We start from the raw sequence: 72089 nt of genomic DNA on the forward strand, positions 1-72089 counted from the left end.
TAGGTATTTGTAGTTGTCCACATACTCTCGGTCAGACCCGCCGTGAGTAGTGATTCTAGTCGGGTGATAATAATAGTGACTCAACAGCTGTAGATCCCACACACACACAGCTGTCTCCTTTCCCACGCCCCTCAAGGACAAGTATGGAGAGACCACTGAACCAATCACCACAGGCCTCAGAGTGACTGATCAATACAAGTTATAGGAGTTATTGAATCAGAGGGTTGAAACAGTCTCTCTCTCACACACACTAGTTAATCTAGCCTATTTGTTATGTATTGACACCAAAAAGTCCTAGATGTAATGCATATTTCTGTACAGGTGGAGCAGCTCAGGTCTGACACCAGAGTTATTCTAGTTTATTCCTCTCTGCTGATACTGATCGTGATATGGATGGGTGCCAAAGGTGAAGGGAGATGGGTTTCCTGTAACACTGTCCAATCAGTCAACTACACTCTATTTCCCTATTGCCCTGTGTTTCATCAGGCCAAGTGGTGGCACAGTATGTATGGGGACTCATCAACCAGAGAAAATCATGCCCATGGCTGTGGTTTGTGAGTCACACTGCTGCTGGAGTGTCCTCTCTCTAGCCAGCAGTTACATCAGCCATAACACATTCAAGACCCATTCAAACTACATCTGATCTACTATGCTAGCTAGCTCTTTAAGGTGACAGAGTCTATCAGTATATGACATTTAAAACCACAAACTTTTGCCACAATATATAGATCTGCACTTTTAGATATGCAATTCTGCATAACATTTTAAGCAAGCTGGGCACTCAGCTAGATTGATTAGTATATGCCACAATCGGTAGTCTAACTAGTTAACTTAGTTAGCTTGCAATACAGCAGCCAGAATGACTGCAAGCTTTAGGCATAATAAATGCCAATTTGATGATAAACACAGCCCCGGCTGGCGCAGCCTAGTTAGCTACCTTGCTAGTGAAGTCAATGCCGAGATCCACGGCTTCGCCGTTGAAGAGGTCGCAGTCCTCGAAGCACTCTACCCCGGCGTCATGATCTCCACAACCTCCTCGGTCCGGAGCGAAAATGCTCGCGGGCATCAGAGCGTCGGTGAGGACTGGTATCGAATTTGGGCTTAAACTTGGCTCGTGCGCCGCCAAAGATGCCATTATGCCAGCTTTGCAGTAACGATTGCTATATTGTCTTCTTGCTGTCTCTTGCTGTGTTGACGATTATGACAGCTAACAGTAGCTGGCTAACTAGCTTCAGTTGCGTTGGCAAAAATTCAGACCACATAAACAGCTGATATAATATGCAGTTAACAAAGCAATTGTATGATATAGCCAGAATACATAAACTCTCTCGTACGTTTTGGCTATCTGCTTTCTGTTTAGCTAGCAATACAACATGTTTACAATCCTCCAAGTGGCAACATAAAATAGCGGTGAAGTAAATTAAAAAACAGGAGTTTATTATTTTTAATTTTTTTGCTGACACACCTTCTTATCAAGAATCTAACCAATTGCGCGCCGAAAAACCAAATAACGTTTCAGAATAAACCAATCAAAGCAAGTGGGCCTTCCTGTATAATTAGAAAAAACGTCCAGCGTGGTTAAAAAAAAATAGGCGTGGTTGAAATCACCAATGCGTCAACTCATTGCATCAGGATTGGTTCCTGCTCATTCATGAATAAAGTCGCTTGAACCGAATGATGCGAAGAGGTGCAAAAAGATGTGCAAAAAGACAAGTGTTGCTGACATGCCTAACATTATTCCCAAACATGCCATAGGTCAATTGTAACCAAGTAATAACCAGTCATTGAGGGGAAATCTGCAAACAGGGGCCACTTCCTCTTGAGATGCCACAGGGATCCCACTTCTTCCACCAGTGTAATTTTTACATTTACATTTACGTCATTTAGCAGACGCTCTTATCCAGAGCGACTTACAAATTGCCACCAGTGTAATGATGATAAAGGGGAAACAGCAAGTGCTGTGATGTAGCTAGCTTCAACCGCAACTAAGGATTCTGACGGGACATTGGTATAAACAGACCACAAGCTATGATGTAGCCTGCCAGCGAGTCAGCAACTGTGCAATCATGGGGCGAGCACCCTACCAACTGTGACATAAAGGCCTAGACCTCTTGGGAGAGGCCGTAGTAGACTATGATACATATAGAGAGCGAGTTTCATACAGGAAGGTAGAGGGGCTACATACAGTACAGGGAGGTTTCATACCCAAGACAGGGATTTTTTCCATGGAAATCAAAGAACATTTTCTCCACTCACCCCTCAGTCTCTGACTGACTGATATGTAGGCTGGATAATGGCCCATGGGTGTGTTGGCAACTATTTCCTTTTTAATTCTGCACCTGTTAAGTCTACACCTGTTGTATTCGGCGCATGTGGCAAATAAAATGTGATTTGAACTTGGCATATACTCTAAGCCTATATTATAGTTTCTATTGCAAGTGTACTACCCAGTGACAACACACGAGGGCAGTATAGGTTAGGGAGGAATGGTTTATGTGGATAACGTCATTCAGATGCCATGTGCACAGTTTACAGTAACTGGGTGTGCCCAAGCCTGAGTAATAGTGGGCTGGTGACCAACATAGATATTACTAATGATAGTGATAGTACTAATAATACTGATGCAAATAAGAATATGTCCTGATGTGTTATTAGTGTTCCAACACCCATTGACACATACTGTACACTGGCACCCCTGTAATTCAAACATCTAAAATGGACCATGGCCCTCTCCCAGAAGTTCAATTGGTGCATAAAACCTGTAAATCCAGATAAGTAAAAAAGTGTGGTGTGTCCGCACTCAAAAGCGGTAGGTAGCCTAGCGGTTAGAGCGTTGGACCAGTAACCGAAAGCTCGCTAGGCCGAATCCCCCAGCCGACAAGGTGAAACATTTGTCGATGTGCCCTTGAGCAAGGCACTTAACCGTAATTGCTCCAGGGTCGCCGTTGATAATGGCAGACCCTGGCCGTGACCCCACTCTCCGAGGGTTTCTCAGGGAGGGAAGGATATGCAAAAAAACACATTTACAATAACCACATGTGTATAATACACACTTGTACATGACAAATATAAGCAGCCACCAAATTATTATAATAAAATGATGATGTGTAAAGATCTGATGGACTATTTTACGTGACTGGAACATTGTCCTCTATATCTAACCCAGTGTACAGTTTGCTGTAGAAGAAGTATCAGTTATGCAGCTGTTTCCCCTGTCCATCCAGCTCTGGTGTCTGTGTTGTAATTGAGTCTTATGACTGTCTCAAGACCAGCCCAGGGGAACTGAGTCTGTGCTACACATTGAACTCTTACACCACATTTAGCAACACACAATGTAATCTGAATTTGGCCTGATACTGTGCTGGTATGTGTGTGGCTATGTGTGCATGAAACCACAGAACCATAGAATGATCATGGAAAACGTCTAATTTTCTGGATGGTGTGTGTGTGTGCTACTGAATGGAGGATATATTTTTGTAAACAGTAGCAATGCAGTCCAAAGGATATTAAATGTGGGCTATCCTCACTTCCCACAGCTGTGCATCGCCTCATTATCCCCCACTAATTCTGTTCTATTACATAATCATCATGGCTCATGTAGGCTTCCCCCATGTTCCTAGAGAACAGGGACAGCTAGGCCTTGGCAGAAGAACACTTCAAGAACAGCTCCTCTATTACAGATGATAAGATGCTGATCTATCGGCCTCCGTATCCAAATTCACAGAAAAGCCACATCCTGTGCCACAGCCTACTGTCGTTTGTCACTGCTTATCTTGGAGTGCCTTTGAGTCGACAATTGCAAAGTCAGTCCTTATCTCCCACATGGCTGTGAAAGAATTTGCAAAACAAAGGTGCAGTAAAATGTGTCGGTGATGTCAAAGAAAAGGACTACAGTCAACTGTATCTTAGGCTAGGTTGAGGAGTGATATTGCAATGAGGAGGAGTTGAAGACAAGGTTTCCAGTTCAGAGTATTTATTAACTAACTAAAATGGCATAGCACAAGGACACAGGAGCATATTGGGGATAGGATGGAGATATGGAATGGCTTGTAAGGCCGGTAGGTAAGGTTGTGTGATACAAGTTGTGGTTTTTAGTCAGGCCACGCACAACAAAAGGAAAGGTAAAATACACTGCTCAAAAAAATAAAGGGAACACTTAAACAACACAATGTAACTCTAAGTCAATCACACTTCTGTGAAATTAAACTGTCCACTTAGGAAGCAACACTGATTGACAATACATTTCACATGCTGTTGTGCAAATGGAATAGACAACAGGTGGAAATTATAGGCAATTAGCAAGACACCCCCAATAAAGGACTGGTTTTGCAGGTGGTGACCACAGACCACTTCCTATGCTTCCTGGCTGATGTTTTGGTCACTTTTGAATGCTGGCGGTGCTTTCACTCTAGTGGTAGCATGAGACGGAGTCTACAACCCACACAAGTGGCTCAGGTAGTGCAGCTCATCCAGGATGGCACATCAACGCGAGCTGTGGCAAGAAGGTTTGCTGTGTCTGTCAGCGTAGTGTCCAGAGCATGGAGGCGCTACCAGGAGACAAGCCAGTACATCAGGAGATGTGGAGGAGGCCGTAGGAGGGCAACAACCTAGCAGCAGGACTGCTACCTCCGCCTTTGTGCAAGTAGGAGCAGGAGGAGCACTGCCAGAGCCCTGCAAAATGACCTCCAGCAGGCCACAAATGTGCATGTGTCTGCTCAAACGGTCAAAAACAGACTCCATGAGGGTGGTATGAGGGCCCGACGTCCACAGGTGGGGGTTGTGCTTACAGCCCAACACCGTGCAGGACGTTTGGCATTTGCCAGAGAACACCAAGATTGGCAAATTCGCCACTGGCGCCCTGTGCTCTTCACAGATGAAAGCAGGTTCACACTGAGCACATGTGACAGACGTGACAGAGTCTGGAGACGCCGTGGAGAATGTTCTGCTGCCTGCAACATCCTCCAGCATGACCGGTTTGGCAGTGGGTCAGTCATGGTGTGGGGTGGCATTTCTTTGGGGGGCCGCACAGCCCTCCATGTGCTCGCCAGAGGTAGCCTGACTGCCATTAGGTACCGAGATGAGATCCTCAGACCCCTTGTGAGACCATATGCTGGTGCGGTTGGCCCTGGGTTCCTCCTAATGCAAGACAATGCTAGACCTCATGTGGCTGGAGTGTGTCAGCAGTTCCTGCAAGAGGAAGGCATTGATGCTATGGACTGGCCCGCCCGTTCCCCAGACCTGAATCCAATTGAGCACATCTGGGACATCATGTCTCGCTCCATCCACCAACGACACGTTGCACCACAGACTGTCCAGGAGTTGGCGGATGCTTTAGTCCAGGTCTGGGAGGAGATCCCTCAAGAGACCTTCCGCCACCTCATCAGGAGCATGCCCAGGCGTTGTAGGGAGGTCATACAGGAACGTGGAGGCCACACACACTACTGAGCCTCATTTTGACATCAAAGTTGGATCAGCCTGTAGTGTGGTTTTCCACTTTCATTTTGAGGGTGACTCCAAATCCAGACCTCCATGGGTTGATACATTTGATTTCCATTGATCATTTTTGTGTGATTTTGTTGTCAGCACATTCAACTATGTAAAGAAAAAAGTATTTAATAAGATTTTCATTCATTCAGATCTAGGATGTGTTATTTTAGTGTTCCCTTTATTTTTTTGAGCAGTGTAATTGGCCAGCCCCATTGACGGGTTGGTTGTTTATAGCATCAATACCAACGTGTGCGCATCCATAGCCGTGGGAAGTAGTTTGGGGGTGGGGGTGCTGTGAAGTAGGTCCAGTGCACTACGTTTGTGAAAAAACTACATGTATTTAAGTGTTTACCAGCATTTATAACTTGAGTCTGATAATTATCTGTACAAAACAGTTAATCTGATAATACTTGTGGAATATAAAAATACTTGCTTGATATATGTTTACCAGTTTATTGAAATACTTAGCAAAATCAACTTATCAACTTAAACTGAAATGGTGTATTCATTCCTTTTTAGTAGACACTCTTATTCAGAGCAACTGAAAGTAGCGAGCACATACATTTTCATAATGGTCCCCCGTGGGAATCAAACCCATAACCCTAGCATCGCAAGTGCCATGCTCTACCAATTGAGCTACATCATCACATCACTTCATCACAAACCACTTGATGTCTCAATGTATTCAATTACTGTATTGTGCATTTTTTTTCTTCATGGTGATGGAAAGTCTACAGGTACAAACCTAGATGACCAGCCTATGTACAATACAGTTGTCAGAGCGACGTGTATGCGGTAAGCAAAGTCAAAAGCAGGACACCGAGCTACTGGCAACGTACTTTACTGTACACAGTAATCAAAGTACAACACAAACCTCCTAACAGGGAGGAACAATAACCCGCACACAATAGCAACTGCCGACCTAATGAAAAACAATCACGCACAAAACACAATGAGAGACAGAGGGCTATAAAGGGAATACAATACAACATAATTGGAAACAGGTGTAAACAATAAAGACCAAACAAGACAAACACCGAAACATAGATCGGTAGCAGCTAGTACTCCGGGGACGACGAACGCCGAAGCCTGCCCGAGCAAGGAGGAGCAGCCTCGGCTGAATCCATGACAACAGTAAATTAATACTGCACAAATTTGATCACGAAAAATATTTAATTTGATGTTTTGTATCTTTGTCCATAACTTTGCACCTTTTGATGTAAATGTTTGAGAACAGGGTTTTGCTCTTTCTGGGTTCCATTAGAATGACAATTACAGAGAAGAGAAAAGGAGAGGGCAACAACTCTTACAATTCCAACTATTGAAACCTGCAAGATACTGTTCTTAATTATACAACTACCTTTCTTGCCAAAGCAGAGATGCTGCAAAACAATTTTGTGCCCCCACTACACTATATTGGTCCGCTAACACTAGCAAAGGCCCAGTGCACAACTTTTGTAAAAATTATAATATATATATATACACTACCAGTCAAAAGTTTGGACACACCTACTCATTCAAGGGTTTTTCTTATTTTTTACTATTGTTTACATCGTAGAATAATAGTGAAGGCATTAAAACTATGAAATAACACATATGAACTCATGTAGTGCTCCCGAGTGGCATAGCAGTCTAAGGCACTGCATCTCAGTTCTAGATGCGTCACTACAGACCCTGGTTTGATTCCAGGCTGTATCACAATCTGGCCGTGATTGGAAGTCCCATAGGGCGCCGCCGGGGTAGGCCGTCATTGTAAATAAGGATTTGTTCTTAACTGATTTGCCTGGTAAAATAAAATGTAATAGCCAATTTTTTTTAGATCAAAATATTTTTGAGATTCTTCAAAAAGCGACCCTTACCTTGATGACAGCTTTGCACACTCTTGGCATTCTCTCAACCAGCTTCATGAGGTAGTCACCTGGAATGCATTTCAATTAACAGGTGTGCCTTGTTAATTTGTGGAATTTCTTTCCTTCTTAATGCGTTTGAGCCAATCAGTTGTGTTGTGACAAGGTAGGGGAGGGGGGGGGGGGGGGGGGGTACAGAAGATAGCCTTATTTGGTAAAAGACTAAGTCCATATTATGGCAAGAACAGCTCAAATAAGCAAAGAGAAACGACAGTCCATCATTACTTTAAGACATGAAAGTCAGTCAATACGGAACAATTCAAGAACTTTGAAAGTTTCTTTAAGTGCAGTCGCAAAAACGTTACCTCTGCTGCAGAGGATAAGTTCAGTAGAGTTACCAGCCTCAGAAATTGCAGCCCAAATAAATGCTTCACAGAGTTCAAGTCACAGACACATCTCAACATCAACTGTTCAGAGGGGACTGTGTGAATCAGGCCTTCATGGTTGAATTGCTGCAAAGAAACCACTACTAAAGGACACCAATAAGAAGAAGAGACCTGCTTGGGCCAAGAAACACGAGCAATGGACATTAGACCGGTGGAAATGTGTCCATTGGTCTGGAGTCCAAATTGGAAATTATTGGTTCCAACTGCCGTGTCTTTGTGTCTTTGTGGGTGAACGGATGATCTACGCATGTCTAGTTCCCACCGTAAAGCACGGAGGAGGAGGTGTTATGGTGTGGGGGTGCTTTGCTGGTGACACTGTTTGTGATTTATTTAGAATTCAAGGCACACTTAACCAGCATGGCTACCACAGCATTCTGAAGAATACGCCATCCCATCTGGTTTGGGCTTAGTGGGACTATCATCCGGGATGCTGACCTGCTAGCCAGAGTTGCAAAGAAAAAGCCATATCTCAGACTGCCCATCTTAATCTTTTATTTTTATTGGCCAGTCTGAGATATGGCTTTTTCTTTGCAACTCTGCCTAGAAGGTCAGCATCCCGGAGTCACCTCTTCACTGTTGATGTTGAGACTGGTGTTTTTCGGGTACTATTTAATGAAGCTGCCAGTTGAGGACCTGTGAGGTGCCTGTTTCTCAAACTAGACACTCTAATGTCTTTGTCCTCTTGCTCAGTTGTGCACCGGGGCCTCCCACTCCTCTTTCTATTCTGGTTAGAGCCAGTTTGCGCTGTTCTGTGAAGGGAGTAGTACACAGTGTTGTACGAGATCTTCAGTTTCTTGGCAATTTCTCAAATGGAATAGCCTTCATTTCTCAGAACAAGAATAGACTGATGAGTTTCAGAAGAAAGTTCTTTGTTTCTGGCCATTTTGAGCCTGTAATCGAACCCACAATTGCTGATGCTCCAGATACTCAACTAGTCTCAAGAAGGCCAGTTTTATTGCTTCTTTAATCAGCACAACAGTTTTCAGCTGTGCTAACATTGAGGGAAAAAAAGTATTTGATCCCCTGCTGATTTTGTACGTTTGCCCACTGACAAAGAAATGATCAGTCTATAATTTTTTATGGTAGGTTTATTTGAACAGTGAGAGACTGAATAACAACAACAAAAAATCCAGAAAAACGCATGTCAAAAATGTTATGAATTGATTTGCTTTTTAATGAGGGAAATAAGTATTTCACCCCTCTGCAAAACATGACTTAGTACTTGGTGGCAAAACCCTTGTTGGCAATCACAGAGGTCAGACGTTTCTTGTAGTTGGCCACCAGGTTTGCACACATCTCAGGAGGGATTTTGTCCCACTCCTCTTTGCAGATCTTCTCCAAGTCATTAAGGTTTCGAGGCTGATGTTTGGCAACTCGAACCTTCAGCTCCCTCCACAGATTTTCTATTGGATTAACGTCTGGAGACTGGCTAGGCCACTCCAGAACCTTAATGTGCTTCTTCTTGAGCCACTCCTTTGTTGCCTTGGCCGTGTGTTTTAGGTCATTGTCATGCTGGAATACCCATCCACGACCCATTTTCAATGCCCTGGCTGAGGGAAGGAGGTTCTCACCCAAGATTTGACGGTACATGGCCCCGTCCATCGTACCTTTGATGCGGTGAAGTTGGCCTGTCCCCTTAGCAGAAAAACACCCACAAAGCATAATGTTTCCACCTCCATGTTTGATGGTGGGGATGGTGTTCTTGGGGTCATAGGCAGCATTCCTCCTCCTCCAAACACGGCGAGTTGAGTTGATGCCAAAGAGCTCCATTTTGGTCTCATCTGACCACAACACTTTCACTCAGTTCTCTTCTGAATCATTCAGATGTTCATTGGCAAACTTCAGACGGGCATGTATATGTGCTTTCTTGAGCAGGGGGACCTTGCGGGCGCTGCAGGATTTCAGTCCTTCATGGCGTAGTGTGTTACCAATTGTTTTCTTGGTGACTATGGTCCCAGCTGCCTTGATCATTAACAAGATCCTCCTGTGTAGTTCTGGGCTGATTCCTCACCGTTCTCATGATCATTGCAACTCCACGAGGTGAGAACTTGCATAGAGCCTCAGGCCGAAGGAGATTGACAGTTATTTTGTGTTTCTTCCATTTGCGAATAATCGCACCAACTGTTGTCACCTTCTCACCAAGCTGCTTGGCGATGGTCTTGTAGCCCATTCCAGCCTTGTGTAGGTCTACAATATTGTCCCTGATATCTTTGGAGAGCTCTTTGGTCTTGGCCATGGTGGAGAGTTTGGAATCTGATTGATTGATTGCTTCTGTGGACAGGTGTCTTATACAGGTAACAAGCTGAGATTAGGAGCACTCCCTTTAAGAGTGGTTCAAATAAACCTACCATTAAAATTATAGACTGATCATTTCTTTGTCAGTGGGCAAACTTACAAAATCAGCAGGGGATCAAATACTTTTTTCCCTCACTGTAATTGCAAAAGGGTTTTCTAATGATCACTCTTTTTTTGGGGGGGGGGGTCATTTAGCAGACGCTTTTATCCAGAGCGACTTACAGTTAGTGAGGGCATATATTTTTCATACTGGCCCCCCGTGGGAATTGAACCCACAACCCTGGCGTTGCAAGTGCCATGCTCTACCAACTGAGCTACAGGAGGCCTCAATTAGCCTTTTAAAATGATAAACTTGGATTAGCAAACACAACGTGCCATTGGAACACAGGACTGATGGTTGCTGAAAATGGGCTTCTGTACGCCTATGTAGATATTCCATTTAAAATCAGCCGTTCCCAGCTACAATAGCCATTTACAACATTAACAATGTCTACACTGTATTTCTGATCAATTTGATGTTATTTTAATGGACAAAAAAAATGCTTTTCTTTAGAAAACAAGGACATTTCTAAGTGACCCCAAACTTTTGAACAGTAGTGTATATTTACTGTATATATATACAGTTGAAGTCGAAAGTTTACATACACCTTAGCCAAATACATTTAAACTCAGTTTTTCACAATTCCTGACATTTAATCCTAGTAAAAATTCCCTGTCTTAGGTCAGTTAGGATCACCACTTTATTTTAAGAATGTGAAATGTCAGAATAATAGTAGAGAGAATTATTTATTTAAGCTTTTATTGCTTTCATCACATTCCCAGTGGGTCAGAGGTTTACATACACTCAACTAGTATTTGGTAGCATTGCCTTTAAATTGTTTAACTTGGGTCAAACGTTTCGGTAGCCTTCCACAAGTTTCCCACAATAAGTTGGGTGAATTTTGGCCCATTCCTCCTGACAGAGCTGGTGTAACTGAGTCAGGTTTGTAGGCCTCCTTGCTCACAAACGCTTTTTCAGTTCTGTCCACACATTTTCTATAGGATTGAGGTCAGGGCTTTGTGATGGCCACTCCAATACCTTGACTTTGTTGTCCTTAAGCCATTTTGCCACAACTTTGGACGTATGCTTGGGGTCATTGTCCATTTGGAAGACCAATTTGCGACCAAGCTTTAACGTCCTGACTGATGTCTTGAGATGTTGCTTCAATATATCCACATAATTTTCCTTCCTCATGATGCCATCTATTTTGTGAAGTGCACCAGTCCCTCCTACAGCAAAGCACCCCCACAGCATGATGCTGCCACCCCCGTGCTTCACGGTTGGGATGGTGTTCTTCGGCTTGCAAGCACCCCCTTTTTCCTCCAAACATAATGATGGTCATTATGGCCAAACAGTTATATTTTTGTTTCATCAGACCAGAAGACATTTCTCCAAAAAGTATGATCTTTGTCCCCATGTGCAGTTGCAAACCGTAGTCTGGCTTTTTTATGGCGGTTTTGGAGCAGTAGCTTCTTCCTTGCAGAGCGGCCTTTCAGGTTATGTCGATATAGGACTCGTTTTACTGTGGATATAGATACTTTTCAACCTGTTTCCTCCAGCATCTTCCCAAGGTCCTTTGCTGTTGTTCTAGGATTGATTTGCACTTTTCGCACCAAAGTACGTTCATCTCTAGGAAACAGAACGCGTCTCATTTCTGAGCGGTATGACGGCTGCGTGGTCCCATGGTGTTTATACTTGCGTAATATTGTTTGTACAGATGAACGTGGTACCTTCAGGCATTTGGAAATTGCTCCCAAGGATGAACCAGACTTGTGGAGGTCTACAATTTATTTTCTGAGGTCTTGGCTGATTTCTTTTGATTTTCCCATGATGTCAAGCAAAGAGGCACTGAGTTTGAAGGTAGGCTTTGAAATACATCCACAGGTACACCTCCAATTTACTCAAATGATGTCAATTAGCCTATCAGAAGCTTCTAAAGCCATGACATCATTTTCTGGAATTTTCCAAGCTGTTTAAACGCACAGTCAACTTAGTGTATGTAAACTTCTGACCCACTGGAATTGTGATACAGTGAATTATAAGTGAAATAATCTATCTGTAAACAATTGTTGGAAAAAGTACTTGTGTCATGGACAAAGTAGATGTCCTAACCGACTTGCCAAAACTATAGTTTGTTAACAAGAAATGTGTGGAGTGGTTGAAAAACAAGTTTTAATGACTCCAACCTAAGTGTATGTAACGTTCCGACTTCAACTGTATATACAGTGGGGAGAACAAGTATTTGATACACTGCCGATTTTGCAGGTTTTCCTACTTACAAAGCATGTAGAGGTCTGTAATTTGTATCATAGGTACACTTCAACTGTGAGAGATGGAATCTAGAAAATCACATTGTATGATTTTTAAGTAATTAATTTGCATTTTATTGCATGACATAAGTATTTGATACATCAGAAAAGCAGAACTTAATATTTGGTACAGAAACCTTTGTTTGCAATTACAGAGATCATACGTTTCCTCTAGGTCTTGACCAGGTTTGCACACACTGCAGCAGGGATTTTGGCCCACTCCTCCATACAGACCTTCTTCAGATCCTTCAGGTTTCGGGGCTGTCGCTGGGCAATACGGACTTTCAGCTCCCTCCAAAGATGTTCTATTGGGTTCAGGTCTGGAGACTGGCTAGGCCACTCCAGGACCTTGAGATGCTTCTTACGGAGCCACTCCTTAGTTGCCCTGGCTGTGTGTTTCGGGTCGTTGTCATGCTGGAAGACCCAGCCACGACCCATCTTCAATGCTCTTACTGAGGGAAGGAGGTTGTTGGCCAAGATCTTGCGATACATGGCCCCTTCCATCCTCCCCTCAATACGGTGCAGTCGTCCTGTCCCCTTTGCAGAAAAGCATCCCCAAAGAATGATTTTTCCACCTCCATGCTTCACGGCGAGTGGAGTTTAGACCAAAAAGCTCTATTTTTGTCTCATCAGACCACATGACCTTCTCCCATTCCTCCTCTGGATCATCCAAATGGTCAATGGCAAACTTCAGACGGGCCTGGACATGTGCTGGCTTGAGCAGCGGGACCTTGCATGCGCTGCAGGATTTTAATCCATGACGGCATAGTGTGTTACTAATGGTTTTCTTTGAGACTGTGGTCCCAGCTCTCTTCAGGTCATTGACCAGGTCCTGCCGTGTAGTTCTGGGCTGATCCCTCACCTTCCTCATGATCATTGATGCCCCACGAGGTGAGATATTGCATGGAGCCCCAGACCGAGGGTGATTGACCGTCATCTTGAACTTCTTCAATTTTCTAATAATTGCGCCAACAGTTGTTGCCTTCTCACCAAGCTGCTTGCCTATTGTCCTGTAGCCCATCCCAGCCTTGTGCATGTCTACAATTTTAACCCTGATGTCCTTACACAGCGCTCTGATCTTGGCCATTGTGGAGAGGTTGGAATCTGTTTGATTGAGTGTGTGGACAGGTGTCTTTTATACAGGTAACGAGTTCAAACAGGTGCAGTTAATACAGGTAATGAGTGGAGAACAGGAGGGCTTCTTAAAGAAAAACTATCAGGTCTGTGAGAGCCGGAATTCTTACTGGTTGGTAGGTGATCAAATACTTATGTCATGCAATAAAATGCAAATTAATTACTTAAAAATCATACAATGTGATTTTCTGGATTTTTTTTTTTGATTCCGTCTCTCACAGTTGAAGTGTACCTATGATAAAAATTACAGACCTCTACATGCTTTGTAAGTAGGAAAACCTGCAAAATTGGCAGTGTATCAAATACTTGTTCTCCCCACTGTATATACTTCTTTTGATTTTTCAGGGGGTGCAGCTCCCCTAATTTCCACGGCTATGTGCGCAACTATGGGACAAAACAGACGAGGTTGGATTCGATTGTTGACAACATGTAAACTATACAGTGGGGAAAAAAAGTATTTAGTCAGCCACCAATTGTGCAAGTTCTCCCACTTAAAAAGATGAGAGAGGCCTGTAATTTTCATCATAGGTGCACGTCAACTATGACAGACAAATTGAGAATTTTTTTCTCCAGAAAATCACATTGTAGGATTTTTAATGAATTTATTTGCAAATTATGGTGGAAAATAAGTATTTGGTCAATAACAAACAAGCAAGATTTCTGGCTCTCACAGACCTGTAACTTCTTCTTTAAGAGGCTCCTCTGTCCTCCACTCGTTACCTGTATTAATGGCACCTGTTTGAACTTGTTATCAGTATAAAAGACACCTGTCCACAACCTCAAACAGTCACACTCCAAATTCCACTATGGCCAAGACCAAATTGTAGACCTGCATCAGGCTGGGAAGACTGAATCTGCAATAGGTAAGCAGCTTGGTTTGAAGAAATCAACTGTGGGAGCAATTATTAGGAAATGGAAGACATACAAGACCATTGATAATCTCCCTCGATCTGGGGCTCCATGCAAGATCTCACCCCGTGGGGTCAAAATGATCACAAGAACGGTGAGCAAAAATCCCAGAACCACACGGGGGGACCTAGTGAATGACCTGCAGAGAGCTGGGACCAAAGTAACAAAGCCTACCATCAGTAACACACTACGCCGCCAGGGACTCAAATCCTGCAGTGCCAGACGTGTCCCCCTGCTTAAGCCAGTACATGTCCAGGCCCGTCTGAAGTTTGCTAGAGTGCATTTGGATGATCCAGAAGAGGATTGGGAGAATGTCATATGGTCAGATGAAACCAAAATATAACTTTTTGGTAAAAACTCAACTTGTCGTGTTTGGAGGACAAAGAATGCTGAGTTGCATCCAAAGAACACCATACCTACTGTAAAGCATGGGGGTGGAAACATCATGCTTTGGGGCTGTTTTTCTGCCAAGGGACCAGGACGACTGATCCGTGTAAAGGAAAGAATGAATGGGGCCATGTATCGTGAGATTTTGAGTGAAAACCTCCTTCCATCAGCAAGGGCATTGAAGATGAAACGTGGTTGGGTCTTTCAGCATGACAATGATCCCAAACACACCGCCCGGGCAACGAAGGAGTGGCTTCGTAAGAAGCATTTCAAGGTCCTGGAGTGGCCTAGCCAGTCTCCAGATCTCAACCCCATAGAAAATCTTTGGAGGGAGTTGAAAGTCTGTGTTGCCCAGCGACAGCCCCAAAACATCACTGCTCTAGAGGAGATCTGCATGGAGGAATGGGCCAAAATACCAGCAACAGTGTGTGAAAACCTTGTGAAGACTTACAGAAAACGTTTGACCTGTGTCATTGCCAACAAAGGGTATATAACAAAGTATTGAGAAACTTTTGTTATTGACCAAATACTTATTTTCCACCATAATTTGCAAATAAATTCATAAAAAATCCTACAATGTGATTTTCTGGATTTCTTTTCCTCATTTTGGCTGTCATAGTTGACGTGTACCTATGATGAAAATTACAGGACTCTCTCATCTTTTTAAGTGGGAGAACTTGCACAATTGGTGGCTGACTAAATACTTTTTTCCCCCTGTTAAGTGAATTTTTTAACAAACTATTTTAGTGTCTCTGTGCGTCTCCCAAAAGGTTGTAAGTCTTTTGGGATTTAAGTAACGGCCAGAGTCCCGGTCTGCATGGTCAGAGATATTTATTCATTGAGAATTCTGCCATCACAATTTCAGAGTCCATCTTTTATACTCATACGTCATACAAAAAGAAATCCCTTCCCTCTGTAGGCGGGCTGTAGTTTTCCACTCTAAAACTGTTCTACTGACCTTCAGTTCACACACACACACATATACACACATGCATACACACATACATACACACACACACACACATATCCTACTCCCTGCTTTACTCAGTTATTGCCGTTCTCACAATATTCTGCACCATGTTTTCATAACAGTTTCTCCCCTCCCTAAATTGGGAGGCCTCTTTATCTTAGTTTCTCAGTTGTCTTTGTTGTCTGGCCTGACTCTTACTCACATTGCTAAATAGTGGCTCAATGCCATAGCCTTTACTGGTCCTACACTCACACATTATACACAGTTTCAGGGTGTAATAATTAGTCATTAATAATTAATCTATCAATTCCACCCTTTGACTAAATATTACACACATACAAAATATATGTTGTTATAGAAATGAATCACACTCATTGAAGTATATAAGTTGGTTTGCATATTAAAACATTACAGGTTCATCAGGGTTACCCCATGATTAAAAGCATAACGTTACTTTTTAGCAATGGTAACTAGTACATCATACTTAAAACGAGACTTTAATACACAAAAGATCATTACAATAACTTTTAAACTAGAGATTTATAGTTCTAGGAAAACATCCAGTCTCAAATTATCTGGATCGTCGTCGTCCTCCACCAAGCCTGGTAGGTCATATCCTTCAGTCGGAGTCCGGGATTGGGCCGTATCTCACCATCTGTTGGGAAACCGCCTTGCTCACCAACCCTCAGACACAGGGAATAAGACAACATCCACAAAGAACAAGTATACCCATAGAAGCTATAACTTCACCCAGAATAGTTACAAAAATAGTTTTCCATTTACCAAATATGTTATCAAACTAACCGTTTAGGGAGCTATCAATACCAGAGTTCTCAGCCAGTTCGTTCGCCAGCGTGGTGAGTCCCTGAAGCGCTTTGGTCACGGACCCGTCCGGTGCTGTATTGTTTGGGGATGAAAGTACAGCACATAGATCCAAACAGAACACAAACCCCGTCCCGCTCAGCCAAAAGCATATCTAAAGCTATTCTATTCTGCCATGTCATTAAGCTAGTTGCCGCTGTCTGCTCAGCTAATCCCTTTATTGCATCACGAGTGTGGTTTATAAATCTTTGCTGGTTATAGTAAATATAATTTATCCAATCTACGTTTTTATTAATTGTTGACCACCAGAAAAGACTTGATTCAAACCCAGCTGCGATCTGATTCCTAGCTTTGAATTCTTCTGGAACCCCTCGAGGTACTCCTATCCCATCAATATATATCCTTTCATCAAAGGATCCCGGGAGGAGGTTCTACTTTCTACGTGACAACTCACCAGTCTCTGACACGTTTGATTGTTTGCGTATGTAGGTGAGTTCACAATCAGTTATCACCACACAACCATCAGATGTCAGCACGGGCCTGGTTTTGGTTCCTAAAATCCTCTGGCTGCAACAAAGAGGAGAGATTAGTCATGGTCTCTTTAGGTGTGACATTCTCTGTGTGGGAGCAGGAGCTAAGATGCCCTACCCTGTATCCTATCCTTACTAGTCCTAGAAAAACAATAATAAGAATCCCCTGTGACTTCAAACTGAGGCAACCCAGGTCGGGATGACTTTGTTATCGGGGGATACAGATAGTGCAAGTTACTACAAGACTCTTTCACCACATTCCCAGGTGGCTTGCATGGAACCTGACAGAGAGTTAAAGCCTGTCAAGGGGAACGGAGTAGTTGTTAACCTTGGTTTGGCTGTCCTACAGGCATAACAGTCCTTTTTAGACCGTATACTGAATCCATTCCAACCACAGGTTAAAATCTATTTACTCCGTCTCCATCTGTACTACTTCCTTCAGGTCTATAGTTTGCACTGTCTCACTACCTCCCTCAGAGAGGTTTACTCTATAGGGTGCCCCAGTTGAAGAAGATATCTCACTTGTCAGGTCTGTAATCTGTTTTAGCATAATTCAGACTTTCAGACAGTACCTACCCTCATATGGGTCGCACTGCCATTTCTGATAATTCCCTACTTTCACAATACTACACCTGTCCCTAAACTGTGTATGGAGATTGACATATTCCCCCCCGCTTGGTATAAGCAACTACATAGTCCCAGGATGTACATGGTGACATACATATGGTGATGTCCTTCCCTAAAGTCCCTAGTATTTCCCCTTTCCCTACGTCTAGCTGTCTCCTATGCCTTTTCAACTTGTGTTAGGTTAACTACCACTTCTGGCTGAAACAGGAGGGTCCGTGTGTGTTAGGAATATGGCCCCCACAATCAGACAGCTACCTACCGTCGGGAGACCTGTGAATCCCCACCCTCGCCCTGAGAACATGTCAGATGCCAGAGGCCAACCCATTGCTTTACCTTCTATCGAACTCACACAGGGATGATCAGACAGGGTAAGGGAATCTTCGTTAAGGAGCCAACCCCCGAGCCCTAGTGGTGATCGGATCTTTCTCCTAACTCTGTGTTTGTTCGTCAGGTGTAGCTGGTTTTACCTTTTTACAGTGTGTGACATGCACCCAGATGGATCTCTCAGCTATTCTGCTGGCAAAGGCAGTACTTGGTAGGGCCCTTCCCGCCAGGCCTGCTTCAGTCTCCTGGTTAGATAGAGTGGGTCACCTTCTCCTTTAATTCACCTGTGGGGGCACAAAACGTCTGACATACAGGTGTGGTTAATAAACGACCTTCTCACGTGTTCTGCTAGGGTGCTCTCTAGTTCTATGTCTGCCTGTCTGGTCCTGCCAACTGTGGCATTCTGTAAGGTCTTCCAAACACTTTCTCAAAGGGGGATAACCCATCTTTATCTGGGGTTACTCTAAATTTCTTCCCTTCACTCCGTGATAACTCTATAAAATCCATTTCCAATTGCTGGAAAGGGTACTTAGCCGGAGGATACTCACCCTGAGGTGCCCTTTGTCTGCCCTGGTGATTATTTTGAGCACAGATAACACATCTTGAACATTTTTTATTTTATATATATATTTTTTTTTATAATGAGTAATCCCATATGCCACAAAGTGTTGTCTAATTTTTTTATAATGAGTAATCCCATATGCCACAAAGTGTTGTCTAATCTGTTCTACCATCCATCCCTCCTTTTGACACATGTCACTGCCCATGTGTCAATATTATCACCTACCTAACAATCACTTAGGTAATATTGGTAATTTATCATCCAATTGCCATCCCTTATTTTTATTTATTGGTAAAATAAACTATCTTAAAGTCCTCCTCTCATGCCTTTAGAATTTACCAGTGTGGATGATTAATTAACACCAGAAAGTTAAAACAGAGTTCAGAGGCAATTGAAATTCCATCCCATAGTATACCAAACATTACCATTATTCTAAATATTTAATAAATGTTACTTATCCCAAGTGTTCATTAATCCTCATGACATTCATTCTCATAAGAAATCATATATACCCCAAACTCAGCCAAAACCTAAAAAACTCCATAAAATTCACTGTGTGCTCCTCTAAGACCTATCACCCTTGACCTGCTGAAAACCCCCCAAAATTGAAACAACAAGGCTTTATAAACATCATACTAGGTGTGTTGTTTTTTTATTTGAAAACCCCAATTAAAAAACAACAACCAAACAGCCAGGTCATGAGGACTCCTGATTTCTATCTTCCCCTTCTGCCTACAGTTTCTTAACTGGTGCCCTTTCCTTGCACAGTAACTACACGGTTCCTCACATTCTCTAGCAAAATGTCCCGTTTTGTCACAATTGTAACACTTCCACTCACTCCTGTCTCCTTCCTTCTTGTCTGTCTTTGCTACCGTAACCTCTCTTCTCTCCTAGGTATTGACTAATAGTCTCACTGTCTCTAATTCAACACAAAACCCCATCATCCAATGTACTCCCAGCAGAACTGAAAAAAACAAAACAGACTGTGATTTCCAGGACACTGCACCTTTGTTTCTGGCCTCACTATCTCCCCGGGAATTGGCCCTCCCTCAAGGTCCCTCCCAATCTGCTCTTGGTAACTGCAAACCTTGTATTGCTTCTGGTTACATAGGGTATTGCTTCTGATATGGCCTATGATTAGATTTGGGTATCACCTGTACTGGAATTACCCCTTTTATTAATCCTACGTCTGCTGGACCCCGGGACCACAAATGCTCTGGAACTTCTTTTAAGTCTGACTCCTGTTGTTCTGTCAACAGGTATTCCTCTCCTCAGCATCTGCTATTCTCATACTATCTGTGGATGGGCTGTGTTGATCGCCACTCACAATATTGACCCAATCAGTGATCCTCTTACCCTTGGATACCCACTGGCCCATGTCTTTCCAGTCCTCTGCTGGCTCCTTTGCTAGGGACACATGTGGGCTCCATATTTCCCTGAACAGTCTCTGACTTTGGGGCCCTATTTCCACCTCCACTACTGCGTGGGTGTTGTCATAGTGAAACCATTTCAAGGCTATAGTCCTTTCTGTGGTTTTAAATAATGCTTTCTCATAGATTGCATCTGGACCTGGGTGTTTGTTATACCAGAGAGTACAGTGTAGGTCATCGGGGGACATTTTAGTGGGGCCTGGTACTACATCATCAGCAAGTTCCATCAAGGTTCGGGGAATATCAGTTATTCCCACCCTAAACAAATCTTGCCTATCCCAATAACATGGCTCCCCTTCCCCACAGACCACCATATTGTCTCTGACTATGTGTACTTTCATTCCCCTCTCAGCGGAAATGACAGCCACATTCAATTTAGTCATTGCATCACGTCCTAGTAAATTTACCCGACACAGCTTAGATATCAGGATGGGTATGGTTGCCTCTCATCCTGATTGGTCATGTTTTAGGGTTATTGGGGCTGATAACCTTTCAATAAATTGATGACCAGATGCAGATCGCACTATGATTTTCTCCCCATCAATCCTGACTCCATCTGGCTTGTCTGTTGCACAGGTTGCTGTCCTGCAGGCTCCCGTATCACAAAGGAATTTAATTTTCATACCCATTACTGTCAATGTCAAATAAGGTTTCTGTTCCTGTTGAAGTGCTAAGTCAATAGTAGCCAATTCAAACACCTCACAATTTGGATCAAAGGGTTCCTTAGTCTTCCCCCCACTAGAGTCTACTATTTCTCCCTCAAGGACTAGTCACGCCTTATCTTCCTCTTCCTCACGCTCAAAGCTGGGGGATGGACTTCTCTCTCTCTCTCTCTTCTCTCTTTTCTCTCTTTTCTCTCCTGTCTGACTTTCTCTGCCCTTGTCTGGTACTCCTCTACCTCTGGCTCTTCCTCACCTTCATCTTCCCTTCCTCCTCCAGCCCCTTCTTCCTCATAGGGAGGTGGGGCCGGTTGGGGGGGCAACATTATTCCCCTGCACTCTCCTTCTCCTCCCTACGTATTCATCATCTGGATTTTCTCTCCATGCCTGGTCTGCCAAGTTTGGATATAACCTTTCTGCCCTCTGCTCTGGGGGAGGCACGGAGACCTCAACCTTCACTTCTCTTTCCCTCTCACTCACTTCTCTTTTCTTCCTGCCTTATCTCCTCTCTCTCCTAAGTTTCTAGTTCTACCCGCCATCTCTCCCAGAGTGGCAATTAGTTACTCTGCATCTTCCTCTTCTTTCTTGGCTCTGTCCTGTCTGTTATTCTGCTCATGATGGATTGCATGTCTCTCTGAGGCTATTACACAATTCAGTTATTTTCCCAACATACTCTCCGTAATCGGCCCATGGCAAAAGTGTCCTCTGGGCATCCCCTGAAACCCACTGCCCTCTAACGGCAGCCCAAACCTTACTATTCCTGTTTCGGGGTGGGTCATTCCTTCTACCGCTCTGGCCACGTCCTCTGTGTTCATGGCCTGTCTGCTAAATGGCATATTATTATTATTACTGTATACATCTAAGGTTGCTGGGGCCCCTTTCATTCCCCGCCAATAGATTAGGTAAGGCTATCAGTGGGTACTGGCCCCCTCCTACTCTCTCTCTCTCTCACTGCTTATTTCTCCTTTACACACCTTATGTATCTGTTTAAGCATGGATTCGAGTTTATCTGCGTCTAGACGTCCCTCAAAACCATACCTCTCCCTCCACCTGGTTACATAATGGACATTTCTTCTATCCCTGGATTCCATTTTAATTACATCAAGTATTTCTCGTCCCCAGTAAATTCTGGGACCTCTTGTGAGGATTTTCCCCCCCATGGTTGGTACTGTTAAAAATCCCTTAGCCACCTCTTCTATATAACAAGTCAATTTAACAAGTAATTCAAAATAGCTTCACACAACAACACCTTGAATCACCCCTTCCTGTATATGTAATCTTGACTAGTCCCCCAGAATTATCTCATACTTTTACAGAGGGATTGATCCCCACAATGTAATCTTGATAATTCCTGACAGTCTCATACAACAGGAATGGGTTCTCCCTCCTCTATACAACCACCTCTCCCTGTATATGTAGTCTTGACTAGTCCCCCAGAATTATCTCATACTTTTACAGAGGGATTGATCCCCACAATGTAATCTTGATAATTCCTGACAGTCTCATACAACAGGAATGGGTTCTCCCTCCTCTATACAACCACCTGGAATTATTCATAGATGTGACTTCTGAGTAAACATTAGGTCTCACACGTATACAACCTTACATGATTATTGGTGTTATATCGGTAACATGGAGTTTATAAGGCTCCAGAACGGATAGAGTTTACAGCAAAATCTACAGTTGTTTGTGACTTTTGACTTTACTAATATTCTATTTCTCACACATGCTATTTTAATTCCTTCTGGTGTACTTTTTGTATTTGTTTAACCCGGATTATTTGTTGACTGCTCAATAATCTCTTACAGGTTACATCCCATAGGTGTACTTTTAATAGTTCCTTCTATTTCAACACCGGGTAGTTTCTTTTGGTAATGGCCTATTACCGTGAATCATTACGGACCCACCACCAGGTTGACTAGTCCCCCAGAATTATCTCCTACTCTACGGAGGAGTCTATCCTCACAATGTAATCTTGATAATTCCTGACAGTCAACCCCACATTTCACTTAAAATGGCTACGCATTGATCAATTTGCTACTTTTCAATATTTTAGCAAGTCCTCCAATCAATTTCACCAAGTTAATGAATAAAGACTACTGACCTTATCCTTGCAGCCGAGATTCAATGTAGGTTTGGATTCCGTCACCGTCTCTGTCATTAATCAGGTGTCCTCTGGCCTGTTTTAACCCTTAATGTCAAAGGGCAGGACTTTCTATTTACGAATGTATCATTCGCCCGTCGACGGTTTTCAGAGTTACCTAGAATGACAGAAACAGGGTATTGGAGTCCGGCTCAGAAGGACCAAGCTGTTAAGTGAATTATTTAACAAACTATTTTAGTGTCTCTGTGCGTCTCCCAAAAGGTTGTAAGTCTTTTGGGATTTAAGTAACGGCCAGAGTCCCGGTCTGCATGGTCAGAGATATTTATTCATTGAGAATTCTGCCATCACAATTTCAGAGTCCATCTTTTATACTCATACGTCATACAAAAAGAAATCCCTTCCCTCTGTAGGCGGGCTGTAGTTTTCCACTCTAAAACTGTTCTACTGACCTTCAGTTCACACACACACACATATACACACATGCATACACACATACATACACACACACACACACATATCCTACTCCCTGCTTTACTCAGTTATTGCCGTTCTCACAATATTCTGCACCATGTTTTCATAACAGTTTCTCCCCTCCCTAAATTGGGAGGCCTCTTTATCTTAGTTTCTCAGTTGTCTTTGTTGTCTGGCCTGACTCTTACTCACATTGCTAAATAGTGGCTCAATGCCATAGCCTTTACTGGTCCTACACTCACACATTATACACAGTTTCAGGGTGTAATAATTAGTCATTAATAATTAATCTATCACCCCCACTGTATATACCAGAGGAAGGGAGAGGAATGATGATTAGCAGAGTGATTTCAGAGGTACGCTCAGTTCGCTTGAATGTTTGCTACATTGTGGAACAGTTTGTACTATGCCTACAGTGAAAAGCCTACAAGAGGAATGTCCTTCTTGTGGACAAGTTTTTATATTGTAGGTGATTAAGATGAGAAGAACTTTGGAGCGGCCAAATGCAGGCTACTGTGAAACTCGCTATTCAGGTAGATTGCAATTTTGGAACTTACATTTATTTATTTTAGTATTTGTAATAATTTGTTTTATTATTATTGTATATCATTGTTATTATTGTAAGCCTATTTATTAATCAAAAGTAGTTCTCTAATATGCTAAATGTAGACATTTTCATTGGCTAAATTTAGTTTGATCTGTCTTTTTAATTGTGTGATCCTTTTTTAGTTTAAGATAGAATATAAGTAGGACTGTTGTAAAATAAATAACAGTAGGCTATTGCTGTCATTTGTTGGGTGTGGTAGCCACTAGCCTTTTTTTGGTAATTGCTGCAATATAGCCTGTTCAAAATATTTGTGAAGGTTTAAACCAGTTCGCTGTCACGATCGCCAATGAAGTATGACCAAAGCGCAGCGTTGGGAGTGAACATGATGATTTTAATTTTGAAACACACGACAAAACAAAACACGATCCGGGACGTCCTCAGTTACACCGACTGAATAAAGAACAAAAACCCACAACCACAAGGTGAACACAGACATATAAATATGGCTCCCAATCAGAGATAACGAGCCGACAGCTGACACTCGTTACCTCCGATTGGGAGTCACTGACCAAACATAGAACGCGAACACCTAGACACTACCCACAGTACACAACACACGGAAATCTACACACCCTGACTAAACACAAAAAGTCCTAGAACCAGAGTGTGACAGTACCCCCCCCCAAAGGCGCGGACTGCGACCGCGCCTAACTACAAGCAAACAGGGGAGGGCTGGGTGGGCATTCCTCCTCGGCGGCGGCTCCGGCTCTGGCGGATCCCGGCTGGACGGCTCTGGCGGATCCTGGCTGGACGGCTCTGGCGGATCCCGGCTGGACGGCTCTGGCGGATCCCGGCTGGACGGCTCTGGCGGATCCTGGCTGGACGGCTCTGGCGGATCCTGGCTGGACGGCTCTGGCGGATCCTGGCTGGAAGGCTCTGGCGGATCCTGGCTGGACGGCTCATGGCTGGCTGACGGATCTGGCTGCTCATGGCTGGCTGACGGATCTGGCTGCTCATGGATGGCTGACGGATCTGGCTGCTCATGGCTGGCTGACGGATCTGGCTGCTCATGGCTGGCGGAAGGATCTGGCTGCTCATGGCTGGCGGAAGGCTCTGGCTGATCCTGTCTGGCGGAAGGCTCTGGCTGATCCTGTCTGGCGGACGGCTCTGGCTGGACAGGGTTGACGACGCACCCCGTAGGCTCGGTGCGTTGAGCAGGGACAGGCCGGGCTGGGCTGGCGAAACGCACCACAGACTTGGTGCGGGGCGCAGGAACAGGCCGAGCTGGGCTGGCGACGCACCCCGTAGGCTTGGTGCGTTGAGCAGGGACAGACAGAACCGCACTGGGGACACACACCCCTGGCCCTACACGGGGATCAGGAACGGGCCGGACCGGACTGGAAACACCCCCCAGTACCTCTCGCCGTGCCTCCACACTTTCCATCCCCTTCGTAACCAGTGGCCCCCTTAAACTGGCGGCCATATCTGCCAACCTCTTGCACTCCTCCGGGCCGTACACCTTCTGCCCCGACGTCGTGAGCCCCCCCTAAAAATTTTCTGGGGGTCTCTCCTCTCGGTGGACCAGGCCTCCATAGTCCTCTCCCAACCTTCGCTCTTCTGGCTCCACCACTCGTATTCCAACTGCTGCTTGGTCTCGTTGTGGTGGGTTTTTCTGTCACGATCGCCAATGAAGTATGACCAAAGCGCAGCGTTGGGAGTGAACATGATGATTTTAATTTTGAAACACACGACAAAACAAAACACGATCCGGGACGTCCTCAGTTACACCGACTGAATAAAGAACAAAAACCCACAACCACAAGGTGAACACAGACATATAAATATGGCTCCCAATCAGAGATAACGAGCCGACAGCTGACACTCGTTACCTCCGATTGGGAGTCACTGACCAAACATAGAACGCGAACACCTAGACACTACCCACAGTACACAACACACGGAAATCTACACACCCTGACTAAACACAAAAAGTCCTAGAACCAGAGTGTGACATTCGCAAGTGTTTTGTTTCATTCTGTTGAGACATTTTCTTTGGCCAAATTAAGTTCCAACAGTAATGTTGTGTTTGTGGCAATATAATAGCGTGCTCGTATTTTCCTTATAACAATGGCCTGACTTAGTTTTGATATTACCCTAATAAAGTTTTGAAATGTTTCTGAAGGTTTGGTGTGGTGTGCAGTGGCGATTTTAGCATGTAAATATTGGTGGGGCAAAAAATTATAATTGTGGGATGCATGCCAGCAAAGCCACTAGACAACACTAAACAATACATTTATTGCACTATAACGGTGACAAATGGTGCCCACAAACTGTTAGGGCCTACATAAAGCTGTCCCAACAGCAGAGTCCCAACAGCAGTCCCAACACCTTACCACTGCAACACCTGGCTATCAGCGCAGCCTTGTCTGGCAGCGAAACAGTTCATTCAGCCTCATTTACTGCCTTTAAAAAAAACATAGCTGATATGGCTGACTTGCTTAAACAAATGTGGTTTCTACTGACAATTGAGATGTACAAACTATGGCATAAGGGGACGACAAGCGGATAAGAGGCAATCTGTAATTTCGATTAAGACAATGAGCGAGCTAGGACGGACATAGTCAATATAACTATTTGTTCAGCACTTCTGAAATGTACAGCGACAGAATTCAGAACATGGGCCATTCTTACAGTGTTCTCCCTGTACACCAAGTCAGAACCCTAGGATAAATAAAGGGGGCATATAAGCAGACAATGAAAGCTCTTATAATATTCGATGATTACATTTTCTCTAAAACAGGTAATAGGCTACCCTACTTGTGCACCCCCAAGTCAGAACAGTATGTGAAATTAAGAGGTGAAAATAGACCACATTATTAGGGTGAGGCACATGGGCTACTAACAGCTTACTACACAACATACACTTAGTATTACTTTCTTAGCTACAGTACACATATCTCCCTGGCATATTACATTATTTATGCAGCAGCATACAATGCATTTTGGACTCACCTTGTTGTGCTGTGCTCACTTGAACAGGAAGGTGGCACGGCGGTCCTCTGGATTTATGGTGCTTTCAAGACAACTGGGAACTCGGAAAAAAACAAGGTTGAATCATGATGACGTAAGTGATCTTCAGGTCGTAGTTCTAGAAAGAGGCCCGAGTTCCAGATTTACAATTCCGAGTTGGATGACCATTCAAAACATTTTTTCCCAGTCATAGCTCGTTTTTTCCGGAGTTCCCAGTTGTCTTGAAGTTAGATTCCGCAGTTCTGAGTTAACAGTTGATTTGAGCTCAGCACACTTCTTACACTTCTAATGTAACTCAAGGGCAGCACCCAAGGGGCTTGAATTTTCGAGCTCTACCCTTAGACTTGGCGGTGAAGTAGTGTGCCCATGAGTGACAGAACACTGAGCCAATCACGACTCAATGCTCCGTATTTTCAGCTGGCTGCCCCACCACCACAGAAAGCACTGAGCTAGGCTGAAACACCTGCATTTTGGAGCTGCCTTACTCAAGAAAACAAAAAAGAGACCATGTTTGTATGCAGATTTATTAACTCAATGATATATATACAGTGAGGGGAAAAAGTATTTGATCCCCTGCTGATTTTGTAAGTTTGCCCACTGACAAAGAAATGATCAGTCTATAATTTTAATGGTAGGTTTATTTGAACAGTGAGAGACAGAATAACAACAACAAAATCCAGAAAAACGCATTTCAAAAATGTTATAAATTGATTTGCATTTTAATGAGGGAAATAAGTATTTGACCCCCTCTCATTCAGAAAGATTTCTGGCTCCCAGGTGTCTTTTATACAGGTAACGAGCTGAGATTAGGAGCACACTCTTAAAGGGAGTGCTCCTAATCTCAGTTTGTTACCTGTATAAAAGACACCTGTTGTCACGCCCTGACTCAGGGGACTCTTATATGTTGAGTCAGGGTGTGAATATTCTATGTTGTGTATATCTATGTGAATGATCTAGTATGTGTAGATCTATGTTGGCCGGTGTGGTTCCCAATCAGAGGCAGCTGTCGCTCGTTGTCTCTGATTGGGGATCATACTTAGGCAGCCTATTGGCACTCGTTAGTTGTGGGATCTTGTTCCGTGAGTAGGCTTGTTTTGTGTGTAGCCTTAGGACTTCACGTTTCGTTGGTTTGTTGTTTTGTCGTGTGTTTATCATTTAAATAAACATGTACGCATTTCACGCTGCGCCTTGGTCTGACCCGTCCTTAAACGAACGTGACACCTGTCCACAGAAGCAATCAATAAATCAGATTCCGAACTCTCCACCATGGCCAAGACCAAAAAGCTCTACAAGGATGTCAGGGACAAGATTGTAGACCTACACAAGGCTGGAATGGGCTACAAGACCATCGCCAAGCAGCTTGGTGAGAAGGTGACAACAGTTGGTGCGATTATTCGCAAATGGAAGAAACACAAAAGAACTGTCAATCTCCCTCGGCCTGGGGCTCCATGCAAGATCTCACCTCGTGGAGTTGCAATGATCATGAGAACGGTGAGGAATCAGCCTAGAACTACATGGGAGGATCTTGTCAATGATCTCAAGGCAGCTGGGACCATAGTCACCAAGAAAACAATTGGTAACACACTATGCCGTGAAGGACTGAAATCCTGCAGCGCCCGCAAGGTTCCCCTGCTCAAGAAAGCACATATACATGCCCGTCTGAAGTTTGCCAATGAACATCCGAATGAATCAGAGGAGAACTTGGTGAAAGTGTTGTGGTCAGATGAGACCAAAATCGAGCTCTTTGGCATCAACTCAACTCGCCGTGTTTGGAGGAGGAGGATTGCTGCCTATGACCCCAAGAACACCATCCCCACCGTCAAACAAGGAGGTGGAAACATTATGCTTTGTGGGTGTTTTTCTGCTAAGTGGACAGGACAACTTCACCGCATCAAAGGGACGATGGACGGGGCCTTGTACCGTCAAATCTTGGGTGAGAACCTCCTTCCCTCAGCGAGGGCATTGGAAATGGGTCGTGGATGGGTATTCCAGCATGACCCAAAACGTACGGCCAAGGCAACAAAGGAGTGGCTCAAGAAGAAGCACATTAAGGTCCTGGAGTGGCCTAGCCAATCTCCAGACCTTAATCCCATAGAAAATATGTGGAGGGAGCTGAAGGTTCGAGTTGCCAAACATCAGCCTCAAAATCTTAATGACTTGGAGAAGATCTGCAAAGAGAAGTGAGACAAAATCCCTCCTGAGATGTGTGCAAACCTGGTGGCCAACTACAAGAAACGTCTGACCTCTGTGATTGCCAACAAGGGTTTTGCCACCAAGTACTAAGTCATGTTTTGCGGAGGGGTCAAATACTTATTTCCCTAATTAAAATGCAAATCAATTTATAACATTTTTGACATGCGTCTTTCTGGATTTTTTGGTTGTTATTCTGTCTCTCACGGTTCAAATAAACCTACCATTAAAATTATAGACTGATCATTTCTTTGTCAGTGGGCAAACGTACAAAATCAGCAGGGGATCAAATACTTTTTTCCCTCACTGTATATTTTTTTACATTGTTTGCAACCTGATATGTGACACGTATTAATGCCAAAATAACATACAAAACATGCAACCCCCCCAAAACAATATATACACTACCGGTCAAAAGTTTTAGAACACCTACTCATTCAAGGCTTTTTCTTTATGTTTACTATTTCTACATTGTAGAATAATAGTGAAGACATAAAAACGATGAAATAACACATATGGAATCTTGTAGTAACTGTCACGGATCCCCCCGGTAATGCTGCTCATTCCGTTCACCAGCTCCGGTGGTCTACATCACCGGGCTTCTAGGCGTCACTGACCTGGATCATTACCACCAACCCCGGACTGTCTTGTCTCATTACGTACACCTGGTTCCCATTCCCCCTGATTAGTATGTGTATATATGTGCCCTCTGTTCCCCATTGTCCTTGTCGATTATTGTCCCATGTCCGTTGGTCTCGTGAGTACCTCTGCTCTGTTGTATCGGCTTTCGTGTTACTGTACATTGTATTACGGTTTACATACCGTGTCATTGTGCACTTGTTATTACAGGTCTCGTCCCGTGTATTATTTAGTGTTTACACCTCTCTCTTTTGTTTAGGTTACATCCCTGTGTTTTATTTATATATACAGTGGGGGGGAAAAGTATTTAGTCAGCCACCAATTGTGCAAGTTCTCCCACTTAAAAAGATGAGAGAGACCTGTAATTTTCATCATAGGTACACGTCAACTATGACAGACAAATTGAGAAAAAAAAATCCAGAAAATCACATTGTAGGATTTTTAATGAATTTATTTGCAAATTATGGTGGAAAATAAGTATTTGGTCACCTACAAACAAGCAAGATTTCTGGCTCTCACAGACCTGTAACTTCTTCTTTAAGAGGCTCCTCTGTCCTCCACTCGTTACCTGTATTAATGGCACCTGTTTGAACTTGTTATCAGTATAAAAGACACCTGTCCACAACCTCAAACAGTCACACTCCAAACTCCGCTATGGCCAAGACCAAAGAGCTGTCAAAGGACACCAGAAACAAAATTGTAGACCTGCACCAGGCTGGGAAGACTGAATCTGCAATAGGTAAGCAGCTTGGTTTGAAGAAATCAACTGTGGGAGCAATTATTAGGAAATGGAAGACATACAAGACCACTGATAATCTCCCTCGATCTGGGGCTCCACGCAAGATCTCACACTGTGGGGTCAAAATTATCACAAGAACGGTGAGCAAAAATCCCAGAACCACACGGGGGGACCTAGTGAATGACCTGCAGAGAGCTGGGACCAAAGTAACAAAGCCTACCATCAGTAACACACTACGCCGCCAGGGACTCAAATCCTGCAGTGACAGACGTGTCCCCCTGCTTAAGCCAGTACATGTCCAGGCCCGTCTGAAGTTTGCTAGAGTGCATTTGGATGATCCAGAAGAGGATTGGGAGAATGTCATATGGTCAGATGAAACCAAAATAGAACTTTTTGGAAAAACTCAACTCGTCGTGTTTGGAGGACAAAGAATGCTGAGTTGCATCCAAAGAACACCATAACTACTGTGAAGCATGGGGGTGGAAACATCATGCTTTGGGGCTGTTTTTCTGCAAAGGGACCAGGATGACTGATCCGTGTAAAGGAAAGAATGAATGGGGCCATGTATCGTGAGATTTTGAGTGAAAACCTCCTTCCATCAGCAAGGGCATTGAAGACGAAACGTGGCTGGGTCTTTCAGCATGACAATGATCCCAAACACACCGCCCGGGCAACGAAGGAGTGGCTTCGTAAGAAGCATTTCAAGGTCCTGGAGTGGCCTAGCCAGTCTCCAGATCTCAACCCCATAGAAAATCTTTGGAGGGAGTTGAAAGTCCGTGTTGCCCAGCGACAGCCCCAAAACATCACTGCTCTAGAGGAGATCTGCATGGAGGAATGGGCCAAATACCAGCAACAGTGTGTGAAAACCTTGTGAAGACTTACAGAAAACGTTTGACCTGTGTCATTGCCAACAAAGGGTATATAACAAAGTATTGAGAAACTTTTTTTATTGACCAAATACTTATTTTCCACCATAATTTGGAAATCAATTCATTAAAAATCGTACAATGTGATTTTCTGGAAAATTTTTTCTCATTTTGTCTGTCATAGTTGACGTGTACCTATGATGAAAATTACAGGCCTCTCTCATCTTTTTAAGTGGGAGAACTTGCACAATTGGTGGCTGACTAAATACTTTTTTTCCCCACTGTATATATATATATAGCTGTGGAAAAAAATATCAGTTTCTCTGGTTTGACTATTTATAGGTATGTGTTTGGGTAAAAATAACATTTTTGTTTTATTCTATAAACTACTGACAACATTTCTCCCAAATTCCAAATAAGAATATTGTCATTTGGAGCATTTATTTGCAGAAAATGACAACTGGTCAAAATAACAAAAAAGATGCAGGGTTGTCAGACCTCGAATAATGGAAAGAAAATAAGTTCATGTTCATTTTTAAACAACACAATACTAATGTTTTAACTTAGGAAGAGTTCAGAAATAAATATTTGGTGGAATAACCCTGATTTTCAATCACAGCTTTCATGCGTCTTGGCATGCTCTCCACCAGTCTTTCACATTGATGTTGGGTGACTTTATGCCACCCCTGGCGCAAAAATTCAAGCAGCTCGGCTTTGTTTGATGGCTTGTGACCATCCATCTTCCTCTTGATCACATTCCATAAGTTTTCAATGGGGTTCAGGTCTGGAGATTGGGCTGGCCATGACAGGGTCTTGATCTGGTGGTCCTCCATCCACACCTTGATTGACCTGGCTGTGTGGCATGGCGCATTGTCCTGCTGAAAAAAACAATCCTCCGAGTTGGGGAACAATGTCAGAGCAAAAGGAAGCAAGTTTTCTTCCAGGACAAACTTGTACGTGGCTTGATTCATGTGTCCTTCACAAAGACAAATCTGCCCAACTCCAGCCTTGCTGAAGCACCCCCAGATAATCACCAATCCTCCACCAAATTTCACAGTGGCTTGTAGGCCTCTCCATGTCTCCCTCTAACCATTAGACGACCAGGTGTTGGGCAAAGCTGAAAATTGGACTCATCAGAGAAGATGACCTTACTCCAGTCCTCTACAGTCCAATCCTTATGGTCTTTTGCAAACCTCAGCCTGGCTCTTCTTTGCTTCTCATTGATGAAGGGCTTTTTTCTAGCTTTGCACGACTTCAGCCCTGCCCCTAGGAGCCTGTTTCGAACCTTCCTCGCCGTGCACTTCACCCCAGCTGCCATTTGCCATTATTTTTGTAGGTCACTTGATGTCATCCTACGGTTGTTGCGTGACATTCGAATGAGTTGGCGGTCATCCCGGTCAGTAGTCGTTTTCGCCCTCTGCCGGTCTGTAGCTTTGTTGTCTCCAATGTCTGCTGCTTGACCTTGTTCTTATGAACCGCCGACTTTGACATTTTAAGGATGGAAGCAACCTGATGCTCACTGTATCCCTCTGCCAGTAAAGCCAGAATTGAACCCTTCTTTTCCTCACTCAACTTTCCTTTTCAACTTTTGGCATGGCATTCTTTTGGCATGGTCAATAGTTATTTTTTGATTAATATTACTTTTGAGGTACTATTAGCACTGTTTTTGCCATCCAGCTAGTCCTATTGCAAGAGGATAGTGATGACCACAGCAGTTGTTTTTATACTTTTCCTCGTTAAATAAGATTTGGTTTATGTGATCACCTAATCAGTACCTAATTCAGTAGAATGAGGTGTGCCTGTGTTGGAATTCAACAGACACTGGAATGGAATGGCTGTCATACATGTAGAGATGCTGTGTCACGTTCGCCCAAGAAGTATGACCAAAGCGCAGCGTTGGGAGTGAACATCTTGACTTTAATAATCACACGAGAATACAGAACAAACCACGATCGTGAAGTCCTCAGTGATAACTACTGAACAATGAACAAAAACCCACAACCACAAGGTGAACACAGACATTTTAAATATGGCTCCCAATCAGAGATAACGAGCCGACAGCTGACACTCGTTACCTCCGATTGGGAGTCACTGACCAAACATAGAACGCGAACACCTAGACACTACACACAGTACAAAACACACGGAAATCTACACACCCTGACTAAACATAAAAGTCCCAGAGCCAGAGTGTGACATGCTGATTTTAAGAAATTTGCAGTGGTCTCTTAATTTTTTTCCACAGCTGTGTGTGTATATATACATGTTTTGGGCTTCGTCCCGTAATTTTTGTATTACTTACCTTATGTTGGGTAGAGAAATAAAAACCATATTACGTATTCCTGTGCCTGTCTTCTATCAATATACAACGTGACAGTAACCCAAAAAGTGTTAAACAAATGTATTTAGAATTCAAGGCACACTTAACCAGCATGGCTACCACAGCATTCTGCAGCGATATCCCATCTGGTTTGGGCTTAGTGGGACTATCATTTGTTTTTCAACAGGACAATGACCCAACATACCTCCAAGAAGGAGAGTGATGGAGTTGTATCAGATGACCTGGCCTCCACAATCACCCGACCTCAAACAAATTGAGATGGTTTGGGATGAGTTGGACCGCAGAGTGAAGGAAAAACAGCAAACAAGTGCTCAGCATATGTGGGAACTCCTTCAAGACTGTTGGAAAAGCATTCCAGGTGAAGCTGGTTGAGAATGCCAAGAGTGTGCAAAGCTGTCATCAAGGCAAAGGGTGGATATTTGAAATATATTTTGATTTGTTTAACACTTTTATGGTTACTACATGATTCTATATGTGTTATTTTATAGTTTTTATGTCTTCACTATTATTCTGCAATGTAGAAAATAGTAAAAAATAAAGAAAAACCCTTGAATGAGTAGGTGTTCTAAAACGTTTGACCGGTCGTGTATATACAGTATATTTTTTATTCTTTTTTAGCTAAAAATGTGGGGCTCAAAACAGGTGGGGCTCTTATTAAGCTTTAGCTACTGCAGGCCTATGATATGAAGGCAGAGAGCACCTGGGCTCCAACTGACTCTGACCTTTGAACTTGAGGTCAGGAAGAACGTTTTAGGCCTACCAGAGTTACTCCTATAATCTAACAATATAATGCTTATCTTTATACAAAATATTCTGATCGAAAATTTACGAATTAGCCTCATTCTGTACGCCTATATCTGTATAGCAGACACAGTACCCATGTGACATAAAGAAATGCATGTTGGTGTTGCAGCATGCCACTGGCATATCTCTCTATCTATCGGGGGCTAGGCCTAAGCTTCTCTTCCTTTATATATTTTGTTATTTTTTTTTAATGAATATCATACCAATAGGCCTATGCATGCAATGCCCCGATGCATTTAGTGCTCAAATCTCTGACAGCTGAAACATGAGGTGGACAATTACTGTTTTAGCAAAGTAAAAACTAAAACAAAAAATGAGCTATAAAGTTTTGCATATCCTACACATCGAAACACAAGAAATCATGTTTTTGTAATTTGTTATGGGCTGTTTTTAAGGACACATACATGTGGATAATTTGGCCAATAAGCCTCATTTATTGATGGGGCTGGCTGCGCCAAGTTGGATCTGAATGCATTTGGATGTCACGGAAATTTCTCAAATGTCCAGTAAATTAAAATCTTCCCGGTCATCTTGTCCAGGGCCAAATTAGGGCAGTTCAATTGCAGCCCATATTTTCTGATAACTGTGGACTCTCGGTGACATTGTCAAAATGATATGTGATTATTGTGTGCTGAGTAGGGTCTATGAGAATTACTTGATTACATGTGTTTTCTGGGTTGATTATTTGTGTGTGCCCGCGTGCATGAGGTCAGTGTGTATGCGAGAGAGAGAGAGAGTCTTGTTGATTATTTACATGAGTGATGTGTAAACAGAGCCCATTGCTGAGATACAGCCTAATTAATCAGTCTAGCGCTCAGTCCCACCCATATACACATAACAAACCAATGGTCCCACCTCTCTCTCCCTGCGTCCTACACACACGCCAGAGCATTCTCACACACCTCACAGATGCCCCACCACCACTGGCCAAAGTCACAAATAGACCACTTTACCACCAACAAGCTAGTTCAGGAAATGTACTCTGTGTTGGTGAAATATCATTCCACCTTCTGACTACTAATAAGCATTTCTGCTTTATTGCTCCTGGGAGAGAGAGGCAGAGGCAGTCATAAGAGTCAGTTTCTTGTTTGATGGGGGCCTGCTGCCTAAATTTTCTCCTGTAAGACTATCTTGATGTCAGTTTGTGACTACTCTTTTTTCTTCCATATAGGCCTACATAAAACTTGATCAATGATTTTAAAACCAAGTTTCAACCAAAAGCTACAATTTAATTTCCCATAGTCAAAAGCTACAAAAGTTTGTCTGGCACCAAATATTTTGTTGTCTCCCAGGCAACAAGAACGTGATCTCTATTTGTGTCTCTGGTCTTGTGGTCATCTACATCCTTTCCTCTGACTCACCCAAATATATTGTTATTATAAGTAGATCTAATATCATAAATAAACGTTCATTAATTATCTTCTCACTCTCAATCACCTTCAACTACGGACGTTTTATTTCGTCCTCTCTTGGGTGCTAAATATTTTAACGCTTTTTAAAATGTATCTGTGATTGGTCCATTTTTTGAGCGCCTATACTCCTATTGGTTTATCATAACGTCACTCACATTTGGCTAGTACACTTGACCATATAAGCCGCCTGCTTGGTTCTACTGCAGTCTGAAGCCAGCTAAGCATTCTTCCTCTGTGAACTTTTGCGGTTTGTGCAGTCAAGATGAGTGTAAGTACAACTTTTCTTTATTTTACTGGCTTATGTTAGTTCATTTGATTGTTATCTGAAAAGTAGCCTGCATGCAGTGCAAGTTTATAACGGTTCATGTTAGCGCTGTTAAACAGCTGTTGGGAAAATAATGCTCAGATTTTAATAGCCTATGTGCTGTAGCCCAATATAATGTCCTCTCTAACGATGCCCTTTTATAGTCAACCTTGTTGTCAATGCGTCTAAGAAGACTAATCAGACTTTTGGCATGCTAGATGGCTTGACTATCTTGTTTAGGCTAGGTTTTTTGACATGGCACTATTTATTGTTCTGTAGTGAATACAGATGCAAAGGGTGTTTCATTGCAATAGGATATGTAGTTCTATCATATGCAAAAGTTCATTTTATTCTCTCAATGAATGATTTAAACTTATAGCAATTGCTACTGATGACAGAGGTTGTGGACATAGGGCAGGGTGGGGCAGGCATGTAGAAGACAGCAGTGATATGTTTGTTTTGGGGATAATGAGATCCCTGTGTCTTCTAAATAGTTCCTTGTGCTCTTCATACCTTCCATGTGATCTTTAGATATGATGATCTAATCCGTATGTACTAGTAGGGTTTGAATGGGTTGAACTATGGGGGTGCTTGGTACACCCATAGCAAATCAGGGAATCCATAAGCATAAGTATAGGCTATCAATGTCTGCACCCCCAGGAGTGTTGATAAGATTGACTTTGGTCCAGACCACTATTTTTAGGGTGTGTAATTTAAACCCACATGTATTTAGTTGTGTGGGTACAGTACAGTTGGCAGGGTGGGAGCCTCTGATCAGACTATGATCATGAAGTCCTCACTACAGAACAGCACACTCTTGAGGTCTTTGGCTGTGTGTATGTTAACACACTCTGAGGTCTCTGGCTGTGTATAATAATAAAGGCTTTGTTTCACCGTGGCTGTTTTGTGGTTACCATGGTAATCATAGATGCATTGGGAGTGCAACAGGGTAAATTCAATTAAGACCTAAATGGATTAAAGTTACCGTAAGCAGAGGTCAGACTAGATAGAGTAGCAGAGTGATGTTATCTCCAGTGAGCCAGTATGATCTTCCCCAGTCTGAGCTATAGGATATACCTAAAGTAAACATCAGGTAACCAGGGCTAGATTGTCTGTCATGTCAGTCATACCTGGTTAAGGTAAGCTTTATAGTATGTAACGTATAGGGCCAGGAGTTATCATGTGGATTTCCAAACTATGTATATCCATTCTATCCATCCTATTTCTGCGTTGGCTGCAGCCTCAGCTGTCCCGTGTCTTTCAGACAGAGTGAGGAGGTATGTCACACTGGGATGGGAACTGCAGTCTGGAGTACCGCTGGGCTGCATGCAGCCAAGTCCAGCTAGCGCCATAGATATTACACACAGTTTACACTAACTACACACAGTTTACATTAAGGAGGGAGGACTAGCGCGGAAAGAATGCAACACGTCACTATCGCCCCCTCTCTCTTTCCTCCCCTCTCTCCCACTCTCTCTCTCTCTCTCTTTGAACATTATACCGCTTTCCCTAGTTCTCCTTTTTTTTTACTCTTCTTTCTATCTGTCGGTCCTCTCTTCCACCCTCTACCCCTCCCTTTCTACTCCTCTCTCTTTATTTCTCTCTCCTCTACATTCTCTCTCTCTCTCTTGCCAAAATGTAGCCTTCTAGTCTGTGCCAACACTAACAGAGCTCTAATGTTATATTATCCTGTTGTTCTATTTCTGGATTGGGTGTCAATGGGTTTGTGTCTGGCTCTGCACTGTTAAAGGCCAACTACTGTGTCCTACTGTATATGTCTTGTAAGCAATGATTAGGCACATACTGTACATTTAAAGTTACACTGTTAGCATTAAGGACACACTCCTATCCCCCAGTGACTTACAAGAAGTGCATTCAAGTAAGAACGCTAAAACACATGTTCAGGGGTAAGGTGTGACAGTTCTTCTTGTCCACTGCCCACTGTTGCTGACAGAAACAAAACTGAAGTACAAGTGTTGATGTTGTTTCCCTTTGGTGAGGTTCCTGTCTGATTAGTTGCTGTTGCCCAGGATTATATATTATCGACCTGGTCTTTATCTGAACTGGCTAACTATGTCTTCTGTCAGAGATGGAACAGGGAGTTGCCAAGTGGCAGAAATGACCGAAGTTGGCGGGAGTTGCCTAGGTAACATTTACTACACACCAAGGCCAATACATGGCATATGGACAGAAGGGCAACAATAGGAGGTCTACATTCAGCTCATTAAGAGAACTCTGTATGTGCAATCATCTAAACACTATTTATCCTGCCACATGTAAAGATCACTCAGTACGTTGATTCTGTGCCGTGCCCAACCTCTGTTGGTCCCATGTTGGCTGCCCACCATAATATGGGCCCTGCGGAAAATGTGACTTCACTTCACCCTTACTGACTGTAACCCAGACTTCCTTGCCCCATCATTCATGGACAGATTTAGCCTCCCCTTCCAAATTCCAAATCACTGCAGGGAAAATGGGAACGCTGTACAGGACTGGGAGTTATAGCAATCTCTGGGCCATTCCATAGATGGAAAACCTTTAATTGGAGACAGATGTTGTATTTGGTAGACTGATGGGGCTAGAATAAAAGTACAGGAAAGGGTTTAGCAAGGTGTAGCCATGAGCCACGTAAAGACTCCACGTCTACACTATACCCACTGAGCACACACTGGTTGAATCAACGTTGTTTCCACGTCATTTTAACGAAATTACGTTGAACCAATGTGGAATAGATGTTGAATTGATGTCTGTGCCAAGTGGGTACTTACTGTAACAATGGTTTGATAGAACCATCTTTGTTTCAGAAGTTATGGGCCATAACTTATGGTCAACTCCGTATTAACTATCAGCTAATTGCACATGTAATGTTTTTCAATTGATGGATTTCTCTCTCTCTCTGTCTCTCCCTTCTCCCTCTCTCTCCCTCTCTCTCCCCCTCTACAGGGTGTTGTGGTAAAGAACATGTCCTTCAAGGTGGGCCAGACCCTGACCATCACAGGGATCCCTAACTCTGATGCAGCACAGTGAGTAGCTAACCCCCTTCAAACACAGTTCATTGTCACTCCACTTCTCAGTCAGCAGCCTAGAGACCTCATAGAGAAACTAGTCACTGTATCATGAGAATGATCCATTCATATTCACAACATACATTATCAAACTACAATGAAAAAGTAGATTATAGCTATAAGCCGTTTCTGTGTAATTATCAATCCAGACCCTCTTGCCCTGTAGGTTAAAGAATGTTCCTTATCTCTTCTCTGTGTCTGTGTGCTCTCCTTTTCCCTTCCTGTAGTTTTGTCATCAACGTGGGCAACAGCGAGGATGACCTCGCCCTGCACATGAACCCTCGCTTCGACGCCCACGGAGACACCCGGGCCGTGGTGTGTAACTCCTACCATGGAGGCAAGTGGTGTGAGGAGCACAGAGAGGGAGGATTCCCCTTCAACCAGGGAGAGGAGTTTAAGGTGAGAAATTACACTGTGTTTGTGTGCTCACAGGTGGATGTGAGTGTGTGTGTTTTCAATTTAAACCATGCTGATGCGAATGTCCTCCTCTCTTTCCATGTGTGTAAGGGAGTTCTACTAGGGACCTCTGGTGGCAATAACTTGCAATCACTGCATCCCAAATACCTAAGCACTTCTGTAGATAACAATGTGTAATTACTTCTCTCTCTCAGATAAATATCACTTTTACCAAGGAGCAGTTCCTAGTTGCTCTTCCAGATGGCTCTGAGATCCACTTCCCCAATCGCCAAGGAGACGAGAAGTATAAATACATGCACTTCGAGGGCGACGTCAGGATCCAGGGCGTCGAGATCAAGTAGACCAATCAGAGTGGAGAAGAATATTTTGCTTTCTTGTCTGGCTGCTCATTGGCTTTCCAGAAGTCCACACACCCACACAAGCCTTATGCTCTGTGTTTTACTCACTCACCATAGTTTTAAGTTGGTTTTAATGCTCCCATTCCTAGCCAATGGATGAAGCCACTAACAGTGAAATCTACAAGTAAAATATAAATTTTTACAGTAGCAGCACATTACAAGCTTGGAAGTGTTGAAAGGTGAAAGTTCCCTAGGAGTTAGAAAATTAATGTAAATTGTTTTATTGAAGATACATGTGTATTTCATTAATGTGCAACAATCATTCCAGAAGTGGTTTAAGAAAAGTGCAAAATATTTGTTCATTAAAATTATATTTTTATGAACCATTTCAGATTGTATCTTCCTTTGTGTAAATGTGTGATTTTAATCTGCAGGTTTTCTTTTTGTAAATGTCTGTGTAGCTATCAATGTTAGAGATGATAGTTTCTGCATAATAGCGCTTTGGATAGGCTAGCATTCTTCAGTGACTTTATTACCTGCATTAGAAGATTAATTAATGTAGCCTAATTATTAATACATTAAATCAGCGATGCAACTCCTGTGCAGTGATATAGTCATTTGTGACTAATTGTCAAACCCATCCTGGTCCTCACTACACGTTTACTGGTTAAACACCCAGCTGTATTTGATTATGACACTTATAGAATAACCATGTGTTAGTAATGCAGCATTACCTTTCTATTCTAGTTCATTAAACCACATGGTAGATTATTATCGCCCTCTTTAGCCTATGACGATGAGCATATGGCTAGCTTAAGAGGAGTTGAGAAATGTCACACATTTAATGCATGTGTATAAATACAGTGAGATATGTGAAAGAAATCCACTGCAAATTACACTATTCATTAGAATATACATTCATCGAATTAGTTCCCTTGTATTTGATTGGTTGAGCAGTGGTGAGTGAATTGGCTCATGAACCAATCATGGTTCGTGTCAAAGTTTGAAAATCGCAAAGCTTACAGAGTGAAAACTCTACCCATATCAAACTGTTTGTTTGTCCTGCAGTTTTCAAATATTTCTACTGAAATGACAAGTAAATATAGGCTTTTGTATCAAGACATTCCTCCTTCCGTTCTCAGAGTGCCTAGATGGGAAAAGTAATCCCCATGTTGCTTTTTCGTTTACTAAGTGGTGGCCATTATCCTCTTAGTCTTTCTGCCAGTCCGTAGACTACCCTTTTTCAAAGTGCACTATACCCCCATGGCCTATTGGCCTTATGGTTTTTACCAATTTGACCGCACCAGCACATCGTTTTTTCCAAAAGACTAACTTCGGTTTTAGACACAATATATAGCCAGCCTACAGGTCTATACACACCTTTCCACACATATGGCTAACATAGGAACTACAATGGGGCATCAGGAACACCGTTTTTTTGTTTTACAGTGCATTTCCACAACATAATAATTCGGATAGCCACGGTAGCGTCACCCTCGTGTTGGTGTTAGCAAGTAGGCTAGGTATCATCAGCCAATTCAGTAGGGTCTGGAAGCTATTGTGAGCTTCGATTGGTCAATAGCAAGCGATGTCGCAGAATATTTACATAAAGTTCAGCTTTCCCCAACTTCGTTCCAGCCATGTTCACGTTCCCTAGCCCATGCTGGCATAGCCCAATGGTTCCCCGCCCACTTCGCTTCCCTCAGATGAAAATGAATGGGGCTCCGTTGTTTCATCTCCCCCATCATGTCATGTGGAAATGTACTGTTAGGCCTACCTCCCAGATCACACCTGCTACTTTTGGGCAGAGCGTGAGCCTCATAAAGCCTCATACAATGGAATTCATGCAGGACAATGTAGCAAACTGGAGGTCCACATCGACATTAAAGAGAGAAGTAGTAAGAAGATGGCGAGGTGTCTCAGGTAAGAAATCATTCAACACCGAATTTGAAATGATGGATTTATCGGTCATTCATCGACGATTGTCGATACAACCACTAGGAGGCGCCAAGCGACCAATAATTTATAAAAACACACCAGAAATAGTTTTCTTCATAGTTCGGTGCTATCAGCTATTTGTTAAAATGGACGTTTCAACTACTTTGCAGAAATGAAACGAACAGATAATCATATCCGTCTAAAATATCAAGGTAGTCAAATAAATATTGCTATTAGGTTGTAAATCACAGATAGTACATTGTTTGCTACCTCATTCAGGGGATGAACCGTTTCAGTTTCAATGACCCAATATTTTGGAAAAAATATTTACTCAACCTTTTTGCTTTTCTATGAATTATCAACACATCTGACCACACATTATACAGACTGGCTGGTTTGGAATGGATATTATTATAGGCCTAATTCAGAAATGTTTTTTTCCCCCAACACTAATAGTATCTATACTGTGACGTACTGCTTTATTTACTGTAACTACAGTATGTGATTCGTGGATTTGTCAGTGCGACAGACAAGCCAACGTGTAGCAAAGGGCTGTTTTGGTCTTATCGCATACCTTAACATTCCTGTACGCTATCCGTGGTGCTGATCCCTGATCCTCTCTTTGCCCGTCCAGATTGAGTAAGAGGAAGTGAGAGACTGTGACTAGCGGGTGTGTGTGTGTGTGCGCGCATCTCTCACTTACTTTCTTCCCCTCTTTCTTCTTCCCTCTCTCCTCCTGTATACACACACACACACACACACACACACACACACACACACACACACACACACATAGCCATAGGATATGGTTAACCACCCAGGAATGTCACACGGAATAGCGTTGTGTTGAGGTATTGTTTGAGAGTGTGTGTATGTATGTGTGTGTTTGACAGTGTGTGTAAGAGTGAGTTCTCAGTAGTTGATTTATGAAGACCCTCCATGCCCTGTATGTGTGTGTGTGTGTGTGTGTGTGTGTGAGAGAGCAAGAAAGAGACAGAGAGTGAGTTGTCTGTAGTTGATTGAGGGTAGATATTGTTTGGGATTATGTGCTGGTGTGTGTGTGAGTGTGTTTGCCTCTCTAGTTGATTGACAGTATTGTTTGATTGACAGTATTGTTTGGTTAACAGTATTGTTTGGAAGTGTGTGCATGCATGCATGTGCATGTGATTGTAGTGTATGTGTGTGTGAGATTGCTGTGGTGGACACAGGCTATGCCTGAACTGTTGTTTACGTCTCTGCTCTAGAGTCCCAGGTGTGTGTCTGTGTGTGAGAGTGTGTGTGGTAATCAGCTCTCAGTCGGCACCAGCGCTGTCAGGTCGTTTCCCTGGAGAGGAGAGAGCAAAGATTTGGATACTATGACGACCAGTTTCATGTCAGACTCTGTCACGGCTCTCCCTCCGTCTCTCTCTCTCTCTCTCTCTCTCTCTCTCTCTCTCTCTCTCGCTCTCCTTCCCTCCCTCCCTCCATCTCTCTCTCAATTCAATTCAATTTAAATTTGATTTAAGCGCTTTATTGGCATGGGAAACGTATGTTAACATTGCCAAAGCAAGTGAAGTAGATAGTAAACAAAAGTGAAATAAACAATAAATATTAACAGTAAACATTACACTCAGAAGTTCCAAAAGAATAAAGACATTTAAAATGTCATATTATGTATATATACCGTGTTGTAACAATGTGCAAATAGTTAAAGTACAAATGGGAAAATAAATAAACATAAATACGGGTTGTATTTACATTTACATTTACGTCATTTAGCAGACGTTCTTATCCAGAGCGACTTACAGTTAGTGAGTGCATACATTTTTTTCATACTGGCCCCCGTGGGAATCGAACCCACAACCCTGGCGTTGCAAGCGCCATGCTCTTCCACAATGGTGTTTGTTCTTTACTGGTTGCCCTTTTCTTGTGGCAACAGGTCACAAATCTTGCTGCTGTGATGGCACACTGTGGTTTTTCACCCAGTAGATAAGGGAGTTTATCAAAATTGGGTTTGTTTTCAAATTCTTTGTGGATCTCTGTAATCTGAGGGAAATATGTGTCTCTAATATGGTCATACATTTGGCAGGAGGTTAGGAAGTGCAGCTCAGTTTCCACCTCATTTTGTGGGCAGTGTGCACATAGCCTGTCTTCTTTCTCAATAGCAAGGCTATGCTCACTGAGTCTGTACATAGTTAAAGCTTTCCTTAAGTTTGGGTCAGTCACAGTGGTCAGGTATTCTGCCACTGTGTACTCTCTGTTTAGGGCCAAATAGCATTCTAGTTTGCTCTGTTTTTTTGTTAATTCTTTTCAATGTGTCAAGTAATTCTCTTTTTGTTTTCTCATTATTTGGTTCGGTGTAATTGTGTTGCTTTTGTGGGGTCTGTTTGTGTTTGTGAACAGAGCCACAAGACCAGCTTACTTAGGGGACTCTTCTCCAAGTTCATCTCTCTGTAGGTGATGGCTTTGTTATGGAAGGTTTGGGAATCACTTCCTTTTAAGTGGTTATAGAATTTAACGGATCTTTTCTGGATTTTGATAATTAGTCGGTATCGGCCTAATTCTGCTCTGCATGCATTATTCAGTGTTTTTCGTTGTACACAGAGGATATTTTAGCAGAATTCTGCATGCAGTCTCAATTTGGTGTTTGTCCCATTTTGTGAATTATTGGTTGGTGAGTGGACCCCAGACCTCACAACCATAAAGGGCAATGGGTTCTATAACTGATTCAAATATATTTAGCCAGATCCTAATTGGTATGTCGAATTTTATGTTCCTTTTGATGGCATAGAAGGCCCTTCTTGCCTTGTCTCTCAGATCGTTCACAGCTTTGTGGAAGTTACCTGTGGAGCTGATGTTTAGGCTGAGGTATGTATAGTTTTTTGTGTGCTCTAGGGCAACGGTGTCTAGATGGAATTTGTATTTGTGGTCCTGGCAACTGGACCTTTTTTGGAACACCATTATTTTTGTCTTACTGAGATTTACTGTCAGGGCCCGGGTCTGACAGAATCTGTGCAGAAGATCTAGGTGCTGTTGTAGGCCCTCCTTGGTTGGGGACAGAAGCACCAGATCATCAGCAAACAGTAGACATTTGACTCCAGATTCTAGTAGGATGAGGCCGGGTGCTGCAGACTGTTCTAGTGCCCTCACCAATTCGTTGATATATACGTTGAAGAGGGTGGGGCTTAAACTGCATCCCTGTCTCACCCCACGGCCCTGTGGAAAGAAATGTGTGTGTTTTTTGCCAATTTTAAACGCACACATGTTGTTTGTGTACATAGATTATATAATGTTATATGTTTTTCCCCCAACCCCACTTTCATTTTACATTTACATTTTAGTAATTTAGCAGACACTCTTATCCAGAGCGACTTACAGTTAGTGAGTGCATACATTTTCATACTGGCCCCCCGTGGGAAACGAACCCACAACCCTGGCGTTGCAAGCGCCATGCTCTACCAACTGAGCTACATCAATTAGTATAGCAGATCCTCATGCCAAATTGAGTCAAAAGCTTTTTTGAAATCAACAAAGCATGAGAAGACTTTGCCTTTGTTTTGGTTTGTTTGTTTGTCAATTAGGGTGTGCAGGGTGAATACGTGGTCTGTCGTACGGTAATTTGGTAAAAAGACAATTTGACATTTGCTCAGTACATTGTTTTCACTGAGGAAATGAACGAGTCTGCTGTTAATGATAATGCAGAGGATTTTCCCAAGGTTGCTGTTGATGCATATCCCACGGTAGTTATTGGGGTAAAATTTGTCTCCACTTTTGTGGATTGGGGTGATCAGTCCTTGGTTCCAAATATTTCTCTCTGCTCTTCCTCTTCTTATCTTTAACTGGAAATTAGTGTGCGTGTGTTTTTGTATATGTTTGTGCCCATGTTTGTGTGTGTGTTGTGTATGTTGTGTGTGTGTGTGGGTGTGTGACTGCATTTGTGTGCATGTGTGCCTGCGTATGTTTTTATGCGTCTGTGTCTTGTGAATGTGTCTGATGGTTCTGCATCCATGTAGATATTTTTAGCATGGCTGGAGACCTGCCCTCCCCTCAGCTTCACTGATCCCTCTCTCTCTCCTTTCTCTCTCATTCACTTGGTTTCTCTACTTCAATTATCTTCCTTGCACTATGCACTTCAATGGTGAAACAAACATTAGAGAGGAGAAGCAATAGTGAGAGAGAGAGAATGCAAGACACTTGACCATCCACCTCAAGTTAGAGGGAGAGAGCTATAAATTACCTGAAGATAGATGCTATCCACAGATAGCATCTATCTTCAGGTAATTTATAGCTCTCTCCCTCTAACTTGAGGTGGATGGTCAAGTGTCTTGCATTCTCACAGAGTGCAAGACTGCGATGCAGTGCCTTAGACCACTGCACCACTCGGCGCCCAAAATAGAGACAAACCACCCCTTCAATGGACTGATGAGGCTGATGTCTCAGATTGCATTGCAGTTCACACAATCATAGTGAGTGTTGGGGGTGGGAGTTGTGTGTGTGTGTGTGGTGAGGGGGTTTAAGCATGCACATGCAAAGCACGCACACAGCTCACACACACCTGTCTAATCTATTTTGTTAGGACTTTGATTAACACCCTCTAATTACCCTCATCAGAGTAGTCTCTGAGGAATACACACACACACACACACACATACACACTTGTTATGTTCTTCTATCCTCGTGGGGGACCTAACATTTAATTTCCATAAAAAATCATATTTCCCCTAACCCTAACCCTAACTGTAACCCTAACCCTAAACCTAACCTCTAAGCTTAAAATAGCCTTTGTCCTCATGGGGACGTGGGAAATGTCCCCACGAGGGAGAATTTTCCTTGTTTTGCTATCCTTGTGGGGACTTTTGGGGATTTTAGGTGAGTAAAAAACAGAGAATAAGGCGTGTGTGTCTGTGTCTGTGTGTGTGTGTGTGTCCTGCCTGGTGTGTATACAGGGAGATTGGTGAGCGCTATTACTTTCAAGTAGGCTGGCGGCTTGCTAGGGGTGGACGGGGATGGTGGATGGGCGTAAAAGCCACGCTCCGATGCCTGTTCAATCCCAGTGCTAGGCAATCATTTTTAGTTTTTCTGTTTTAAGCCTTTCCTAAACTTTAACCCTTAACTTAACCACTCAGAATTCATTCACAAACTTAACCCTATTTTAACCCTATCCCAAACCTTAACATTTAATGAGAAGTGAAACCCCTAGTGTTTTTCGTTAGGTGAGTGTCTTAACTTAATCGTCAAAAAACAACGTTTACCTTGACTTCACCCATAGACATTTGGAAAAACATCAAATTTATACATATATAATTCATCTCATCATGTGAGTGTTTGCGCATACCGTTTTATGATTCCCCGTAGTGTTGTTATTTTGGCATGTTCACATATGTCATCATTCAGTGTGTGTGTGTGTACACTATACAGTATACAATATGCTGTATGTGTGCGTGAGAGAGGAGGAATCTGTGATTCAGCCAGCCTTACATAAAGCTGATCTCTAAATATAGCAGCAGGAAGCATGCATGACTCCAGATTTCTGCACCAAAGCTATCGGCTACATTGATATGTGCGTGGGCCCCACACAGCTGACTGCTCTCCAGGCTCACTGGATTAACACACTGCACCATCCCCTTACCTTACCTCAGCTGGAGACACTAGCAATTGCTTAGCTTAAACCAGTGTCATCAGCATACCATTCCTTACCTAGAGTCTAAAGTTAGCTTAGCGTCATCCTCTCACCTTACATCATGTAGAGCAAGGGTGTCAAACTCATTCCATGGTGGACCTAGTGTCTGCTGGTTTTTGTTTTCTCCTTGCACTTAAGACCTAGACGACCAGGTGAGGGGAGTTCCTTACTAATCAGTGACATTCATCAATCAAGTACAAGGGAGGAGCGAAAACCCGCAGACACTCGGTCCTCCGTGGAATGTCTCCACATTGACACGTGATGTGGAGACACTAGCGTTCATTAGCTTAGCTTAGCTTATTCATCATCCCAATGCTTTCCCTTAGCTAGAAATTAGCTTTAGTTTAGCGTCATCCTTATCCGAGACGGGTACTAGAATTTGTGTTAGCTTAGCATTTTCCTACTGATACGCTATCTGTGTTTTGATCAATGATTCAGTTGCTCTTGAGCTGATTGCAGAGAGGGAGGAGAGAGACTGAGTCTATGTGTTAGATCAGTGTGTTTCTGAGAGAACAGACTGAATGCCACAGTGAAATGACACAGTATAGTTATTACCAGACAGTAATACCAGTGTCTCACAAACAGAAATTACTTGGTGATGTAGCCTTTTCCCAAAAAGGTTAAACGTCCATTCTCTTCCTAGAGGCTTACAGTGAGTCACAGACACAGGTTGCACTTTCAAATGGGAGAATGGACAGTTGTTCTAACATTTCAGATAAATTGTATTTTTTAATGCAGAACTTGGTTGGGTTAGGGCTATTTTACCAATGGAGTTTCTTGATGGAATAAATCCTCTTAAAATGTCTGTACACTCTTTTGAATTGGTGTATCTGTATCTTGTTGTATTGTTGAAGTATGTCATGGTTTAGATGAGAAGCTGCTCTTATAGCATCCTTCCAAACTGTCTACTGTGAGATTTATGGTACTAGAAGTGTGCAGAGAGAATGTAGTGTCGCCAAAGCCACGGTAAGTGTAGCTAATGTAAAAACGAAACATTTGAATATCTGTCGACTTACTAGACTTGCACTGGTAACAAGTCTAGTGAATCTGAACGGGCCCTATTAGTGGGGCTTAAACCACAAGATGGGGGCTGACGGGTCTCTGGGTGATGGAACTGCTGTCAAATTGGCTTTAATTGGCAATCACTGGTGAGTGTGTTTGTATGTATGTGTGTGTGCAGGGACAGACTGGGACAAGTCCCTGGCATTTTATCCACACCAGCCCACATCACTGCACGCGCCGGCAAATTTATGCCCTGCTAGAGCTGCGCCAGTCAACTGCATGTGCTGTTATTGTGAAGTGGAAACGTCTAGGAGAAACAACGGCTCAGCCACAAAGTGGTAGGCCACACAAGCTCACATAATGCGACTGCAGAGTGCTGAAGCGCGTAGCATGTAAAAATGTATGTTCTCGGTTGCAACACTCACTACCGAGTTCCAAACTGCCTCTGGAAGCAACGTCAGCACAGTAACTGTTCGTCGGGAGCTTCATGAAATGGGTTTCCATGGCCGAGCAGCTGCACACAAGCCTAAGATCACCATGCGCAATGCCAAGCGTCGGCTGGAGGGTGTGAAGCTCGCCGCCATTGGACACTGGAGCAGTGGAAACGTGTTCTCTGGAGTGATGAATCACCCTTCACCATCTGGCAGTCCAACGGACTAATCTGGGTTTGGTGGATACCAGGAGAACGCTACCTGCCCGAATGCATAGTGCCAACTGTAAAGTTTAGTGGAGGAGGATTAATGGTCTGGGGCTGTTTTTCATGGTTCAGGCTAGGCCCCTTAGTTCCAGTGAAGGGAAATCTTAACGCTACAGCATACAATGAAAGTCTAGATGATTCTGTGCTTCCAACTTTATGGCAACAGTTTGGGGAAGGCCCTTTCCTGTTTCAGCATGACAATGCCCCAGTGCAAAAAGTGAGGTCCATACTGAAATGGTTTGTTGAGTTCGGCGTGGAAGAACTTGACTGGCCTGCACAGAGCCCTGACCTCAACCCCATCGAACACCTTTGGAATGAATTGGAACGCCGACTGCGAGCCAGGCCTAATCGTCCAACATCAGTCCCCGCAGCAATGTTCCAACATCTAGTGGAAAGCCTTCCCAGAAGAGTGGAGGCCGTTATAGCAGCAAAGGTGGGACCAACTCCATATGAATGCCCATGATTTTGGAATGTGATGTCCCACGAGCATGTGTCCACATACTTTTGCCCATGTAGTGTATTTTGATGTGCAACCTAATCCAGTGATTGTCATGAATTTTGGGCTGACAATTAGTCTAATTGTCAAAATAGGCTCCAGAATGTATTGATTTAAATAGTTACATCTAAATATAATACCCACTGCACAGGAGGCTACTGAGGGTAGGACGGCTCATAATAATGGCTGGAATGGAGTGAATCGAATGGCATCAAACACATGGAAACCATTTGTTTGATGTATTTGATACCATTCCACTATCCCGCTCCAGCCATTACCACAAGCCTGTCCTCCCCAATTAAGGTGCCACCAACCTCCTGTGAACCACTGCTAGTAGCCATGTATTCATCCAATAGTAAATGTAATGTCCTAAAAAAACTTTGCAGTTGTAGGCCCTCGCAATGGTCAGTGCGCATTTGGCGCGCACGCCACTCCATATCTCAAAGCCATATCAAATACTGTATCTTGATTGTAAAATAGTTGCTATTGAGGTGAATATTGAGAGTTGAGAAATAAAAATGATACCTACCGAAAGCTGAGACCCCCCTCTCTTCAACAGGGACAAGGGGACAAAGCTTCAAAAGCTGTGTTTGTCCTGCAATTGCATTTTGAGATATTATACAATCAGAAAAAAAATATATTGAGCGCATGGGGGGAGAGTGGATCGATCATCACAGCAGCAGGCCCCATCAAAACAGGAATCATGAGGATAATGCATTTTACTGTTTGACCAAATCATGCTTTTAGTTAGGGTTGGGAATTGCCAGAGACCTCACGATACAATATTATCACAATACTTAGGTGCCAATGCGATATGTATTGTGATTCTCACGGTTCTATATGTATTGTGATTCGATACTGAGATTTTATTGCGATGTGATGTTCCAAACATATTGCTCACTATGAAAGAAAATACAAGAGTTTTGGTGCCGGAACATCCGTTACACACTGATCAGCCAAAGGCTCATTACAGATGAGTATAACAGAGAAATTATGCAAAAATCTTATGCACAAATCTTATCGGGTCCATGGGCCGCCGTACATGGTGTGTGTCAATTTCGACCATCCCACCCAACTAAAAAATTATCCAGCCCACCTGGCATCTGCCAGAATAGCCAGATGGCCAATCCGCCCCTGCGTGTGTCTTTGTGTTCATATATGTCTGTCCGTGTGTGTGTGTGTGTGTGTGTTTGTTTGTGTGCGTGTGCATGTGCATGTCAATATGTGTTGGTGTGTGTGTGTTAGGGCTGGGCTGGGCAATATAACCAAAATATCATATCACTGTATTTTTTTCATTTTTGCCGATATGACGGTATTGAAAATCTGCAACATCGTAAACTATCCTATTTTAAAAAATATACTATTTGGGGTTTTCTAGGTACTCCATCAGGGTGGCTTCACCCCAAGTAATGGCTTTACTCGTGTTGGCATCCGTGTATGAGTAGCCAGCCTCACCAGCCCTCCCAACGCTGTTGACTTGTTGTGCTAGAAAGTTAACTAGCAGTTCTCAGCTGTTAACAGTTTTCTAATTGGTGATAAAAATAGATGATTGCCATCGTTTTTTCGAGTCATTACTGAATTATTAAATGTAACAAATCAAACATTAAAATACCGTTATAGAATCCAAACCGGTTTGTGAATGAATACCGGTATATAGGTTTTTCCAGTTTGCCGCCCAGCCTTAGTGTGTGTTTATTAGCCCACACATACAGTCAGACCAGAGATACCCATGGGAAATCTGCTCTGAAGTGTCCCTACAGAGGAATAACCCTGGCAGCTTGGAGAGAACATCCCTGTTGACATGTCGTTTGTGTGTACGTGTGTGTGCGTGCGTGTGTGTGTCAAATTTGGACTCTTGGCTGTTTGCGAAAGGGTAGCGAGCAAGAAAGAGATACAGAGAGAGAGAGGGGGATGAGAGAGAAAGAAAAAAGAAAGTGTGTGGAGAGAGAAAGTCACCTCTACCCTCCTCAGGTCCTTACCATGCTCCTCACACACTCTGTGTGAAAGTCACCCTGCCCAGTGTCAAATGGCTGATCAAACAGGAAAGGAGGGGAGGAGAGTCTTCACAGCCTCCATGGAGACAGTGTGCTTTCCAGTGTGTGTTTTACAGTACCAGCCTAGTTACACACATAGAGGTCGGATGGAATTGCCCCTGTAAGCACTAATCAGTTTTGCCTGTTAATTCTTAATGGATAACAAAACTATAGGATTAGTTCAAGTAAGGATAGCATTGGGCAAACTGCCCAAACTGCTCTGTGGGTTTAAATTACTACGAGGCACAGATCAATCAGTTCTACCTTTTTACCTCCTTTTGGATAACACTACAGTCGTGGTCAAAAGTTTTGAGAATGACACAAATACTAATTTTCACAAAGTCTGCTGCCTCAGTTTTGATGATGGCAATTTGCATATACTCCAGAATGTTATGAAGAGTGATCAGATGAATTGCAATTAATTGCAAAGTCCCTCTTTGCCATGAAAATGAACTTAATCCCCCAAAAATCATTTCCACTGCATTTCAGCCCTGCCACAAAAGGACCAGCTGCCATCATGTCAGTGATTCTCTCGTTAACACAGGTGAGAGTGTTGACGAGGACAAGGCTGGAGATCACTCTGTCATGCTGATTGAGTTAGAATAACAGACTGGAAGCTTTAAAAGGAGGGTGGTGCTTGAAATCATTGTTCTTCCTCTGTTAACCATGGTTACCTGCAAGGAAACACGTGAAGTCATCATTGCTTTGCACAAAAAGGGCTTCACAGGCAAGGATATTGCTGCTAGTAAGATTGCACCTAAATCAACAATTTATCGGATCATCAGGAACTTCAAGGAGAGAGGTTAAATTGTTGTGAAGAAGGCGTCAGGGCGCCCAAGAAAGTCCAGCAAGCGCCAGGACCGTCTCCTAAAGTTGATTCAGCTGCAGGATCGGGGCACCACCAGTGCAGAGCTTGCTCAGGAATGCCAGCAGGCAGGTGTGAGTGCATCTGCACGCACAGTGAGGCGAAGAATTTTGGAGGATGGCCTGGTGTCAAGAAGGGCAGCAAAGAAGCCACTTCTCTCCAGGAAAAACATCAGGGACAGACTGATATTCTGCAAAAGGTACAGGGATTGGACTGCTGAGGACTGGGGTAAAGTCATTTTCTCTGATGAATCCCCTTTCCGATTGTTTGGGGCATCCGGAAAACACCTTGTCCAGAGAAGACAAGGTGAGCGCTACCATCAGTCCTGTGTCATGCCAACAGTAAAGCATCCTGAGACCATTCATGTGTAGGGAGTGGGCACACTCACAATTTTGCCTAAGAACACAGCCATGAATAAAGAATGGTACCAACACATCCTCCGAGAGCAACTTCTCCCAACCATCCAAGAACAGTTTGGTGACGACCAATGCCTTTTCCAGCATGATGGAGCACCTTGCCATAAGGCAAAAGTGATAACTAAGTGGCTTGGGGAACAAAACATCGACATTTTGGGTCCATGGCCAGGAAACTCCCCAGACCTTAATCCCATTGAGAACTTGTGGTCGATCCTCAAGAGGAGGGTGGACAAACAAAACCCCACAAATTCTGACAAACTCCAAGCATTGATTATGCAAGAATGGGCTGCCATCAGTCAGGATGTGGCCCAGAAGTTAATTGACAGCATGCCAGGGCGGATTGCAGAGGTCTTGAAAAAGAAGGGTCAACACTGCAAATATTGACTCATTGCATAAACTTAATGTAATTGTCAATAAAAGCCGTTGACACTTATTGAATGCTTGTAATTATACTTCAGTATACCATAGTAACATCTGACAAAAATATATCATAACACTGAAGCAGCCAACTTTGTGAAGACCAATACTTGTGTCATTCTCAAATATTTTGACCACGACTGTACACTAGGATTAGATCAAGTGAGCTATGACAGGGAAGGGAAGGGCAAGCTGCCCAGTCAGAGACTCTTGATTACCACTACATTTACATTTACATTTTAGTCATTTAGCAGACGCTCTTATCCAGAGCGACTTACAGTTAGCACATACATTATTTTATCGAACCCACAACCCTGGCGTTGCAAACGCCATGCTCTACCAACTGAGCTACTAATCACAGCTCTCCAAGCTGTTTCACTTTTTAACCTCCTACATTGAAAATGGCTATATAGGATTGGGTGAAGAGAGGGACGTGATAGGGAAAGCTGCCCAGATCCTGTTCCACAAACCTCTAGTAGATCAGTAGGACAGGGGTAAACCCCGGGGCAGTGCCAGGGGTGTGTTAGACTGTGGCTCTGATCCAGGGGATCAACCCTGCTTCACTGCTTTTTTATTTAATTCAAAATAAATCCAAGTTGTCTTCTTAGTAACAAACATCACTGTTTTAGGGAGCCCTGATTTGTAACAAAACTGTGTTATTATAAACTGACAACAGGACACTGCATGCATCAACAACAAAAACATCTATGACATGTGAAATTGATTTGAGGACTTGCTTTGTCCTGATAAAACACATTTTGAATGTGATACAAAGGACTCCATTGTAACAGAGCACTTAGGGTAACTGAACAGGGCCAGAACTTCAAATATATTCTGGTCCATATTCAGCTCTGCTTTATCTCTTCCACAATATCAACCTGAATGTCTCCTATTGAGAAGCTACAGTACTTCAGTTCATTAGCAACGTTCTATTAAAATGGACCAATGTAAGGCTAACACTGTAGCCATATGCTAGCATAACATCATTGAGCCTTCACTGACCCTCCGGGTGCATCTCAACAGTCTAACAAGGCTTCCTGGCCGTCATCTCCTTTTCTCCTCATCTTCATTCACACTGATTTGAAAAATAGACCATGAAAGAAAGTCCACAGCCATATTCCCTTTACCTATCCTACTGTTTCAGATCAGTGCAGATAAGGGAGAGGTGAGGGTAGGAAGCCACTTCAGATTAAGATGCAGCACCTGACTCAGTATAGTAAACTCCCTGGAGATAAAGTCACTACAGGTCATTACTCTTCGGCAGCAGTTTTCTTTACCCAATGTGATTCAATGACAGCACGGGAATCAGCATTACCAGTCTGCTTGTTGTTAAGGCTGCTTATAATAAGGCATTCTGATCGAGGCCATGATGGAGATACTTCAAAGTTTTTTTTATATACGGAACAAAAATATGAACGCAACATGTAAAGTGTTGGTCCCATGTTTCATGAGCTGAAATAAAAGATCACAGAAATGTTCCATACTCACAAAAAGCTTATTTCTCTCATATTTTGTGCACAAATGTGCTTACATCCCTGTTAGTTAGCATTTCTCCTTTGCCAAGATAATCCATCCGCCTGACAGATGTTGGCATATCAAGAAGCTGATTAAATAGAATGATCATTACACAGGTGCACCTTGTGCTGGGGGCAATAAAAGGCCACTCTAAAATGTGCAGTTTTGTCACACAACACGATGCCACAGATGTCTCAAGTTTTGAGGGAGCTTACAATTGGCATTCTGACTACAGGAATATCCACCAAAGCTGTTGCCAGAGAATGAAATTTTAATTTCTCTACCATAAGCCTCATCCAACATCGTTTTAGAGAATTTGGCAGTACGTCCAAACGGCCTCACAACCGCAGACCACGTATAACCAAGCCAGCCCAGGACCTCCACATCTGGCTTCTTCACCTGCGGGATCATCTGAGACCAGCCACCCAGACAGCTGATGAAACTGAAACTCATTCTGATTGGCTGGGCCTGGCTCCCAACTGGGTGGGCCTATGTCCTCCCAGGCCCACCAATGGCTGCACCCCTGCCCCAGTCATGTGAAATCCATAGATTAGGGCCTAATGAATTTATTTAAATTGACTGATTTCCTTATATGAACTGTAACTCAGTAAAATTGTTGAAATTGTTGCATGTTGTGTTTTATATTTTCGTTCTGTATATTTCAGTCAGAGGTCAACTCAAGTACCAGTGCCTTTATCTTTGAAAATGTTCCTGTGGCTTTCTGTGCAACCTCGGTTTGTGCTAGTTGATACACTAATGTCCTCCTGCTGAGTGATGGTATCCTGCTCCATGGTGTGATCACACGCTCCCATGTTCCTGTGAAATATGCTGCGAGCGTGTCTCTAACTCTGCGGTCACTGACACACACTACACTCTTAGAAAACAGGGTTCCAAAAGGGTTATTCGGCTGTCCCCATAGGAGAACCCTTTTTGGTTCCAGGTAGAATCATTTTTGGTTCCAGGTAGAACTCGTTTGGGTTCCATATAGAACCCTCTGGGGAAAGGGTTTTACATGGAACCCAATAGGGTTCTACCTGGAACCGAAAAGGGTTCTTCAAAGGGTTCTCATATGGGGACTGCTGAAGAACCCTTTTAGGTTCAAGATAGCAGCTTTTTTACTAAGAGTGCAGGGATCTCTCCTCTCCTTTTTTATCTCTTCCCCTTTTCAACGGATAACCCTATATATATTCCTTATTTTTCCTCTCCTCCTCGACTACTGTGACTGCCACACCAGGGGTATCTCCTCTCCTTATTTCTCCTCCTCGACTACTGTGACTGCCAAACTAGGGGTAGTCTCCTTTCCTTATTTCTCCTCCTCGACTACTGTGACTGCCACACCATTTACATTTACATTTAGCAGACGCTCTTATCCAGAGCGACTTACAAATTGGTGCATTCACCTTATAGCCAGTGGGATAACCACTTTACAATATGTTTTTTTTTCTTTTTCTTTGGGGTGGGGTAAGGTGGGGTAGAAGGATTACTTTATCCTATCCCAGGTATTCCTTAAAGAGGTGGGGTTTCAAGTGTCTCCGGAAGGTGGTGAGTGACTCCGCTGTCCTGGCGTCGTGAGGGAGCTTGTTCCACCATTGAGGTGCCAGAGCAGCGAACAGTTTTGACTGGGCTGAGCGGGAACTGTGCTTCCGCAGAGGTAGGGGGGCTAGCAGGCCAGAGGTGGATGAACGCAATGCCCTCGTTTGGGTGTAGGGACTGATCAGAGCCTGAAGGTACGGAGGTGCCGTTCCCCACACAGCTCCGTAGGCAAGCACCATGGTCTTGTAGCAGATGCGAGCTTCAACTGGAAGCCAGTGGAGTGTGCGGAGGAGCGGGGTGACGTGAGAGATCTTGGGAAGGTTGAACACCAGACGGGCTGCGGCATTCTGGATGAGTTGTAGGGGTTTAATGGCACAGGCAGGGAGCCCAGCGAGTTGCAGTAATCCAGACGGGAGATGACAAGTGCCTGGATTAGGACCTGTGCCGCTTCCTGTGTAAGGCAGGGTCATATTCTCCGAATGTTGTAGAGCATGAACCTACAGGATCGGTTCACCGCCTTGATGTTAGCGGAGAACGACAGGGTGTATCTCCTCTCCTTATTTCTCCTCCTCGACTACTGTGACTGCCACACCAGGGGTATCTCCTTTCCTTATTTCTCATCTCCTCCTCGACTACTGTGACTGCCACACCAGGGGTTTCTCCTCTCCTTATTTCTCATCTCCTCCTCGACTACTGTGACTGCCACACCAGGGGTATCTCCTCTCCTTATTTCTCTTCCTCGACTACTGTGACTGCCACACCAGGGGTATCTCCTCTCCTTATTTCTCCTCCTTGACTACTGTGACTGCCACACCAGGGGTATCTCCTCTCCTTATTTTTCCTCCTCGACTACTGTGACTGCCACACCAGGGGTATCTCTTCTCCTTATTTCTCCTCCTCGACTACTGTGACTGCCACACCAGGGGTATCTCCTCTCCTTATTTCTCATCTCCTCCTCGACTACTGTGACTGCCACACCAGGGGTATCTCCTCTCCTTATTTCTCTTCCTCGACTACTGTGACTGCCACACCAGGGGTACTCCTCTCCTTATTTCTCCTCCTCGACTACTGTGACTGCCACACCAGGGGTTTCTCCTCTCCTTATTTCTCATCTCCTCCTCGACTACTGTGACTGCCACACCAGGGGTATCTCCTCTCCTTATTTCTCTTCCTCGACTACTGTGACTGCCACACCAGGGGTATCTCCTCTCCTTATTTCTCCTCCTCGACTACTGTGACTGCCACACCAGGGGTATCTCCTCTCCTTATTTCTCCTCCTCGACTACTGTGACTGCCACACCAGGGGTATCTCCTCTCCTTATTTCTCCTCCTCGACTACTGTGACTGCCACACCAGGGGTATCTCCTCTCCTTATTTCTCCTCCTCGACTACTGTGACTGCCACACCAGGGGTATCTCCTCTCCTTATTTCTCCTCCTCGACTACTGTGACTGCCACACCAGGGGTTTCTCCTCTCCTTATTTCTCTTCCTCGACTACTGTGACTGCCACACCAGGGGTATCTCCTCTCCTTATTTCTCCTCCTCGACTACTGTGACTGCCACACCAGGGGTTTCTCCTCTCCTTATTTCTCATCTCCTCCTCGACTACTGTGACTGCCACACCAGGGGTATCTCCTCTCCTTATTTCTCTTCCTCGACTACTGTGACTGCCACACCAGGGGTATCTCCTCTCCTTATTTCTCTTCCTCGACTACTGTGACTGCCACACCAGGGGTATCTCCTCTCCTTATTTCTCCTCCTCGACTACTGTGACTGCCACACCAGGGGTATCTCCTCTCCTTATTTCTCCTTTCCTCCTTTCCTTCTCTCTCTTTGCCCTCTTTTCACCAACTGTCACTTCCACTCTATCTTGTCCTCCCTTTCTTCTCAACTCATCAGCTGTCTCTTTCACCCTCTATCCAACGTCCCTCTTTTTCTTTTCTCTTCTCTTCTTCACCTTTCCTCCTTCTCCTTTCTTCTTCCCCTCTTCCCCTCCTCAGGCAGTGTGAGTCAGGCATGACCCTGGTCTGGTGTTTGGCAGCTGGAGGACACTGGGTGCTCTCTCTATAGCTCGCTCTTAAACACAGGTTGTGAGGAACAACAACATTAACAGACATTTGTGTTTGTGTGCGTATGTTTGTGTACATGTCTGGCTTTTTATATGCTGCTCTGTGTGTCTGTGTGTCAACCTGTCTGTCTGTGTCAACCTGTCTGTCTGTGTCAACCTGTCTGTCTGTGTCAACCTGTCTGTCTGTGTCAACCTGTCTGTGTGTGTCAACCTGTCTGTCTGTATCAACCTGTCTGTCTGTATCAACCTGTATATGTGTGTCAACCTGTCTGTCTGTGTCAACCTGTCTGTCTGTGTCAACCTGTCTGTCTGTGTCAACCTGTCTGTGTGTGTCAACCTGTCTGTGTGTGTCAACCTGTCTGTCTGTATCAACCTGTCTGTCTGTGTCAACCTGTCTGTCTGTGTCAACCTGTCTGTCTGTGTCCAATTGATCTTATGATCTGTTTATGTGTACCACATCTGCTTGCATATACAGTGCGGGAAAAAAGTATTTAGTCAGCCACCAATTGTGCAAGTTCTCCCACTTAAAAAGATGAGAGAGGCCTGTAATTTTCATCATAGGTACACGTCAACTATGACAGACAAATTGAGAAAAAAAATTCCAGAAAATCACATTGTAGGATTTTTAATGGATTTATTTGCAAATTATGGTGGAAAATAAGTATTTGGTCACCTACAAACAAGCAAGATGTCTGGCTCTCACAGACCTGTAACTTCTTCTTTAAGAGGCTCCTCTGTCCTCCACTCGTTACCTGTATTAATGGCACCTGTTTGAACTTGTTATCAGTATAAAAGACACCTGTCCACAACCTCAAACAGTCACACTCCAAACTCCACTATGGCCAAGACCAAAGAGCTGTCAAAGGACACCATAAACAAAATTGTAGACCTGCACCAGGCTGGGAAGACTGAATCTGCAATAGGTAAGCAGCTTGGTTTGAAGAAATCAACTGTGGGAGCAATTATTAGGAAATGGAAGACATACAAGACCACTGATAATCTCCCTCGATCTGGGGCTCCACGCAAGATCTCATCCTGTGGGGTCAAAATGATCACAAGAACGGTGAGCAAAAATCCCAGAACCACACGGGGGGACCTAGTGAATGACCTGCAGAGAGCTGGGACCAAAGTAACAAAGCCTACCATCAGTAACACACCATGCCGCCAGGGACTCAAATCCTGCAGTGCCAGACGTGTCCCCCTGCTTAAGCCAGTACATGTCCAGGCCCGTCTGAAGTTTGCTAGAGTGCATTTGGATGATCCAGAAGAGGATTGGGAGAATGTCATATGGTCAGATGAAACCAAAATAGAACCTTTTGGTAAAAACTCAACTCGTCGTGTTTGGAGGACAAAGAATGCTGAGTTGCATCCAATGAACACCATACCTACTGTGAAGCATGGGGGTGGAAACATCATGCTTTGGGGCTGTTTTTCTGCAAAGGGACCAGGACGACTGATCCGTGTAAAGGAAAGAATTAATGGGGCCATGTATCGTGAGATTTTGAGTGAAAACCTCCTTCCATCAGCAAGGGCATTGAAGATGAAACGTGGCTGGGTCTTTCAGCATGACAATGATCCCAAACACACCGCCCGGGCAACGAAGGAGTGGCTTCGTAAGAAGCATTTCAAGGTCCTGGAGTGGCCTAGCCAGTCTCCAGATCTCAACCCCATAGAAAATCTTTGGAGGGAGTTGAAAGTCTGTGTTGCCCAGCGACAGCCCCAAAACATCACTGCTCTAGAGGATATCTGCATGGAGGAATGGGCCAAAATCCCAGCAACAGTGTGTGAAAACCTTGTGAAGACTTACAGAAAACGTTTGACCTGTGTCATTGCCAACAAAGGGTATATTCAAAGTATTTGACCAAATACTTATTTTCCACCATAATTTGCAAATAAATTCATTAGAAATCCTACAATGTGATTTTCTGGATTTTTTTTTCTCATTTTGTCTGTCATAGTTGATGTGTACCTATGATGAAAATTACAGGCCTCTCTCATCTTTTTAAGTGGGAGAACTTGCACAATTGGTGGCTGACTAAATACTTTTTTTCCCCACTGTACATATGTGTAGACCTTAGTGACCTGATGTTCCGCCATCTTCTCTACTCAGCTATATACTGTATCTGTCCTCAGCCCAGCTCTTTTAAAACATGTTTGTCTCACTCAAAATGGCCCAGCTCCTAAAGAAGAGCGGCTATCACTGTCTAACAGTGGATGTTTTTTTGTATCTGTGTTTGACACTTTCAGGTCACAGTTTACGTCCCAAACGACAGGACGTTCATTTGAATTGGACCAGAACTCTGGACTCAGGACTACAAATCACACGCACGCACACACACACACACACACACACACACACACACACACACACACACACACACACACACACACATCCTGTCTTTATCCTTTTTGCTCTCTCTCTATCTCTCTTGCCCTATCTCTCTCTTACACACACATACACACCATGTCACTCCGTGAGATGCTTATCCATGGCTCTGTGTCTGGGAGGACTAGGGCCAGTGATGCTCATCTTTACCCAGCCATGGCTCTGTGTCTGGGAGGACTAGGGCCAGTGATGCTCATCTCTACCCAGCCATGGCTCTGTGTCTGGGAGGACTAGGGCCAGTGATGCTCATCTCTACCCAGCCACGGTGGCCTCTGCTTGGGGGAACATAAGCTCTAGCTGCTCCCTCTCCCCTGGATCTCTGGATCAATAGCACCACAGAGTAGTGTAATAGAATCAGACCCTAATGGAAGTACAAACTAGCTTCTATTTACTGTCTCTTCAAATCCCCTCCCATGGGACCCTGAGGGGGCCAGGGGAGACTGAGGTTGCATGCCAAATGGCACCCTATTCTCTACATAGTGCACTACTTTTGACCGGATACCAATAAATAGGCTATAGACCTAAGAACGACACTGTGGCTCCAGGCAGATAAACACAACCATGTTTGTTAAAGAGAATAAAGCCAAATGGATTGGAGGGTTTAACATCTCTGTAGACGCAAACAGACGGCTGGTACTGAGGGTTCTGACTGACGTCTTGAACAGCCAGCTGGGGGGAGTTTACACTGGCTTACAGTCTCAAGCTGGGCTTGGAACCCTGCCAGATCACTTCCATTAGCGTACTGTAGCTCATACTACTTTAGCTGCAGTCAGCAGAGTTCTGAAACTCAGTTGGATTCTGATTGGGCACTATATTGGCACCAAAAGTTCCCATTACATTGCAGTTTGGTATATGAGACTATTATTGTCTTGGAACACTTTGGTGGCGAATTAAGGATAGTTGGCAAACCTATGTGTGTGTATGGCGCTGTGCCAAAGTCATTGAGATTGAAGAAACCACTGTGGCTGGTGTTGAGTGAAACACTAACCAGAGAAGCACACTGACTAACTTTCTCTTGTAGCTGATAGAGCCACTGTGTGTAACTCACCTACACTAGCCTTGTCATGTCACTCTCTCTGTCCCTCAGTCACTCTCTCCTCCAGAGAGAGGCTATGGAGTGATGTGGTCACAGTGGGACAGACAGGACAGGACAGCTCAGACAGGACAGGCAGGACAGACAGGACAGCTCAGACAGGACAGACAGGACCGCTCAGACAGGACCAACAGGACAGGACAGCTCAGCCAGGACAGACGGAACAGGACAGCTCAGATGAGACAGTGAATGATTGATGTGACGCTGAGCAGATTGGTGGTGAGGCCTCTCTCTTATCCACACAAAGCAAACACATGTACAGGCTGTAGAGACCGCTGAATGTTTCAGAACCCCGGTAGCTCAGGTTACAGGTTCAACTGTGTGTCTGTGTGTGTGTTGTCTCATCACACCCCTCTCCAGAGGGACAGGGCTGTTTGATGTTAGACTGTTACACTGAGGCAGAAGGTATCGGCTTACGTGTGTGTGGAGTGTTGGTTTTCACCCTGTTAACTCTGTCTTTCTGGGTCAGTGGCTAGGCTCTTTGGGGGGGGTGTAAAATGTGTGTGTGTCTGTGTCTGTGTGTGTGTGTGTGTGTGCATGTCTGTGTCTGTGTCTTTGTGCGGTTGTGTGTGTGTGTGTGTGTGTAATAGGAAGAAATATTGTGGATTTAGTTGAGGGGGTGCATAGAGCAGGTAGTTTTAGCAGGACCTCCAGAGGCCTAGGGGATGAATCACTGTTATCTATGCCCAGGGAGAGAGAGCACCTGTGGGCACCGCTCCATTCCCACCACTTCCTGGTCCCGGAGCGTGGCCGTCTAGATTCAGTCTGCCTGTAGATGTCGCCTACCTTTACAACAAGCCTATGGGCATACACTCTGTGGGATACACAGAGGTTGTTTCACAAATGGCACCTTATTCACTATAATGCACTACTTTTTTGGTCAAAGGTAGTGCATTATATAGGGAATAGGGTACCATTTGGGACTCAGACACAGTCCCACAGGGAGGTTAGCCAAAGTTAAAGCGTATACACTCAAAGTTTATACACCCCACCTGGGCTTCCAGCCAAGAAAGTGTCCTGGGGAATTCAGACTGTTTAGCCCAAAGGTTTTAGATGATTATGTGTTAGCAGTTCCTTGTCCTTCCTTTACCTCCATGTACTGCGAAACTAACGGACTGAATCTGACCCAAATTACCCACTTGTGGATTGTTGTGAGGAACCATGGGATTTCTGTTATCCTCTAAGAGACAGGTCAAGATGTAGATAAATGGTTCTTCATGAGAATATAGATTTCACACGTTTTCCTTTTGGCCCTTTATTTTCCTAGCCTGGTCCCAGATCTGTTTGTGCTATCAAGCCTATCATGTCAACTCTGGCCAAACATGATGCTTGGCATGAGAAGGAGTGGCAAGGAGTGGCATGATGACACAAATAGACTGGTACCCAATCTGAAGTTAAAATGTAATTTATAAACAGTGTCATTTTTTAAGTAAAAGTTAAGAGTGTAGGCCTAGTTGTTGTAGCCTATTGTTGTAACTATGTATTCATTCTTCGGCTCTGCCCTATATCCCAAAAAATCTGCTAACGCATTACTTGGCACAGAGTCAGCAAAGTCCACGCCGCTGTTCAACTCGACTCGCTTACCTCAATTATTCACATCTTATGAATAACGCACATTACCAGAGCTGGCGACAGGGGTATTTTTATACCTAACGGCTTGAATTAGTCATGACTTTACAATGGCAAACATATCATTTTCAAACCTCACGACTACTTTGTGTGGGAAAAAAACGCCAAAATAAAAATGTACTCTAGTCGTCGATAAGTGACTTCCCTGTGCTGGTACTGAATCCGCATCATGTGTGTTTCTCACAAATGTCGTCTGAGGAACTTGCACTGATGTGAAATAATGGTGTTCCATATTTAATTGATCCCTATTCTCCGATCTCTGCAACTCCATTGTTACAGCCATTAACTCTGCATTGCACAATATTAATCTCCTTGGATAAACCTGAGTCTTTTCCAGCACCATGGACAGGACCAAAAATATGTGATAGCATCTAAATTTGTTTGCTGTCCATGGTGCAAGTTTGTTCGCTGTCCATGGTCCTGAAGGCCAATCAGAGCGAGTCAATGGTCTACCAAGCCATGTGTGCGTGTGACAGAGCGCATGCTTGTCTTTGTTACTTTGATGTTGTTTGTTGTTCCATTAAATTAATATTCCATCAGAGCAGATGCTCATATAATGAGTCACACTGTCAATGTTAGGGGCATACATACACTGAACAAAAATATAAACTCAACATGCAACAATTTCAAAGATTTTACTGAGTTACAGTTCATATAAGGAAATCAGTAAATTAATTAGGCTCTAATCTATGGATTTCACATGACTGGGAATACAGATATGCATCTGTTGGTCACAGATACCTTTTTTTTAAAGTAGGGGTGTGGATCAGAAAACCAGTCAGTATCTGGTGTGACCACCATTTGCCTTATGTAGCGCATAGACTTGATCAGGCTGTTGATTGTGGAATGTTATCCCACTCCTTTTCAATGGCTGTGCAAAGTTGCTGGATATTGGCAGGAACTGGAACACGCTGTCGTACACGTCGATCCAGAGCATCCCAAACAAGCTCAATGGGTGACATGTCTGGTGAGTATGCAGGCCATGGAAGAACTGGAACATTTTCAGCTTCCAGGAATTGTGTACAGATCCTTGCGACATGGGGCAGTGCATTATCATGCTGAAACAAGAGGTGATGGTGGCGGTTGAATGGCACGACAATGGGCCTCAGGATCTCGTCATGGTATCTCTGTGCATTCAAATTGCCATTCATCAAATGCAATTGTGTTCATTGTCCGTAGCTTATGCCTGCCCATACCATAACCCCATCGCCACCATAGGGCACTCTGTTCACAACGTTGACATCAGCAAACCTCTCCCACACAACGCCATCTGCACGATACAGTTGAAACCAGGATTCAACCTTGAAGAGCACACTTCTCTAGCATGCCAGTGACCATTGAACATGAGCATTTGCCCACTGAAGTCGGTTACGACGCCAAACTGCATTCAGGTCAAGACCCTGGTGAGGATGAGGAGCACGCAGATGAGGTTCCCTGAGACGGTTTCTGACAGTTTGTGCAAAAATTATTTGGTTGTGCAAACACACAGTTTAATCAGCTGTCCAGGTGGCTGGTCTCAGACAATCCCGCAGGTGAAGAAGTTGGATGTGGAGGTCCTGGGCTGGCATGGTTACACGTGAGGCGGGTTGGATGTACTGCCAAATTCTCTAAAACGACGTTGGAGGCGGCTTATGATAGAAATTAACATTCAATTCTCTGGCAACAGTTCTGGTGAACATTCCTGCAGTCAGCATGCCAATTGCAGGCTCCCTGAAAACTTGAGACATCTGTGGCATTGTGATGTGTAGCAAAACTGCACATTTTAGAGTGGCCTTTATTGTCCCCAGCGCAAGGTGCACCTGTGTAATGATCATGTTGTTTAATCAACTGCTTGAAATGCCACACCTGTCAAGTGGATTGATTATCTTGGCAAAGGAGAAATGCTCAGGGATGTAAACAAATTTGTGCCAAGAAATTTAGAGAAATTAGCTCTTTGTGCATATGGAAAATGTCTGGGATCTTTGATTTCAGCTCATGAAACGAACACTTTACATGTTGCGTTTATATTTTTGTTCAGTGTAGCTATCTATCATATGCAGACAATGTGAACATGTAAGTGTATGTCTGCCATGATCTAAAGTACCTTTGCTCTGGACTCCGTGTTTAGATGGTGCAGTTCATGCATGACACTGCACGCTGCGCTGGCTGTCCGCCTGTCTGATCAGGAATTTCACTTGATTATCGAACAGTCAGTCTGCATCCCGCAGGTCCAAATTCCGCGTGTGTATGTGTGTGTGTGTGTGTGTGTGTGTGTGTGTGTGTGTTCGTTCATGCGTGCAACCGCGCTGATTCTGAGTCTCCCTCTCTTATTTCAACCCTCGGCAGTGTGAGGGAGAGCGTTGACGAGGTGACACAATATTAACGCAAAATAATATTTCCCAACCATTTCCATTTATCACAGTCTCCCCCAACTAAAACACACTCCATGTAGCGAAACCATTAGGCTACTCACTTTCCCACAAAAGAGAAAGCCATGGCATGGGAGATTCGTGTAGCCTCGAACCCCTAGGGAACAACGGAAAAATTCCTCATGTATGCACATTCAGCGTTCCGCCACTTCACAAAGCGCTCACAGTCCCAGTCTCGTGAGACGCAGGTGAGCACGTCGGTTGTCTCTCGACGCTCTCCAGCCTCTCGGAACTTTCCCAATAACCGCTCCTGAGCCCTTTTCGCCGGCAATATGTTTTTTTTGACGTGCCACCCAAATGAATAGCCATAGGAGGCGATACGGTGAAAATATGATACCTGCTTGAGCTGTGAAGCATCTCTGAGATGCTCAAGTGAACGTCAAAGAAGTTCTCATTTAGTGGAAAAGAGGTTAAAAGCTTTTTTGATCAGAATTGAACGGAACTGTCGTTGTTTTGTGTGTTTTCTCAGTGGATCAGAAAGGGTTGATCCATCATGCATTATACTTCAAGTGTACGACGACAACTGGAGGAGACACGATGTGAAGCCCAAATCCATGCACTTCCATATAAAATGTGAAAAATCGATAATTGTTTTCCTACCACTGGAATATACGCCATTGGAAATGTTTTGGATGTTTTTAGGGAAGCACTGACAATATAGACCCTACAGGCTTTTTTTTCTGAGAAAAGGCATAAAGAGGGAACACATTTAATTTAAACTGAAAAATATTACTCGGACTCATAAGATTATTTATAGAAGTCCTTCTCGTGGATCTACAATGCGCCTAATGTAACAGAGGTAAAATGAAATGTTCCCAACTGATCTCCTAAATGGAATTAAAACTCTGTAATAACGTTAGAGATTTTTGGGGTTGCGAATTTCCAAATGGTATTCCGACTTTTTTACCAACTGGAGCACAGAAAGAAAACACCCTTTGCTCGCTCTGTCGAAATGTGGATCTTCCAGCCCGCTCGAGCCCAGCGCACACTCAGAGTTGCCAAGGCTACAGAGCTCCTCTTGAGCCAGCGAAACCGAATTTCTATTCCTAAGTTATTTGGGCAATTCCACCGCAAAACATCGGTTGTGTAGCTTACCAGCTAAATATTTATCATACGTCTTGATTTAACCGGAATAATGCGTCTGGAAACATTTAGACGTTTTTTGACTCGTGGATATTGATTTTTCCTCTCAGGTCTTTTTGAGAAGCGAGTCGCCAGACGCTGCTATTGTTCAGTGAGCCTGGACACACCTTTTTGATGTCAGCCAAGGTAAGTTTCCACATTACTTCAGACTCTTGTGATTGGTAATGTCTATACCCACATAATTCTCAAATTGCACGCATCTCAACCATTGGCATGTCGGCGGAAATGGGAATTGGAAAGCTGAGAAGAGCACTGTAATATCAGCTATAGCTAGTCTATTTCGTTTGACTGTGTGGCTCAGAAACAAGAATGAAATATTCCGATTGAAATTGATTTTCTAGCAAAAATACTTAATGACATCTCGGAAAAAAACAAAGAACATTTACTAGGGTGAAAGCACCTAGGCTATTAATAATAATAATAATGTATTACATTTGTAAAGCGCTTTTTATTATACAGAATAATCTCAAAGTGCATAAAATAAAAAATAAAAACCAAATAGAAATATTAGGCTGTCAATTCCTTCCCAACGCCTTTATCAAAATCCTCGACATATGGCTTATATAAATATATCATAACCAATGCGTAGCCTGCTGAAATTGATCACTTAAGTATTTCCAATGTAGGCCTACTCTAAATGGCCATCAGTCTACAAGTAAGGCTATAATCTGATGACGTCTACCTGATACAGCAATGAACTCATGCATGGTCATGTTTATGTATCCATCCAAAATAATAGGCTATTAGATTGTAGTGGCTCCACACCTCCAACCCGGCTAGGTGATTGGTTTAAGCTTCTAAGGGCCCAAACAGAGCTATTTTTCTCAGAAGAGCACACCTTTAGAAACAACGCCACAACTGGGAGAAGATGGATGGTGGCATTGGCCAAAATTGATCAAAGTGCCCTTCTAATTTTTATTTTTATTTTTATTAATTAATGTGTCATCGTGTAAAACTCTGGCCTGAATTGATAACATGGGAAGATAGTTTTTCATAATAGGCTAGTTAGTTTACTTTAGTGTGGTATCAGATGTATGTCCAAGAGAGCTTTATTTTAATTTGAATGGACAGGCTACTGAACATTGCCTATATACTGTAAGTCCGTGTGGCTCTGAAGATTTCCTGTGGTTAGATTTATACTCAGTTTCTAAGGCGTTCTATTTGAACCCTTCCGTTGGTCTAAAGCGCTGTCCACGGTGCTGAAATGGGAAAGAGTTATTGTGCTGTATTTACAGCTGTTTCTCTGCACGCACACACAGTCTGTCCCTGCTGCAGCAGCCACCAAGCAAGCAGCGCATGAGGGGTATCAGCTGTTCTAACGTTACAAGAGCGACACCTCCGCATTTTTGGATATGCCTCCCTGTTCCAAGTTTCCCGGTCCGACCAAAAGTTCAGACATCCATCTCCGGCGGCCTTGTCTGATATTAGCGGACTGACTGGCCGCCCCCGCTCCCGCTCCTCCTCTGGCTAAATGATGTGCCTCTCCACAGTCAAAGCAGCCATACATGCAGGCCTATATGGCTCGTTATTGATGTGTAGATTTTCTCAGCTCTCAGCTGGTTTGAACTTTAAAACTGAAAGGAATCATCGATTCCATTGCACTTTAGCTGGATTTAACAGATCATGTTGATGGTGATGTCAACGACATAGATCAGGGTTCTTCAATTCCGGTCCTGGAGGGCCGAGACACCTCTGTTTTTCATCCTCTCCTTCTAATCAGGGGCTAATTCAGACCTGGGACACCAGGTCAGTGCAATAAACTACCAGGTAGAAATAAAAAACAGAAGTGTTTCGGCCCTCCAGGACCGGAATTGAAGAACCCTGATATAGATGATGATTAGCTTTTTCAATGAATTTCAATGTTAAAATGTAACACTACATGGCTATTTGACAGAAAGCACTGGCAGCATGCATCTATAACAGCAATGCTTTCAAACAGACTTTTAGATATACACTTATTATGCTAGTTCAGGGCTCATATACATAAAGCTTCTTAGAGTATAGGAGTGCTGATCTAGGATCAGTTTAGCCTTTTTAGATTATAATGAATGGACATGGGGACCTGATCCTAGATCAGCAATCCTACTCTGAGACATGAATACGGGCCCTGGTCTCCCATATACCTATTTTAGTGAATGAGAATAACCCCAGACCTCACAGCCTGACCTAGAATAACAAAAGGTCCACACTCAAAAAGATGTCACATTAAGCTTACTTCATTTTTTCGTTTTTTAAAATCATTTTCACTGCATCAGGGATAGCGTACACAAACATTTCGACTTTGCAGCCTTCTACAGTGTGTAGGTACAATTTTAATTTAATTCAAAACAGAATATATAGGGAACAACCAATGAGCAGCAGGTGCTTCTAATCAGGGTTGCCACTCATCTGCCAATCAGAGATGTGGCTTTTCTGGTCTAACTGTATACAAGTTAGCCACAGTGCGGACCCATTACATCTTTTGTTTGTCTCAATTCGGGGGTTTTACGCATTAGCCAAGCTTCTGGGAGAGTAATGGTCCCCTTTTGACCTAAAATAACCCCAGACCTCAAAACCTGACCTAGAATAACCCCAGACATCACTGACCTAGGCTGTGCTGATATTAGCAGTTTCTTGGCTGGCTGTGCCCTGGCTGTGCTCTATAAAGCCTGCACGTAATAATGTGTCTAGGAGGCAGGCTGGTGCAGTGTTGCCTGAACTCTGACCCCTAAAGCAAACACAAAATAAGCCCAATGACTGATAGCTGCCCTGTAGGGCCCCAGAGGTGCAGATGTGTTTGTGTCCCTTACAGAAAAACCACATGATTTCACATGTGGAAAATCACATTTTCACATGAAATTTCATGTGAAATTCATATTTGCTTCCCGGAAGGGGTGTGTGTGTGTGTGTGTGTGTGCCTGGCCCTGATGTGTGTGTTGTTTAGAAGTGCAGTTTTGTCAATATTCTTTCATAGATCAGAGTATATTAACCTTCTGAATGGGAAGTCTCACCTCAGGCTGATTTTACACAATGCAACTGGCAGGCAATCGTAGTGTTAAGAGATTGAATATAGCGTGTGTGATTGTTTCCATTCCTACATGTCGTTGTATTGTTCTGTTGGGATAGCAATGGGGCACAATGAGAAAGGAAAGTGGACAAGTAACACATTAAGGAAAGTGAGAGGAGGAAACAGTATAGTGCTTAGAATGATCAATGTCTATCTGTTTTACACACACGCACGCGCACGCACACACACACACACCAACAGACACACAGACACACACACACGTTAAAATTGGTCCACTGCAGATAGCCTTGTGTTTATATGACCCCCAGGTGGCTGTGTCTCCACAGTAGGAGAAGTCATAATGCTCTGCTCTACAGGGGACCAGACAGGGCCTTTGGACTGCTTTATGCAGCTCGCTCACAATAGACTAAAAGTGATGGTGGGTCAGGGATGAAGGGATTGAGAGAAATGGAGGGAGGGAAAGGGAGAGAGGAGAGGGATGGAAGGAGAAAAGGGTAGGGAGGGAGAGAGGATTGGATTGAAGGAGGGATATGGAGAAGAGATGGAGGAAGTGAGAAAGAGAGGGAGGGAGAAAGAGGGATGGGGGAGGGGATGGAAGGAGGCATAAGGGGGGAGAGGGAGAAAAAGAGAGAGGTGGAAGGTTAGGGAGGAAGTAAGAAATACAGGGAGAGAGAGATGGAGTGTTGGCGGCAGCAGCGTGGGAAATGCTAGTGATTTACTCAGTTAAACGAAATGCTGGGTTTATGCTCTGCGACTGGAGCGAGAGGGTGGGCAAGAGAGAGCCTTGACAGAGCCCTGTGAAGGCCAAGCATTAGGGAGGGGGAGGGGACAGAGGGAGAGAGAGAGAGAGAGAGAGAGAGAGAGAGAGAGAGAGAGAGAGAGAGAGAGAGAGAGAGAGAGAGAGAGAGAGAGAGAGAGAGAGAGAGAGAGAGAGAGAGAGAGAGAGAGAGAGAGAGAGAGAGAGAGAGAGAGAGAGTCGATATTATTTGATGGAGAACAAAGCAAAGGGAAATATTGTGACAAGTGGAGGAGGAGAGAGAGGGAGGAGGGAGGATGACACAGAGGAAGAGAGAGAGAGTGAAGAAGAGGAGGTAACTGAGGAGCTAGCTAGAGGGCTCTCCACCAGTCCTCCAGAGCTGGGAGGGAGAGGCTGAGGTGGGAGCATTAGAGGCCAGGGAAGGGCACTCTGTGTCCAGACAGGGGTCCTTACAGCCCCTTACCATCCAGTCTCCTCTCCTGAAAGAAACATGACTCACTCACAACCTACCACCAGGCTAGGCTGCTGAGTCACGACCAGTTTGTGTGTGTGGTGGTGGGGGGGGGGGGGTTGTCATTGTCATCCAAGGAGAAATGGCCCGTGGTTAAACTAACGTTGGTGTTAATGGGCTGCATCATAGGGCTGGAAGGCTAAACAGATCAGTACGAGTGAGTGTGTCTTCTGACTCGTCTCTCCACCAAGGCCAGGTGCTATTAGACCATATGCTACTGTAGTTTAATGCAACAAAATGCTGTTCTTGTGTTGCAGACTAGCATGGCTTCATACTATCTTTCAAGTACTTTAAACATTTGCTTTAGCCTGCTTGGAGGGCCACATGGGCAAAGTGTGGAGTTTTGCTACCACTATGTTGGTTCCAGGTACCAGACAAGCTCAATCAAGGCCAGCTGTAGTATTTGAAATGTTTCACAGGTTGTTGGGATGTACTATGAATAGCGGCAGCATTTTCTTTTCATATTGTGAA

The 72089-nt window shown here is 43.7% G+C and overlaps 2 protein-coding genes across 2 annotated transcripts in view; one reads left to right on the top strand and one right to left on the bottom strand.

Annotated features, from left to right (window-relative positions):
- LOC311121231 (GTP-binding protein 1-like) overlaps positions 1-1415 on the bottom strand; it is a 10844-nt gene extending 9429 nt beyond the window's left edge. Inside the window, exon 1 of the mRNA XM_084195743.1 lies at positions 938-1415. Within this exon, the coding sequence (XP_084051869.1) occupies positions 938-1135 (198 nt within the window). The 5' untranslated portion in view covers positions 1136-1415. The remainder of the gene's footprint in view (positions 1-937) is intronic.
- Positions 1416-36116: 34701 nt separating this feature from the next.
- LOC311121230 (beta-galactoside-binding lectin-like) lies at positions 36117-40431 on the top strand. Its single transcript, XM_084195742.1, has 4 exons — positions 36117-36189; positions 39169-39248; positions 39518-39689; positions 39902-40431. The coding sequence occupies exons 1-4, from the start codon at positions 36184-36186 to the stop codon at positions 40046-40048; spliced, it is 405 nt and encodes a 134-aa protein (XP_084051868.1). The 5' UTR covers positions 36117-36183; the 3' UTR covers positions 40049-40431.
- The last annotated feature ends 31658 nt before the right edge of the window (positions 40432-72089 follow it).

This window comes from Coregonus lavaretus, assembly GCF_964263955.1.
Source record: "Coregonus lavaretus genome assembly, contig: HAP1_SCAFFOLD_2210, whole genome shotgun sequence".
Classification (NCBI taxonomy): domain Eukaryota; kingdom Metazoa; phylum Chordata; class Actinopteri; order Salmoniformes; family Salmonidae; genus Coregonus; species Coregonus lavaretus.

Coding starts and splice junctions, on each gene's coding strand:
- LOC311121230 (XM_084195742.1), top strand. Junction 39,249..39,517: donor CCTAACTCTGATGCAGCACA/GTGAGTAGCTAA, acceptor CCCTTCCTGTAG/TTTTGTCATCAACGTGGGCA. Junction 39,690..39,901: donor ACCAGGGAGAGGAGTTTAAG/GTGAGAAATTAC, acceptor TCTCTCTCTCAG/ATAAATATCACTTTTACCAA.